Source organism: Rutidosis leptorrhynchoides, chromosome 11, assembly GCF_046630445.1.
Source record: "Rutidosis leptorrhynchoides isolate AG116_Rl617_1_P2 chromosome 11, CSIRO_AGI_Rlap_v1, whole genome shotgun sequence".
NCBI classification, from domain to species: domain Eukaryota; kingdom Viridiplantae; phylum Streptophyta; class Magnoliopsida; order Asterales; family Asteraceae; genus Rutidosis; species Rutidosis leptorrhynchoides.
In genome coordinates this window covers 15,553,777-15,625,865 of record NC_092343.1, presented here as the reverse complement: position 1 = coordinate 15,625,865, position 72,089 = coordinate 15,553,777, and positions in this window count along the sequence as shown.

Sequence of the window (72,089 nt, the reverse complement as noted above, 5' to 3'; positions counted from 1 at the left end):
AACGTTATTTGACATAAATACTTATAACCTATAATGTTTATACATATATCGTATATGTAATGTATTTAATCACTTTTAAGGACTTAAATACATAAAATCATATAAGTGTATTCACAAAAGATAGCTATATTTGAATCCTCATTCTATTTTTCACAAGATTTCTATACGTATATCTAGAGTATATGTACTAGTATCATACCTAACTTCTATACGTATTTACTATTGGTATATACACATCAAATCACCACCTAACTAGCCCTTGTTACTGCCCTAAGGTAGAGGTAATTGCTTTTGTATGATTGTTTGACAAATACACAAGATTACAAGCTTAAAAGTTTTGTCCTTTCACCCCCCTAAATCACGTTTTTAAGGAGGATCATGTATCCTCATTTTGATTCAACTTTCACTTCCATTTTCTAGCTAAAACACACACTCTTTCTTAACCCTTAAACTCCATAACCATTCAGCAAGAAACCATGAAGATCTAGCCATAGAAACAAGCCTTAATCACCATAAGAAAACCCTTACAAAAACACTTCAAGAATCCTTTCCAAGAACACAAACTTACTTCCAATCTTTCATCCAATTCCATCACCCTTTTGGTTCTAGGTTCTTACTCCTCTTTTACAGCAATCTTGTCCAAGGAACTTGAGGTAGTAACTATGTTCATAACCTTATTCGATTCATATATATATAGCTATCTTATTTTGTGGTATAAAATTTTAACAACAAGAACATAGTTTGAATGTTTTCAAACTTGTTTGCAAACTAAATAGATCCTTCTAACTTAACTTTTAAAATACTTCAAGACCTGTAATATATCTTAAATATATGCTAATTTAACAAGGTTTAACTTGGTTTTTCAAAGAACACCTTAAAAACTGTTTTTACGACGTCGGAGTATAACCGGGGGCTGTTTTGGGTTGGATAATTAAAAACCATCTTAAACTTTGAATTGGAGGTTTATTTTCTGGAAAAATGATTTTTACTATGAATATGTTAACGCATAAAAATTTTATGATTTAACTCAAAGTATAAGTATTTTTAGAAAAATAATCATTTAAGGTTGTTTACATGATGGAAAATGATTAACTTCATAAGTTTCACCAAAGTTTGACCTATGACCTGTGATTTCGAATACAAACTAAGGTATTTACAGTTCATATTCTTAAAGAGGGACTCGATCCAAGGAAGTGGCAAGTTGAACCAACGAAAACAGAGTTGTAACGAAGAAACTATGACCAAAATGAAATCGGATATCCAAGACTAATTTAGCTACGTGATTAATTGGAAAAAAATTAAATAAATCACATCTTTCTAAAATAACATGATATTTTATATATATGTACTCATAATTTAATTTTATATGGTTCAGGATCACCCGTAAACAATACGAGAAGATTAATCATAAGATCCCATGATTGTACGCAACACGTCATTTGACAACACCGGTACTTTATGTACGCAACACGTCATTTGACAACACCGGTACCGTGGGTCAAGATTAATCTCGACCAATACATATACGATGGGGTTTTTATTTATTTCATTGGGGGTTTATTAATCACCTAAAAATGAACCATTTAAAATTGAATTACTAACATCGAACTGCTAACTACGGACTAAGGAATTATTAAAAGTATTATAAGTATATATATGTGACGATTGTTTAAAAAGAAAAGGTATTGGTATATTATATATGGTTAGGTTTGTGATATCAATCGGAGACCAAGTCAAAATTACATATCTTCAAGACGAAAGTGAGTATATAGTCCCACTTTTAAACTCTAAATATTTCGGGATGAGAATACATGTATTTTATGTTTTACGATATGGACATAAGTAACTGAAAAATATATTCTACGTTGAGTTGTACCACTGGCATACTTCCCTGTAGCTTGGTAACTGTTATTTACAGCGGTATTGTAAACGCGAATCCTGTTGATAGATCTATCGGGCCTGACAACCCCAACCGGACTGGACGACCAGTATTCAACGGTTGCACAGTACTTCGTTTCGTGACTACACTTGGTACGGTGTAGTAAGATTTCATAATAAAGGGAATATGCGACGTGATTAAATGTTAAGTATGGTTACCAAGTGCTCAACCACTTAGAATATTTTTATTAAAACGTTTATATATGAAATCTTGTGGTCTATATATATATTGCTGCCGGCATTAAACCTATATCTCACCAACTTTATGTTGACGTTTTAAACATGTCTATTCTCAGGTGATAATTAGAAGCTTCCGCTGCAACATGTTGAATTTAAACAAGATCTTGAGTATGCATATTTGTGTCAAAAATAAAACTGCATATCGGAGGATTTGTAATGTAAAATATGCTAGAAAGCGTATTGTTATCATCACATGTAAAGTTTGTAAGTCTAAGATTATCGCTAAACGATAATCATCTTTTTATTGTCTAAAGCTTGTATTAAAATAAGAGTTATGGTTTGTAATGTAAAATAAATGCAGTTGTTCTTTTAAAAATGTCGCATATAGAGGTCAATACCTCGCAATGAAATCATACGTTATCTAACTCGTTCTTATGGTTAAGGACGGGTAATGACACATACCAACAATAACCTTGGATCTAGCAATACAGGAAATTGTGTAGGATGCACCTACAAAGAATTCACTGCCTGTAAACCTTTGGAATTTGATGGAACCGAAGGATCGATCGGATTGAAACGGTGGACCGAGAAGGTCGAATCGGTGTTTGCCATAAGTAAGTGTACTGAAGAGGACAAAGTGAAGTACGCTACGCATACCTTCACAGGTTCTGCGTTAACATGGTGGAATACCTATCTAGAGCAAGTGGGACAAGATGATGCTTACGCACTACCGTGGTCAGCATTCAAGTACTTGATGAACGAGAAGTAACGTCCCAGAACCGAGGTCAATAAGCTCAAGACAGAACTTAGAGGGTTACAAACCCAAGGATTTGATATTACCACGTACGAAAGACAATTCACAGAAATATGCCTATTGTGTCCGGGAGCGTTCGAAGATGAGGAAGAGAAGATCGACGCGTTTGTGAAAGGATTACCGGAAAGAATCCAAGAAGATATAAGTTCACACGAGCCCGCCTCCATACAACAGGCATGTAGAATGGCTCACAAACTAGTGAACCAGATTGAAGAAAGAATTAAAGAACAGACTGCTGAAGAGGCCAATGTGAAGCAAGTCAAAAGAAAGTGGGAGGAAAACGGTGATAAGAATCACCAATACAACAACAACAGCAATTACCACAATAATCGCAACAATTATCCCAACAATCGCAACATCAATCGCAACTACAACAAACGGCCCAACAACAACAACAACAATAACAACAACAACAACAACAACAACTACAACAATCATCCCAACAACAATAACAACCGCAACAACAACAACAATCAGAAGCAGCTATGCCAAAGGTGTGAAAAGTATCACTCGGGGTTCTGCACCAAATTTTGCAACAAGTGTAAAAGAAATGGTCATAGCGCGGCGAAGTGTGAGGTCTACGGACCAGGGGTTAACAGAACGAAAGGAACAAATGGTGTCAGAACGAGTAATGGCGGAGCAAGTAGTGTCGGAGCAAGTTATGCCAATGTAGTTTGTTATAAATGTGGAAAACCGGGCCACATTATTAGAAATTTCCCGAACCAGGAGAACACGAATGGACAAGTCTGCGGAAGAGTTTTCAATATTAATGCAGAAGAGGCACAGGAAGACCCGGAGCTTGTTACGGGTACGTTTCTTATTGACAATAAATCTGCTTACGTTTTATTTGATTCGGGTGCAGATAGAAGCTATATGAGTAGAGATTTTTGTGCTAAATTAAGTTGTCCATTGACGCCGTTGGATAGTAAATTTTTACTCGAATTAGCAAATAGTAAATTAATTTCAGCAGATAATATATGTCGGAATCGAGAAATTAATCTGGTTAGCGAAACATTTAAGATTGACTTGATACCAGTAGAGTTAGGGAGTTTTGATGTGATAATCGGTATGGACTGGTTGAAAGAAGTGAAAGCAGAGATCGTTTGTTACAAAAATGCAATTCGCATTATACGAGAAAAAGGAAAACCCTTAATGGTGTACGGAGAAAAGGGCAACACGAAGCTACATCTTATTAGTAATTTGAAGGCACAAAAACTAATAAGAAAAGGTTGCTATGCTGTTCTAGCACACGTCGAGAAAGTACAAACTAAAGAAAAGAGCATCAATGATGTTCCCGTCGCAAAAGAATTTCGCGATGTATTTCCGAAAGAATTACCGGGATTACCCCCACATCGATCCGTTGAATTTCAAATAGATCTTGTACCAGGATCTGCACCAATTGCTCGTTCTCCTTACAGACTTGCACCCAGTGAGATGAAAGAACTGTAAAGTCAATTACAAGAACTTTTAGAACGTGGTTTCATTTGACCAAGCACATCACCGTGGGGAGCTCCCATTTTATTTGTCAAGAAGAAAGATGGTACATTCAGGTTGTGTATCGACTACCGAGAGTTGAACAAACTTACCATCAAGAACCGCTACCCACTACCGAGAATCGACGACTTATTTGATCAACTACAAGGCTCGTCTGTTTATTCAAAGATTGACTTATGTTCCGGGTATCATCAAATGCGGGTGAAAGAAGATGATATTCCAAAGACTGCTTTCAGAACACGTTACGGTCATTACGAGTTTATGGTCATGCCGTTTGGTTTAACTAATGCACCAGCTGTGTTCATGGACCTTATGAACCGAGTGTGTGGACCATACCTTGACAAGTTTGTTATTGTTTTCATTGATGACATACTTATTTACTCAAAGAATGACCAAGAACACGGTGAACATTTGAGAAAGGTGTTAGAAGTATTGAGGAAGGAAGAATTGTACGCTAAATTTTCAAAGTGTGCATTTTGGTTGGAAGAAGTTCAATTCCTCGGTCACATAGTTAACAAAGAAGGTATTAAGGTGGATCCGGCAAAGATAGAAACTGTTGAAAAGTAGAAAACCCCGAAAACTCCGAAAAACATACGCCAGTTTTTAGGACTAGCTGGTTACTACAGAAGGTTCATCCAAGACTTTTCCAGAATAGCAAAACCCTTGACTGCATTAACGCATAAAGGGAAGAAATTTGAATGGAAGGATGAACAAGAGAAAGCGTTTCAGTTATTGAAGAAAAAGCTAACTACGGCACCTATATTGTCATTTCCTGAAGGGAATGATGATTTTGTGATTTATTGTGACGCATCAAAGCAAGGTCTCGGTTGTGTATTAATGCAACGAACGAAGGTGATTGCTTATGCGTCTAGACAATTGAAGATTCACGAACAAAATTATACGACGCATGATTTGGAATTAGGCGCAGTTGTTTTTGCATTAAAGACTTGGAGGCACTACTTATATAGGGTCAAAATTATTATATATACCGACCACAAAAGTCTTCAACACATATTTAATCAGAAACAACTGAATATGAGGCAGCGTAGGTGGATTGAATTGTTGAAAGATTACGACTTTGAGATTCGTTACCATCCGGGGAAGGCAAATGTGATAGCCGACGCCTTGAGCAGGAAGGACAGAGAACCCATTCGAGTAAAATCTATGAATAAAATGATTCACAATAACCTTACTACTCAAATAAAGGAGGCACAACAAGGAGTTTTAAAAGAGGGAAATTTAAAGGATGAAATACCCAAAGGATCGGAGAAGCATCTTAATATTCGGGAAGACAGAACCCGGTATAGGGCTGAAAGGATTTGGGTACCAAAATTTAGAGATATGAGACAAATGGTACTTAAAGAAGCTCATAAAACCAGATACTCAATACATCCTGGAACGGGGAAGATGTACAAGGATCTCAAGAAACATTTTTGGTGGCCGGGTATGAAAGCTGATTTAACAACCCGTCCTAATCTTCTGGACGAAGTCATCAACATTTGGTCCCATTGCGATTATCGACTCCAAGTAATGTTCTTAAAATGAGCAAATGCACAGCGGAAGACTTAGTTCGTACCTGAGAATAAACATGCTTAAAAGTGTCAACCAAAAGGTTGGTGAGTTCATAGGTGTATCAAAACAATCATTTTCATTATTTTAATAGACCACAAGATTTCCGTTTATAAATATATGTACACTCGCAAGTGTATAAAAGTATTCTATAAGTTATAGGCACCCGGTAACAAGCCTTAACATTCATGTTTTACCCTCTGAAGTACACCAGATCAGGTGTGATTAATATAACCTCGAAGTACTAAAGCATCCTATAGTCAGGATGGGGTTTGTCAGGCCCAATAGATCTATCTTTAGGATTCGCGCCTACCGTACATAGACAAGTAGTTTAATGTTACCAAGCTAAGGGTATATTTCTGGTTTAAACCCACATAGAATTAGTTTCAGTACTTGTGCCTATTTCGTAAAACATTTATAAAACAACGCATGTATTCTCAGCCCAAAAATATATATAAAAAGGGAGCAATAAAACTCACCATACTGTATTTCGTAGTAGAAATACATATAACATCATTTAACAAGTATAATGTTGGCCTCGGATTCACGAACCTCCAAGAAGTAGTCCTTAAAAATAATGCCCAAGTCCGGGTTTGAACCCGCGATGTCCTGCTAACCCGATAATATCCTTAATTACTCCTCTGACCTCGCTTTTCTGATTAAACTCAGATTTATATTTATGTAACCCATCATGAACCCGATCATTATCATAATATGATCTTCACCATGATTATTATACCCATCGCTTTATAATCCTAATTATCATCTAACCCGTTATCATTGTTATCAAAGCCTAACCCGTTTGTCATTATGTTCTTTTAACACCATAATTATTATTATTGTTATCTATATTAAACCGTCATATTAATAATCGTATATAACCATATCATCATATTTATCATTATCATTATCCTATCCTATATATCATCATCATAATCTCCTTATTTCCTAATATAATCATCATTTTATCATAGTTCGTTAACCATGAATCATCTTCTCAATTCACAATCAATTACAAAAACTTATAAAATTAACGGCTCCTACCCAGTTATGTTTTTGGTCTATCATCATTCATGACCCTCATTTCGTCATTATCGCTATCATTATCTATCATCGTCATAGTATCATATTATCACCCTTCCTTCTATGTATCTTGTTTAAAAAAAATATAAGCGTTGCTGTGGAAACAGTTGGTAACGAGTGAGTCCCAACTTCATCGGCCAAAAGGAAAAACAACACCAAGGGCCCAACAGAAACAAGAGGACTCGGCCCAACAATCAACTTGTGGATCTCTTTCACCCAACCGAAATAAAGGATACCCATTAATCCTCGTGTACTAATCCTCGTGTACTAGTAGTATATATCCCCACTTATTAGTTTATTAGACCCACTTCCATCAATTATATCAAACAAATTCAATGTACATATACATCTACGAAATAGCAGGAACAAGGATGATGGTGGTTATCGTGGCCCATCAAGAAAAAAAAGATACTACGTATGTTAAATGGATCAATTTATTTAACCAGTAATCTTCCCACTTACTTTAACTTTATTGAATTAGAATTTCCTATGTCACCCACTACCGAAAATGTAATAGTGAGTGGGTATCTCTTTATGAACTTGTTGGCCAACACAAAAAAATAATAATAGTAAAACAAACGTGGCTTTGGGTTCGGTATTAGAGTAATTCGACATTTGCAGGTTTCTTCACCATGTCATCTAACTTTATTAATCATCCTTCTGTATCATTATCAATCACCCATTTTATTTCATTGCCGTAACTTTATTTATTTGAATCGTTTATTATCATAATATAATTATTATGATTATCATCTCATTCATCGCTATCAATAGTATCATCTTCATCGTCGACCTCCATGGCTCGGACAGCAACAACAATAATAAGTGTAGCATTAAGGCTATAGCAGCTTGTGATGGTTGTTGGTTTGAGTTGGGTTTCGATGGTAGTGATAACGGTTCGTGGGTTGATCAAACAAGGGTTTTATAGAGAGAGAGGAGAGGTGGATGGTTTAGGCATGAAACAAAGAACGAAGGACGGTTTATTTGATGGTTGATGGTTATCGAGCAGTCATCGAGGAGGAAGGTGGAAGTGATGGTGAGTTCGTGACTTACGATGAAACAAGAAAGAAAATAGAGATGGGTTTTCATAGGTGATAGTTTATGGTGGTTATAACCGATGGTGGTGGCCGGTGGTGTAGGTGATGGCCGACGTGTATGATGGTGAAAGAGGTCTTTGATGGTGATTGTAAGAAACAAAACAGAAGAAGGTGCATGATTGTAACCATAAGTGGTGGTTTTGGTATGTTGGCGGTTAATAGTTGAAACAGAAACTTGCGAGTAATATAGTGGTTGCAGGATGGTGAACAAGGTGGTGGTGCTTTGGTTTTTGTTGATCAAATAACATGAAGCGGTAGCAATAGTTTTTGATTTTTTTGTTGAGCCATAATTGAGTAGTATTAGTAACAAGGGTGTGTTCCGGTTGTTCAACAGAAAAGAGATAAAGAAGAAATATTAAGAAAGGGGTTGGTGAGGTTTATGATCATATCATATCACGTATGTATCTATATATTTAGCTAGAGGGAACGAAAGCAACACAATAATGTCACTAATAGAAAACAGCAAATTTTAGACTTTAGTGTGTCAACCATTCCTCACAAGTAAAATAGGAATACAGGAAATAACTAAAAGTTGATTGTGATATGAAATTGATTCACATAATATATCTGACTGTATAATTCATATATAATTAATATTAATAACTTATAAATATAAATATATTAATAATAATAATAATACTTTTAGTATTATTAAAATAATAATAATAACGATATTAATAATAGGGGTAATGATAATTATTAAATAATGATATAATAATAATATCAATGATAAAATAATAAGTTCGAATTTTAACATTCTTAATATCAATCGGAGCCTCAAACGAGTATTACAATCATTTAATACTTATTTTTAATATACTTTATAGAGATATATTTTAAATAATAATTATTATAATATCTTATTTTTATTTTATTATATTTTTAATAACTACAACATATAATACTTCAAATTATATTTCAAATTATTATTTATATATCAGTACACACATATCTATTTACAATTAATGGTTCTTGAATCGTTGAGAGTAGTCGAAGGTCAATGAATATTTGAAATAGTTTAAAATTTTTGAGATCCAACCTAACAGACTTTGCTTATCGTGTTGAAAATACAATATCCTATCGAGAGTTTGGTTTATAATTAGTCGAAATTTTCCGGGTCGTCACAGTACCTACCCGTTAAAGAAATTTCGTACCCGAAATTTGATAGAGATCGTCATGGTTGACAATAAGTATTTTTTCATGACGAATATGAGTGGATAAATAGAGTTTTATCATCATTGAGTAATATAGTTAAAACTATTTGATTATGTGAAACGTAAGAGTGAAGCTATCACAAAAGATTGAGATAGAGATTTAACTTTTGACGTAGTCACGGTGGATTTTTTTCCGGAATTTAAGGAAAAAGATAGAACTATCAAGATAATATGTTCTTGATATGTTTAGAGGTTAGATAGAATGTAAGAGTCGTGTAATTGGTGCATGATGACGGTACCGTGAATCATCATGCTTCATTAGAAACTCAACATAAATTACTGTAATATAATGACGTTGATCAAGTGTCATTATATTATACTAACTCATGCTTCAGTTCCCAACACTACTTCAAAACATTCATATTTTAAACTCGGAGGTTTCAGAATTTAGAAACTAACACAATTTCTTTTATGTTGTAACGCAGATATTACGGAGAGATACATGATCTCAGATAAAAATAGTTGTGAAAATATCTCCAGAAATATGGAGAATATGTATAACGGAAGATATGAAGATATCTTATAATATCTAAGATAAGATGATGATGAAGAGTATCATCTGGAAAGGTTTAGAATAAGGAGTAGGGTTATTACTAACGGTTTCAGCAGGCACTGAATCATTTGGATTTTTGAAGGTAGGTTCAGTCCTTGTGATTTATCCATAGCCTCTTTCATACTTTGCTCAATCCGTTTTCCAGTTCCAAACCTTCTCTTTTTCTGAGCTTTACCAACATACTGTACTTTATCGTCAAACTTTTGATTGTTAAAGTCGTTTACAGTTTTTGCTACTTCATCAGCATTTCAAGAACTAGTTCGCAGTTCAGGGTGTTTTTCAGAAACTTCACATTCGGAGTATGAAATTCTTAGGGGTAGACGTTATAGGTATAACTGAAGAAATTCTGCGAGATTTTCAAAATACTGGTTGCGGATTCCACCAAAGAGATGACGAGTTGCTGGTACATCTGCTAATGATGTCGTGGAATATAAAAGGTTCTCCGGTAACGAAGGCGAAAGGGCAACGTATATATATCGAGGTTATAATAAGACTAGTTTTACTGAGAAGTCGGAGTTAACTTGCTGAAGCTGTGACAAAATTGGTTACTTTGAAAAGGAGTCATAAGGTTGTTTTTGCTAATAAATGGTAAAGGATTCAACACAGGTACGTGTTAAACTATGAATTTGGGTTCGAGATTTTTTAAGGTGCATAAATCTTTTCTTCCGTAGAAGAAGTGCGGTTGGTTCAACTTCTCAGTTGAGGTGTTTTCAAGAATCATGAAAAGATTTGAACGCGGATTGTAACTGTCGAGGTACAAATGAGGTTTAAGATGAAATCAAGTGGCAAACTTGAAGAATTGTTTAGTTTCATATGTTATAATTAATATTTTAATTCATTTTAATTGTCCAAAGTTAGCAGTCCAATAGTTCATATGTCCAATAGTCCAATATATTCATATATAATTTAATATATAATATTCGAATTAATATATACGTATCGTGACCCGTGTACCGGTCTCAGTATTGATCACAACTCAAACCATATATATATTTTGGAATCAACCTCAACCCTGTATAGCCAACTCCAACATTCACATATAGAGTGTCTATGGTTGTTCTGAAATATATATATAGATGGGTCGATATGATAGGTCGAAACCTTGTATACGTGTCCCGTTATTCAAAGCGCGTAAAATAAATAAATATATATCATGACCCATGTACAACGTATTGTCTCAGAATTAATCCGACGTATTGTATACATGTGTCCCGATTTAAAGTGCGTAAAAGTAAATAACAGAAATTAAATGACGATAAATAAAATTGCGAGAATGTAAATTGCGATAATTAAAATGTAATACGGAATTAACAGTTAGCTGGGAACAGTTAGCGTGGATTCTTAACAAAATTCATCATAGTTAATTTGTTTGTTTCTAACACTTTTTATTTTGTCCAATGTTTTCTTCGTTATGCCACTTGTTGAATTTTGATAGATCAAAATCTAAATATGAAATTTGAATGAAAATGGTTATTCTGCGGTGAACGAGTTCATATCTTGTGAATGTAAGTAGGATAGTGAATGACCGTTGAATCAGATTCGAAGAATGTACAGTGTAACTTATTAATGTGAAATCTAAATATTCCTCGAGTATTACCTACCCGTTAAAATATTTTCACCATTAACAGTTTGTACGAAAGAGTTTTTAATTACAATCTTTATGAAAATATACTTGCATATATATTTTCTTCAGATGTAATCATGAATCTAATGAGTCCATAAGATATTAAACTCATTTGATTTATCGTTATTACTAGATTACATGATCTCTAAAACATTAGAGATTACATAATCGTCATGTCGAACGAAGATAAATGAGGTAGAACGATACGTAAAGCGAAGATAATCGATGTAGAACGATATGTAGAACGAAGATCATACTCGAAGTACAGATGGTGATATTGAGGCGTGTGATGTTGATATTCGAGGTACAAATTGCGATGTTGAGGTTTACGACGCAGTTGTGGTTGAGGGTGATAAGGGTACTGTTGGCGTTGATAATGGTGGTGCTGATTATGCTGCCGGTGCTGCTGCTGGTGTTTGTAACCTTCGCACCATATTCTCCAAAGCCGTCACGCGAGTGCGAAGTTCGTTAACTTCTGCTAGTACACCGGGCTGATTGACAGTTGGAGCGAGCAGATGAATAAGATTCGAAATATGGGATAGTATATAATCGTGATGAGACACTCTGGAAATGAGAGAGAAAATGGTTTCTCGAACAGGTTCGCCAGTAAATGCTTCAGTTTCATCGCCAAGAGGGCAATTTGGTGGATGGAATGGATCCCCTTCTTCTTGTCTCCAGTGATTTAGTATATTACGAACCCATCAGATGAATTGGGGATGACTGATTGGTTGCCTTATTCTGGTGACGCTGCTTTCGGAGCTTAGGTGAACATCTATGTCGGAATAGCTGTTGGGTTCCGAAGAACTCAAACTAATGACAAGTTCCATTTCGTACTATTGGGTAAAGGTTCTTTGATGTGAAATGATTTTCGGATATCGAATGATATTCTAACTATATAGAATATCTATATATATAGTACTAAAGGTTTCGTAGACTACGGAGGAATTTACGACATATATCAGGAAAGTCTACAGTAACAGATACGCTAAGATATGAATTTTGTCTATACACTATCAATGCAGTAAGTGCAGTAAGACGTGTCTAGACTTAAGATGATAAGTAGGTAGTTTCCTAAGGATGATAAGTAGATGATTTCCGACTAGAAATGATAAGCAAAACTTTTGACATGCAGACACGGTCAAAGTCCAGACTCACTAATGTATCCTAATCAACTTATCAGTTAGACACACTAATGCAGACCTGGTTTGCTAGGACCAACGCTCTGATACCAACTTTGACAACCCGTCCTAATATTCCTGGACGAAGTCATCAACATTTGGTCCCAATGCGATTATCGACTCCAAGTAATGTTCTTAAAATGAGCAAATGCACAGCGGAAGACTTAGTTCGTACCTGAGAATAAACATGCTTAAAAGTGTCAACCAAAAGGTTGGTGAGTTCATAGGTGTATCAAAACAATCATTTTCATTATTTTAATAGACCACAAGATTTCTGTTTATAAATATATGTACACTCGCAAGTGTATAAAAGTATTCTATAAGTTATAGGCACCCGGTAACAAGCCTTAACGTTCATGTTTTACCCTCTGAAGTACACCAGATCAGGTGTGATTAATATAACCTCAAAGTACTAAAGCATCCTATAGTCAGGATGGGGTTTGTCAGGCCCAATAGATCTATCTTTAGGATTCGCGCCTACCGTACATAGACAAGTAGTTTAATGTTACCAAGCTAAGGGTATATTTCTGGTTTAAACCCACATAGAATTAGTTTCAGTACTTGTGCCTATTTCGTAAAACATTTATAAAACAACGCATGTATTCTCAGCCCAAAAATATATATAAAAAGGGAGCAATAAAACTCACCATACTGTATTTCGTAGTAGAAATACATATAACATCATTTAACAAGTATAATGTTAGCCTCGGATTCACGAACCTCCAAGAAGTAGTCCTTAAAAATAATGCCCAAGTCCGGGTTTGAACCCGCGACGTCCCGCTAACCTGATTATATCCTTAATTACTCCTCTGACCTCGCTTTTCTGATTAAACTCAGATTTATATTTATGTAACCCATCATGAACCCGATCATTATCATAATATGATCTTCACCATGATTATTATACCCATCGCTTTATAATCCTAATTATCATCTAACCCGTTATCATTGTTATCAAAACCTAACCCGTTTGTCATTATGTTCATTTAACACCATAATTATTATTATTGTTATCTATATTAAACCGTCATATTAATAATCGTATATAACCATATCATCATATTTATCATTATCATTATCCTATCCTATATATCATCATCATAATCTCCTTATTTCCTAATATAATCATCATTTTATCATAGTTCGTTAACCATGAATCATCTTCTCAATTCACAATCTATTACAAAAACTTATAAAATTAACGGCTCCTACCCACTTATGTTTTTGGTCTATCATCATTCATGACCCTCATTTCGTCATTATCGCTATCATTATCTATCATCATCATAGTATCATATTATCACCCTTCCTTCTATGTATCTTGTTTAAAAAAAATATAAGCGTTGCTGTGGAAACAGTTGGTAACGAGTGAGTCCCAACTTCATCGGCCAAAAGGAAAAACAACACCAAGGGCCCAACAGAAACAAGAGGACTTGGCCCAACAATCAACTTGTGGATCTCTGTTGCTTTTCACCCAACCGAAATAAAGGATACCCATTAATCATCGTGTACTAATCCTCGTGTACTAGTAGTATATATCCCCACTTATTAGTTTATTAGACCCACTTCCATCAATTATATCAAACAAATTCGATGTACATATACATCTACGAAATAGCAGGAACAAGGATGATGGTGGTTATCGTGGCCCATCAAGAAAAAAAAATACTACGTATGTTAAATGGATCAATTTATTTAACCAGTAATCTTCCCACTTGCTTTAACTTTATTGAATTAGAATTTCCTATGTCACCCACTACCGAAAATGTAATAGTGGGTGGGGTATCTCTTTATGAACTTGTTGGCCAATACAAAAAAATAATAATAGTAAAACAAACGTGGCTTTGGGTTCGGTATTAGAGTAATTCGACATTTGCAGGTTTCTTCACCATGTCATCTAACTTTATTAATCATCCTTCTGTATCATTATCAATCACCCATTTTATTTCATCGCCGTAACTTTAGTTATTTTAATCGTTTATTATCATAATATAATTATTATGATTATCATCTCATTCATCGCTATCAATAGTATCATCTTCATCGTCGACCTCCATGGCTCGGACAGCAGCAACAATAATAAGTGTAGCATTAAGGCTATAGCAGCTTGTGATGGGTGTTGGTTTGAGTTGGGTTTCGATGGTAGTAATAACGGTTCGTGGGTTGATCAAACAAGGGTTTTAGAGAGAGAGAGGAGAGGTGGATGGTTTAGGCATGAAACAAAGAACGAAGGACGGTTTATTTGATGGTTGATGGTTATCGAGCAGTCATCGAGGAAGAAGGTGGAAGTGATGGTGAGTTCGTGACTTACGATGAAACAAGAAAGAAAATAGAGATGGGTTTTCATAGGTGATAGTTTATGGTGGTTATAACCGATGGTGGTGGCCGGTGGTGTAGGTGATGGCCGACGTGGATGATGGTGAAAGAGGTCTTTGATGGTGATTGTAAGAAACAAAACAGAAGAAGGTGCATGATTGTAACCATAAGTGGTGGTTTTGGTATGTTGGCGGTTAATAGTTGAAACAGAAACTTGCGAGTAATATAGTGGTTGCAGGATGGTGAACAAGGTGGTGGTGCTTTGGTTTTTGTTGATCAAATAACATGAAGCGGTAGCAATAGTTTTTATTTTTTTGTTGAGCCATAATTGAGTAGTATTAGTAACAAGGGTGTGTTCCGGTTGTTCAACAGAAAAGAGATAAAGAAGAAATATTAAGAAAGGGGTTGGTGAGGTTTATGATCATATCATATCACGTATGTATCTATATATTTAGCTAGAGGGAACGAAAGCAACACAATAATGTCACTAATAGAAAACAGCAAATTTTAGACTTTAGTGTGTCAACCATTCCTCACAAGTAAAATAGGAATACAGGAAATAACTAAAAGTTGATTGTGATATGAAATTGATTCACATAATATATCTGACTGTATAATTCATATATAATTAATATTAATAACTTATAAATATAAATATATTAATAATAATAATAATACTTTTAGTATTATTAAAATAATAATAATAACGATATTAATAATAGGGGTAATGATAATTATTAAATAATGATATAATAATAATATCAATGATAAAATAATAAGTTCGAATTTTAACATGCTTAATATCAATCGGAGCCTCAAACGAGTATTACAATCATTTAATACTTATTTTTAATATACTTTATAGAGATATATTTTAAATAATAATTATTAAAATATCTTATTTTTATTTTATTATATTTTTAATAACAACAACATATAATACTTCAAATTATATTTCAAATTATTATTTATATATCCATACACACATATCTATTTACAATTAATGGTTCTTGAATCGTCGAGAGCAGTCGAAGGTCAATGAATATTTGAAATAGTTCAAAATTTTTGAGATCCAACCTAACAGACTTTGCTTATCGTGTTGAAAATACAATATCCTATCGAGAGTTTGGTTTAAAATTAGTCGAAATTTTCCGGGTCATCACAGCCGATGTTGCTAAATACGTAGGTGAATGTTTGACGTGTTCTAAGGTTAAAGCTGAGCATCAGAAATCATCAGGTCTACTTCAACAACCCGATATCCCAGAATGGAAATGGGAAAACATTACCATGGATTTCATCACTAAATTACCAAGGACTGCAAGTGGTTTTGATACTATTTGGGTAATAGTTGATCGTCTCACCAAATCAGCACACTTTCTGTCAATAAGAGAAGATGACAAGATGGAGAAGTTAGCACGACTGTATTTGAAGGAAGTCGTCTCCAGACATGGAATACCAATCTCTATTATCTCTGATAGGGATGGCAGATTTATTTTAAGATTCTGGCAGACATTACAGCAAGCATTAGGAACTCGTCTAGACATGAGTACTGCCTATCATCTACAAACTGATGGGCAGAGCGAAAGGATGATACAAATGCTTGAAGACATGCTACGAGCATGTGTTATTGATTTTGGAAACAGTTGGGATCAACATCTACCGTTAGCAGAATTTTCCTACAACAACAGCTACCATTCAAGCATTGAGATGGCGCCGTTTGAAGCACTTTATGGTAGAAAGTGCAGGTCTCCGATTTGTTGGAGTGAAGTGGGGGATAAACAGATTACGGGTCCGGAGATAATAAAAGAAACTACCGAGAAGATCATCCAAATTCAACAACGGTTGAAAACCGCCCAAAGTCGACAAAAGAGCTACGCTGACATTAAAAGAAAAGATATAGAATTTGAAATTGGAGAGATGGTGAAAGGACCCGTTCATATATATTATAAATGATTCACAATAGTTTATTACATCGCGAGGTATTTGACCTCTATATGATACATTTTACAAACATTGCATTCGTTTTTAAAAGACAAACTTTCTTTACAACGAAAGTTGATGGCATGCACACCATTTGATAATACATCCAACTATAATTGACATAATAATAATCTTGATGAACTCAATGACTCGAATGCAATGTCTTTCAAAATATGCCATGAATGACTCCAAGTAATATCCTTAAAATGAGCTAATGCACAGCGGAAGATTTCTTTAATACCTAAGAATAAACATGCTTTAAAGTATCAACCAAAAGGTTGGTGAGTTCATAGGTTTATCATAACAATCATTTCAATATATTAATAGACCACAAGATTTTCGTTTATAAATATATGTACACTCGCAAGTGTATAAAAGTATTCTATAAGTTGTAGGCACTCGGTAACAAGCTTTAACGTTCATGTTTTACCCTCTGAAAGTACACCGAATCAGGTGTGTTATATAAACCTCGAAGTACTAAAGCATCCCATAGTCAGGATGGGGTTTGTCAGGCCCAATAGATCTATCTTTAGGATTCGTGCCTACCAGTCATACACTAGTAGTTATAGTTACCAAGCTAAGGGGATATTTCTGGTTTAAACCCACGTAGAATTAGTTTTAGTACTTGTGCCTATTTCGTAAAACAGTTATAAAATATGCATGTATTCTCAGCCCAAAAATATATAATGCAAAAGCATTTAAAAAGGGAGCTATGAAAACTCACCATACTGTATTTCGTAGTAAAAATACATATAACGTCATTTAACAAGTGCAAGGTTGGCCTCGGATTCACGAACCTATATTAATTATATATATTTATATGTTGGTCAATATTTGTCTAACAATTTTTGGTCAAGTCATAGTGTACCACAATCCTAATGCTCGAGACTAATATGCAAAAGTCAACAAAAGTCAACTTGATCCAAAATGACTTCTAAAATTTATACGTGTTTATTATATAACTTAACTATAGTCATTTTATATATGTAAATATATTTATTAGATTTTATAATAATAAAAGTCATTTATTAATAAAAATTTATATTAACGTTTATATATAATATATACTTTTATATATCTTAAGTAGTAAAATTTATAAAGTTCACTTAATATCGTAAAACTATAGTGGTAAGTATTATTAATGTAATTATATTACGCGTGGTGAAAAATATCTTTGTATCCCCTATTTATTTGATAAAATAATATTGATCATAATAATAATAAGTTAAAGTGTAATAAAAAAAAGTAATTTATTACAATAATAATAATTATTATTATTCTATAACAATATTTATATTTACTAAAAATGGTATTATGATAAAATGATAATACTAACATAATAGTAATAATGATATTTTATAATAACAATGATATTTCTATTAAAATAATAACGACGATAGTAATAATAATCATTTTAACAATAATACTAAAATTCAGTTGACTATAACTTCTAATCCGTTCATCGAAACCATTCGATATCTAAATGAAAAGTTCTTAATTTTTCGCTAGCTTTCCAATGACATGCATATCATATACCCTATCTCAGTAGCATATGTATCTAATTCAGGATTCAACAAACCTATCTAAGGACAATATCGAATGTACAAGCATGCATAATCCTATATACTCGAGCACTAGTCAGGGATACACTATTGATATAAAAAAGTTAAGTTATGAGTGCTCACGTATCAATATTGAGATTCAATATTGCAGGAAAGTACGTAGATGCAACGGAGATGATAAACACTAGATTGACCTCACGAGCATACCCATGAACCATACCCATCACCTCCATAGCTATAACCCATAATTTCCTTAGCTTCGACTCATTCAAAAAACTATTTTGAAATCACTCGGACATCACTCCGTCGTAATATTTTATGTATACTAATAATATCTTGAAATAATACAGAGCAAATATATATATATATATATATGTAAATCGATTGAGAGAGTTTAGAGAAATATATTTTCAAGTTTCTATGAAATAATGAAACCTATTGAATTCTATTTATAATAGATTTTTGAATTATTAAAGTGAATTATTAAAGTATGAATTATTAAAGTGAATTATTAAAGTATGAATTATTAAAGTGAATTATTAAAGTATGAATTATTAAAGTATGAATTATTAAAGTGAATTATTAAAGTATGAATTATTAAAGTGAATTATTAAAGTTAAAGTAAAGTAAAAGTAAAGTAAAGGTAAAGTTAAAGTATAGTAAAAGTATAAAAACTATGTATGTATAATACGCGTATAAATATATATAATATTAATTTAAATCGTTATATATATTTAATGAAATAAAATATAAATATCGTTATATTTATTATACTTCTTAAGTAATGAGTTGTCAAAAGTGATTCTAGATATTTATAAAAGTTATATACGTTTTAATAATAAAGTTCTTTTTAAACTGAAAATGTTTTTGTACGTTTGAAAATAGATTAATAGAATATTATTGAAACCAATTTTCCACTAGCTTTTGTCTAACTTTCGTAAATGACACTTTTTATTTTTATTTATAAATCGCTTTACAAATTATTTCGAATATCGTTAAGAGGAATAGATTTTCTCAAATCATAGTGGACCTCTCAACAGAGACTTGTAATCATAATTCAATGTTTCTGATAATTTAATCATTTAATATATTTTTTTTAATTTTGTCGATAATCATATTGAAACAAATACGTTCATATAAAGCATTATACGTTTAAATACTTTGTTGACATTTTCAATTTATAACATATACACATATACATACATATTCATATATGTTCATTTAATGGTTCGTGAATCATTAGAATTTGGTCGAGGTTTAAATGAATGAATATATAAACATAGTTTAAAATCCTTGAGGTTTAACTTAACAAACATTGCTTATCGTGTCAGAATGATGTAAAGATAAAGTTTAAATTTAGTCGGAAATTTTCGGGTCATCACAGTACCTACCCGTTAAAGAAATTTCGTCCCCGAAATTTGATAGAGGTCGTTATGGCTAACAATGAGAATGTTATTATGACGTAACGATTATGAAGTTTTATCATGTCTAAGAAGTATGGATAAAATAATTCGATTACTCGAAGCGTATGAGGGAAGTTATCGTAAATGAAGGAAATAAGATTATAGTGATTCGTCATATCTTTTGACATCATCACAATTGATCTCCGAATTTAAAGAAAATCTTTGTAATCTATGTTGGATTTGATGCTTCGGTGATTATGGAGATTATGATTCTCTTCAAATTAATACGATAATCCATCTTGATTTCTCTGTCGGGTATTTCATTATAAATCCACCTTCTTTATTTTCTTACAACTCACACCTTCTATTCTCTCTCCCTCAACTCATATTTTAAAGTATTAGTAAATATGCTTCATCCAGTACTGATTCTCGATATACTCCTCACTTTCATATCTGTCGTTCTTCTTTTTCATCTGCCTCCGGAAGAATCTATTTACTTCTACTATACTCTCGGTTTTATAGTGTTTTTAGTTCTTCTGTGTCTTTATATTGCTATATGCATCGATATATACGATTTATAATTTTTGGGTGGTTGTTGGGTTTTATATCTTCCCTTATATTTCAAAGCCCCTGCTTTTGTCTTCTATAATCATTGACATCCACAGTTAATGCTCCCTTCTATTTGCTATGATTTATACTCCAATTTCTATTTTGGAGTTTTGTCCTTTCGTTTCTTCTTCTTGCGATTAAGCAACGTTTGTAATGGTCCAGTATTCGCGGATATGAATTTCAGAATGAACATAGTTAATGTTCTAAGAAGGAAATGGTAATGGCACGATGATTATTAATTTACCAGAATACCCTGAAAAGACCGAATCATCAAGAAAATATATTCTTGATATTTTTAGAGATTAAATAGAATACAAGAGTCTTGTAACATGGAACATGATGACGGCATGGTCTGTGAATCGTCATGTCCCATTAGAAACTCAGCATGACTTACTGTAATATAATCACGTTGATCAAGTGTCATTATATTATACTAACTCATGCTTCAGTTCCCAACACTACTTCAAAACATTCATAATTTAAACTCGAAAGTTTATAGAATATAGAAACTAATAGTTTCTTATATGATGTAACACTGATAGCGCAAAGAGATAAATGACTTCAGATAAAGAGTAAGGTATTTGTTAACGACTTTAGCAGGCACTGAATCATTTGGATTCTTTGAAGGCAGATTTAGTCTTTGTGATTTGTCCACAGCCTCCTTCATAGTCTGTTCAATCCGTTTTCCAGTTCCAAACCTTCTCTTTTTCTCAGCTTTACCACCTTACTATTCTTTGTCATCAAACTTTTTTACTGTTAAGATCGTTTACAGTTTTTGATGCTTCGTCAGCATTTCAAGAACTAGTTTGCAGTTCAAAATATTTTTCAGAACTTCACATTCAAAGTATGTAAGTCCATGAGATAGACGTTTTACTTACACATATAACTGTTGGCGTAGACATGCTGCGAGATTTCAAAATACTGGTTACTGTTTTTCGATGATTCGTATGACAATTCTCGTTACAAGATGCGAATGAGTAAATGATGTGATTTCAATAAATATAATGATTTTTCGAAAAGTCAAAGATAATTGAAGTTGTTGGTAAGTTTATTGCTAAGGTGGAGAGATATGAAAGGTCCCCAGTAACGATGACGAAAGGGCAACGTATCTATCGAGGTTATAATAAGACTAGTCCGACTGAAAAGTCGAAGTTGACTTGCTGGAGCTGTGACAAAACTGTCTACTTTGAAAAGGAATTGAAAAGTCATTTTAGCTAATAAATGCCAAAGGGTCTGACACGGATACGCGTCGAACTATGACTTTGGCTTCGAGAGCTTTTTAGGTACATAAATGTGGGTAATATGTGGTTGGATCATCATCTCGATTGTTCATTGTTTGAAGTGTCTTCGAAAACTTCGGAGAGTTTGAACACAGTTTGTAATCATTAATATACATATGATGTTCTAACACAGTTTTGAAGCCAAAGTATAGCTTTGAAAGATGTAGGAATCTAAGAGTGATGTCTTCTGTTAAATCATGACTTGGATTTTGATTTGTCAAAATCAGAATGCGTAATCAAATTTGGGTGAGAATGGTTGTTTTGATTACTATACAAGAATGTATATTGTTGCGAGATTTTGGGAGTATAGTTGATGATTTGCTTAATCAGATTCGAAAAATGTAACATATTAATTTTGAATTTATATATCTCTCGGGTATTACCTACCCGTTAAAAAATTTTTCACAATTAATATTTTGTACCACAGAATATTATTACAGTCTTTATGAAAATATATATGTGCATATTTTCTTCAGATGTAACATAGATTTAATGAGTTAATATTAAATTAAACTCATTTGATTTACGGTTGAAACTAGAACTGAATAATCCCTAAAGACTTTAGAAATTACATAACTTTTACGGAGTATTTATTCTATAAAATTGAAATTATGAATTAATACTTCGTTATTTGTTGGTATTTGTAACCCTTGCACCATATTCTCTAAAGCCACTACTCGAGCGCGAAGCTCGTTGACTTCTTCTATTACACCGGGGTGATTGTCGGTTCGGACAAGCGGATAAATAAAATCTAGAATTTAATGTAGTATATAATCGTGACGAGATACTCTGGAAATGAGAGAGAAAATGGTGTTTCGGACCGGTTCGCCGGTAAGTGCTTCAGGTTCATCGCCAAGAGGGCAATGTGGTGGATGGAAGGGATCACCTTCTTCTTGTCTCCAATTATTGAGGAGGCTACGGACCTATCCCCAATTCATCTAGAATAGATGATGGCTAATTGGTTGATCCATTCCGGTCACACTGCTTTCGGAGCTTGAGTGGGATTTCATATCGGAATTTGAGGGACTTGAACTAATGACGAATTCCATTTCATTCAATTGAATAAAGGATTTTTCGATATGAAATGATTTTTCGGCTATCGGGTGGTATTCTAATTACATAGAATATCTATATATATAGCGCAAAAGATTTCGTAGATTACGGAGGAATTTACGTGATATGTCAGGCAAAGTTTATAGTAACAGATACGCTAAGATATGGATTAGCAGATACGCTAAGATATGTATTTTGTCTATACACTATTTATGCAATCAATGCAGTAAGACGTGTCTAGACTAAGAATGATAAGCAGGCAATTCCGACAAAAATGATAAGCAAAACTTTTGACATGCAGACACGGTCGAAGTCCAGGCTCACTAATGCATCCTAACGACTATCAGTTAGACACACTAATGCAGACCTGGTTCGCTAAAACCACCGCTCTGATACCAACTGAAAGGACCAGTTCATATATATTATAAACGATTCATAATAGTTGATTACATCGCGAGGTATTTGACCTGTATATGATACATTTTACAAACATTGCATTCGTTTTTAAAAGATAAACTTTCTTTACAACGAAAGTTGACGGCATGCACACCATTTGATAATACATCCAACTATAATTGACATAATAATAATCTTGATGAACTCAATGACTCGAATGCAACGTCTTTAAAAATATGTCATGAATGACTCCAAGTAATATCCTTAAAATGAGCTAATGCACAGCGGAAGATTTCTTTAATACCTGAGAATAAACATGCTTTAAAGTGTCAACCAAAATGTTGGTGAGTTCATAGGTTTATCATAACAATCATTTAAATATATTAATAGACCACAAGATTTTCGTTTATAAATATATGTACACTCGCAAGTGTATAAAAGTATTCTATAAGTTGTAGGCACTCGGTAACAAGCCTTAACGTTCATGTTTTACCCTCTGAAAGTACACCGAATCAGGTGTGTTATATAAACCTCAAAGTACTAAAGCATCCCATAGTCAGGATGGGGTTTGTCAGGCCCAATAGATCTTTCTTTAGGATTCGCGCCTACCAGTCATACACCAGTAGTTATAGTTACCAAGCTAAGGGGATACTTCTGGTTTAAACCCACGTAGAATTAGTTTTAGTACTTGTGCCTATTTCGTAAAACAGTTATAAAATATGCATTATTCTCAGCCCAAAAATAAATAATGCAAAAACATTTAAAAGGGAGCTATGAAAACTCACCATACTGTATTTCGTAGTAAAAATACATATAACGTCATTTAACAAGTGCAAGGTTGGCCTCGGATTCACGAACCTATATTAATTATATATATTTATATGTTGGTCAATATTTGTCTAACAATTTTTGGTCAAGTCATAGTGTACCACAATCCTAATGCTCGAGACTAATATGCAAAAGTCAACAAAAGTCAACTTGACCCAAAATGACTTCTAAAATTTATACGTGTTTATTATATAACTTAACTATAGTCGTTTTATATATGTAAATATATTTATTAGATTTTATAATAATAAAAGTCATTTATTAATAAAAATTTATATTAACGTTTATATATAATATATACTTTTATATATCTTAAGTAGTAAAATTTATAAAGTTCACTTAATATCGTAAAACTATAGTGGTAAGTATTATTAATGTAATTATATTACGAGTGGTGAAAAATATCTTTGAATCCCCTATTTATTTGATAAAATAATATTGATCATAATAATAATAAGTAAAAGTGTAATAAAAAAAAGTAATTTATTACAATAATAATAATTATTATTATTCTATAACAATATTTATATTTACTAAAAATGGTATTATGATAAAATGATAATACTAACATAATAGTAATAATGATATTTTATAATAACAATGATATTTCTATTAAAATAATAACGACGATAGTAATAATAATCATTTTAACAATAATACTAAAATTCAGTTGACTATAACTTCTAATCCGTTCATCGAAACCATTCGATATCTAAATGAAAAGTTCTTAATTTTTCGCTAGCTTTCCAATGACATGCATATCATATACCCTATCTCAGTAGCATATGTATCTAATTCAGGATTCAACAAACCTATCTAAGGACAATATCGAATGTACAAGCATGCATAATTCTATATACTCGAGCACTAGTCAGGGATACACTATTGATATAAAAAAGTTAAGTTATGAGTGCTCACGTATCAATATTGAGATTCAATATTGCAGGAAAGTACGTAGATGCAACGGAGATGATAAACACTAGATTGACCTCACGAGCATACCCATGAACCATACCCAACACCTCTATAGCTATAACCCATAATTTCCTTAGCTTCGACTCATTCAAAAAACTATTTTGAAATCACTCGGACATCACTCCGTCGTAATATTTTATGTATACTAATAATATCTTGAAATAATACAGAGCAAATATATATATATATATATATATATATATATATATATATATATATATATATATATATATATATATATATATATATATATATATATATATATATATATATATATATATATGTGTGTGTGTGTGTGTGTGTGTATGTAAATCGAATGAGAGAGTTTAGAGAAATATATTTTCAAGTTTCTATAAAATAATGAAACCTATTGAATTCTATTTATAATAGTTTTTTGAATTATTAAAGTGAATTATTAAAGTATGAATTATTAAAGTATGAATTATTAAAGTGAATTATTAAAGTATGAATTATTAAAGTATGAATTATTAAAGTGAATTATTAAAGTATGAATTATTAAAGTGAATTATTAAAGTATGAATTATTAAAGTGAATTATTAAAGTATGAATTATTAAAGTGAATTATTAAAGTTAAAGTAAAGTAAAAGTAAAGTAAAGGTAAAGTTAAAGTATAGTAAAAGTATAAAAACTATGTATGTATAATACGCGTATAAATATATATAATATTAATTTAAATCGTTATATATATTTAATGAAATAAAATATAAATATCGTTATATTTATTATACTGGTTAAGTAATGAGTTGTCAAAAGTGATTCTAGATATTTATAAAAGTTATATACGTTTTAATAATAAAGTTCTTTTTAAACTGAAAATGTTTTTGTACGTTTGAAAATAGATTAATAGAATATTATGGAAACCAATTTTCCACTAGCTTTTGTCTAACTTTCGTAAATGACACTTTTTATTTTTATTTATAAATAGCTTTACAAATTATTTCGAATATCGTTAAGAGGAATAGATTTTCTCAAATCATAGTGGACCTCTCAACAGAGACTTGTAATCATAATTCAATGTTTCTGATAATTTAATCATTTAATATATTTTTTTTAATTTCGTCGATAATCATATTAAAACAAATACGTTCATATAAAGCATTATACGTTTAAATACTTTGTTGACATTTTCAATTTATAACATATACACATATACATACATATTCATATATGTTCATTTAATGGTTCGTGAATCATTGGAATTTGGTCGAGGTTTAAATGAATGTATAAACATAGTTTAAAATCCTTGAGGTTTAACTTAACAAACATTGCTTATCGTGTCAGAATGATATAAAGATAAAGTTTAAATTTTGTCAGAAATTTCCGGGTCGTCACAGATGGTCATGCTTAAAGTTGCACCTTAGAAAGGCGTTGTTCGATTTGGTAAACGAGGGAAATTAAAATCCAAGGTATATTGGACCATTCAAGATTATTGATCGTGTCGGACCAGTAGCTTACCGACTTGAATTACCTCAACAACTCGCGACTGTACATAACACTTTCCACGTCTCGAATTTGAAGAAATGTTTTGCTAAAGAAGATCTCACTATTCCATTAGATGAAATCCAAATCAACGAAAAACTTCAATTCATCGAAGAACCCGTCGAAATAATGGATCGTGAGGTTAAAAGACTTAAGCAAAACAAGATACCCATTGTTAAGGTTCGATGGAATGCTCGTAGAGGACCTGAGTTCACCTGGGAATGAGAAGATCAGATGAAGAAGAAATACCCGCATTTATTTCCAGAAGATACGTTAACACCTCCAACTGTTTAAAATTTCGGGACGAAATTTATTTAACGGGTAGGTACTGTAGTAACCCGAACTTTTCCATGTTTATATATATATATATATTAAATGAAATTGTTATTTACATGATTAAGTGTTTCCAACATGTTAAGCAATCAAACTTGTTAAGACTTGATTAATTGAAATAGGTTTTATATAGACAATTGACCACCCAAGTTGACCGGTGATTCATGAACGTTAAAACTTGTAAAAACTATATGACGACATATATATGGATATATATATAGTTAACATGATATTATGATAAGTAAACATATCATTAAGTATATTAACAATGAACTACATATGTAAAAACAAGACTACTAACTTAATGATTTTGAAACGAGACATGTATGTAACGATTATCGTTGTAACGACATTTAATGTATATATATATCATATTAAGAGATATTTATACATCATAATATCATGATAATATAATAATTTAAAATCTCATTTGATATTATAAACATTGGGTTAACAACACTTAACAAGATCGTTAAACTAAAGGTTTCAAAACAACACTTACATGTAGCGACTAACGATGACTTAACGACTCAGTTAAAATGTATATACATGTAGTGTTTTAATATGTATTCATACACTTTTGAAAGACTTCAAGACACTTATCAAAATACTTCTACTTAACAAAAACGCTTACAATTACATCCTCGTTCAGTTTCATCAACAATTCTACTCATATGCACCCGTATTCGTACTCGTACAATACACAGCTTTTAGATGTATGTACTATTGGTATATACACTCCAATGATCAGCTCTTAGCAGCCCATGTGAGTCACCTAACACATGTGGGAACCATCATTTGGCAACTAGCATGACATATCTCATAAAATTACAAAAATATGAGTAATCATTCATGACTTATTTACATGAAAACAAAATTACATATCCTTTATATCTAATCCATACAACAACTACCAAAAACACCTACAAACACTTCCATTCTTCAATTTTCTTCATCTAATTAATCTCTCTCAAGTTCTATCTTCAAGTTCTAAGTGTTCTTCATAAATTCCAAAAGTTCTAGTTTCATAAAATCAAGAATACTTCCAAGATTGCAAGTTTACTTCCAAGTTTTCTAAATCCATTCCAAGTAATCATCTAAGATCAAGAAACCTTTGTTACTTACAGTAGGTTATCTTTCTAATAAAAGGTAATAATCATATTCAAACTTTAATTCAATTTCTATAACTATAACAATCTTATTTCGAGTGGAAATCTTACTTGAAATTGTTTTCGTATCATGATTCTGCTTCAAGAACTTTCAAGCCATCCAAGGATCCTTTGAAGCTAGATCCATTTTTATCATTTCCAGTAGGTTTATCCAAGGAACTTGAGGTAGTAATGATGTTCATAACATCATTTGATTCATACATAAAAAGCTGTCTTATTCAACGTTATAAACTTGTAATCACAACAACATAGTTTAGTTAATTCTAAATTGTTCGCAAATAAAGTTAATCCTTCTAACTAGACTTTTAAAATCAACTAAACACATTTTCTATATCTATATGATATGCTAACTTAATGATTTAAAACCCGGAAACATGATAAACACCATAAAACTGGATATACGCCGTCGTAGTAAAACCGGGGGCTGTTTTGGTTGGGATAATTAAAAGCTAAGAAGAACTTTGATTTAAAAGCTATACTTCTAGAAAAATGATTTTTCTTATGAACATGAAACTGTATCCAAAAATCATGGTTAAACTCAAAGTGAAAGTATGTTTTTCAAAATAGTCATCAAGATGTCGTTCTTTCGACGAAAATGACTACCTCTTTCAAAAATGACTTGTAACTTGTATTTCCGACTATAAACTTATACTTTTTCTATGTAGATTCATAAAGTTAAGTTCAATACGAAACTGTGGCCACTGGAATCACTCAAAACGGATTAGAAACGAAGAAATGGCGAGTAAAACAAGATTGATAAAAACTACTCATTTTACCTACGTGAAAGTTAGTAATAAATCTATTCCAACCATAACCTAATCAACTTATATTGTATATTATGTAATCTTGAGATACCACAGACATGTATATAATGTTTCGACCTATCATGTCGACCCATCTATATATATATATTGCGGAACAACCATAGACACTCTATATGTGAATGTTGGAGTTAGCTATACAGGGTTGAGGTTGATTCCAATATATATATATATATATATATATATATATATATATATATATATATATATATATATATATATATATATATATATATATATATATATATATATATATATATATAGTTTGAGTTGTGATCAATACTGAGATACGTATACATTGTGTAGTGACCCGAACTTTTCCATGTTTATATATATTAATTGAGATTGATATTTACATGATTAAATGTTTCCAACATGTTAAGCAATCAAACTTGTTAAGACTTGATTAATTGAAATATGTTTCATATAGACAATTGACCACCCAAGTTGACCGGTGATTCACGAACGTTAAAACATGTAAAAACTATATGATGACATATATATGGATATATATATATATATATATAGTTAACATGATACTATAATAAGTAAACATATCATTAAGTATATTAACAATGAACTACATATGTAAAAACAAGACGACTAACTTAATGATTTTTAAACGAGACATATATGTAACGATTATCGTTGTAAAGACATTTAATGTATATATATCATATTAAGAGATATTCATACATGATAATATCATGATAATATAATAATTTAAAATCTCATTTGATATTATACAATTTTTAAAGACTTCAATACACTTATCAAAATACTTCTACTTAACAAAAATGCTTACAATTACTTCCTCGTTCAGTTTCATCGACAATTCTACTCGTATGCACCCGTATTCGTACTCGTACAATATACAGCTTTTAGATGTATGTACTATTGGTATATACACTCCAATGATCAGCTCTTAGCAGCCCATGTGAGTCACCTAACACATGTGGGAACCATCATTTGGCAACTAGCATGAAATATCTCATAAAATTACAAAAATATGAGTAATTATTCATGACTTATTTACATGAAAATAAAATTACATATCCTTTATATCTAATCCATACACCAACGACCAAAAACACCTACAAACACTTTCATTCTTCAATTTTATTCATCTAATTGATCTCTCTCAAGTTCTATCTTCAAGTTCTAAGTGTTCTTCATATATTCTACAAGTTCTAGTTACATAAAATCAAGAATACTTTCAAGTTTGCTAGCTCACTTTCAATCTTGTAAGGTGATCATCCAACCTCAAGAAATCTTTGTTTCTTACAGTAGGTTATCATTATAATACAAGGTAATAATCATATTCAAACTTTGGTTCAATTTCTATAACTATAACAATCTTATTTCAAGTGATGATCTTACTTGAACTTGTTTTCGTGTCATGATTCTGCTTCAAGAACTTCGAGCCATCCAAGGATCCGTTGAAGCTAGATCCATTTTTCTATTTTCCAGTAGGTTTATCCAAGGAACTTAAGGTAGTAATGATGTTCATAACATCATTTGATTCATACATATAAAGCTATCTTATTCGAAGGTTTAAACTTGTAATCACTAGAACATAGTTTAGTTAATTCTAAACTTGTTCGCAAACAAAAGTTAATCCTTCTAACTTTACTTTTAAAATAAACTAAACACATGTTCTATATCTATATGATATTCTAACTTAATGATTTAAAACCTGGAAACACGAAAAACACCGTAAAACCGGATTTACGCCGTCGTAGTAACACCGCGGGCTGTTTTGGGTTAGTTAATTAAAAACTATGATAAACTTTGATTTAAAAGTTGTTATTCTGAGAAAATTATTTTTATTATGAAAATGAAACTATATCCAAAAATTATGCTTAAACTCAAAGTGGAAGTATTTTTCTAAAATGGTCATATAGACGTCGTTCTTTCGACTGAAATGACTACCTTTACAAAAACGACTTGTAACTTATTTTTCCGACTATAAACCTATACTTTTTCTGTTTAGATTCATAAAATATAGTTCAATATGAAACCATAACAATTTGATTCACTCAAAACTGATTTAAAATGAAGAAGTTATGGGTAAAACATGATTAGATAATTTTTCTCATTTTAGCTACGTGAAAATTGGTAACAAATCTATTCCAACAATAACTTAATCAACTTGTATTGTGTATTATGTAATCTTGAGATACCATAGACACGTATACAATGTTTCGACCTATCATGTCGACACATCTATATATATTTCGGAACAACCATAGACACTCTATATGTGAATGTTGGAGTTAGCTATACATGGTTGAGGTTGATTCCAAAATATATATAGTTTGAGTTGTGATCAATACTGAGATACGTATACACTGGGTCGTGGATTGATTCAAGATAATATTTATCGATTTATTTCCGTACATCTAACTGTGGACAACTAGTTGTAGGTTACTAACGAGGACAGCGGACTTAATAAACTTAAAACATCAAAATATATTAAAAGTGTTGTAAATATATTTTGAACATACTTTGATATATATGTATATATTGTTATAGGTTCGTGAATCAACCAGTGGCCAAGTATTACTTCCCGACGAAGTAAAAATCTGTGAAAGTGAGTTATACTCCCACTTTTAAAATCTAATATTTTTTGGATGAGAATACATGCATGTTTTATAAATGATTTACAAAATAGACACAAGTACGTGAAACTACATTCTATGGTTGAATTATCGAAATCGAATATGCCCCTTTTTATTAAGTCTGGTAATCTAAGAATTAGGGAACAGACACCCTAATTGACGCGAATCCTAAAGATAGATCTATTGGGCCTAACAAACCCCATCCAAAGTACCGGATACTTTAGTACTTCGAAATTTATATCATATCCGAAGAGTGTCCCGGAATGATGGGGATATTCTTATATATGCATCTTGTTAATGTCGGTTACCAGGTGTTCACCATATGAATGATTTTTATCTCTATGTATGGGATGTGTATTGAAATATGAAATCTTGTGGTCTATTATTATTATTTGATATATATAGGTTAAACCTATAACTCACCAACATTTTTGTTGACGTTTTAAGCATGTTTATTCTCAGGTGATTATTAAGAGCTTCCGCTGTCACAAACTTAAATAAGGACGAGATTTGGAGTCCATGCTTGTATGATATTGTGTAAAAACTGCATTCAAGAAACTTATTTTGTTGTAACATATTTGTATTGTAAACCATTATGTAATGGTCGTGTGTAAACAGGATATTTTAGATTATCATTATTTGATAATCTACGTAAAGCTTTTTAAAACCTTTATCTATGAAATAAAGGTTATGGTTTGTTTTAAAAATGAATGCAGTCTTTGAAAAACGTCTCATATAGAGGTCAAAACCTCGCAACGAAATCGACTAATATGGAACGTTTTTAATCAATAAGAACGGGACATTTCAGTTGGTATCCGAGCGTTGGTCTTAGAGAACCAGAAATTTGCATTAGTGTGTCTTATCGAGTTTGTTAGGATGCATTAGTGAGTCTGGACTTCGACCGTGTTTTCTTTAAAAATGATTGCTTAACATTTTTGTTGGAAACTATATATTATTAACATGTATATGTTATGTGATATATTAATCTCTTAACATGTTTGATATTGTGTGATAGATGTCTACCTCTAGCACAAATCCCATTGACTCACCTAATAATAATGAAGAGTCAAATGTAAATTGGAATGATTCGTGGACTGATTCACAAGTTCCCGAAGAAGAACCGGAAGAAGAGTCGGAACCGGAAGAAGAATCGGAACCGGAAGAAGAATCGGAACTGGAAGAAGAAATAGAACCAGTGGGGGAAATAATAAAACGGTTAAGAAAATCCTCAACCAACCGACCAAAGTTAATTATGGTCAATGGTGTTTCCGCCAAGGAAGCAAAGTATTGGGAGGATTACCAATTCTCCGATGAATCGGATCCCGACAAGGATTCCGATGATGTTATAGAAATTACCCCAACACAATTTAATAAGGCAAAAGAGAACAACAAGGGAAAGGGCATAAAAATAGAGAAATTTGATTCCAAACCCGATGAACTTTATATGTATCATCAACACCCGTATTTCTTAAGTTGTGACAATAACCCGGGAACCTCTAAACCACCAGATTTTTCTAAACCAATGTGGAAAACGACGGCTCGTATTAGGGGAACATCATATATCCCTAGAAACTTGGCAAAACGAACCAAAACCGAAGAAGAAGAAACAAGCGAGTCGGAATAAGATAGTTGTATTCGTGTGGTGTAATATATGTAATATAGTGTGCTTATGCTTTATGATATATGTAAAAATTGCTTGTATTAATAAGTATTTTTTTTATGAATCTAACTCTTGTCTATTTTACAGTATAAAAACACAAAATGGATAGACAACCCAATATTTTAAGAGACCTACCCGGAGACATGATTGATGAAATCTTGTCTAGAGTCGGTCAGAATTCTTCGGCACAACTATTTAAGGCGAGATCAGTTTGTAAGACATTCAAAGAACGTTCCAAGAATGCCTTGGTTTATAAAAGGCTTTCGTTCGAAAGATGAGGGATATCACATTGGGAAATCCATAAGTTACGATGTGTTTACTTTGACGCATATATTGCGGGGAACCCAAATGCTATTTTACGCAATGGGATAAGAAATTATTTTGACTCAATATATCCGAATATTGGACTTCGTGATTTAGAAAAAGCGGCTAACATGCAACATAAAGAAGCATGTTATGCTTACGGATTAGTAATGTTCGCTTCTCACCAAAGTGAGAACAAGAACATCGGGCTACAACTATTAAACAAAACATTTCCACAAGTGACGGAGTCGGTAATTGGGGTAAGAAATGAGGTTTTTAGATTGTTACGGGACTGTTGGACATTACGTAACCCTCGTCCCTTTGACGACGTTACAACACGCTGTCATATCAACCGCCATAACGATTATGTTCCACAAGACCAAGGATGGGAAGTAATCCTAGTAAAACCAGAATGCATGACTTGTTTCTGGACGTATGAATTACGTGTCTTTATTGCCTTTGCTGAACGACTTGTGTACTAGCTAGAATTATCTTCACAACCATCTTGTATCAAATTTATTGTGTGCTATATTTCATGCTATAAGTAAAATAAGCGGTATTGTAAGTTTGTAAAATATTGTGTAAAAGTTTGAACGCGAAATATTATTATAATCAGTTTTTCATATAGAATTGTAGTAGTTGAATTGTATATTAGCTACTAAGTATGAACTTAACGGGTAGGTACTACCCGAATTTAAACTTATAAAACGCTAATATGAAGAAAAAGCTTTTATAAATGAGTTCATATTATGCTACGAAATACTATTAACTACTCTTAATATTCTGTATGATTAACTTGTTCCATTTGACTATTTTGAAGGAAATGGCACCGACTACTCGACACACCGTGAATATGAATGAAGAGGAATTCCGTACTTTTCTAGCTTCAAACATAGCCGCAGTACAGGCTGCGCTACATACCAACAATAACCTTGGATCTAGCAGTACAGGAAATCGTGTAGGATGCACCCACAAAGAATTCACTGCCTGCAAACCTTTGGAATTTGATGGAACCGAAGGACCGATCAGATTGAAACGGTGGACCGAGAAGGTCGAATCGGTGTTTGCCATAAGTAAGTGTACTGAAGAGGACAAAGTGAAGTACGCTACGCATACCTTCACAGGTTCTGCGTTAACATGGTGGAATACCTATCTAGAGCAAGTGGGACAAGACGATGCGTACGCACTACCGTGGTCAGCATTCAAGCACTTGATGAACGAGAAGTACCGTCCCAGAACCGAGGTCAATAAGCTCAAGACAGAACTTAGAGGGTTACGAACCCAAGGATTTGATATTACCACGTACGAAAGACGATTAACAGAATTGTGCCTATTGTGTCCGGGAGCATTCGAAGATGAGGAAGAGAAGATTGACACGTTTGTGAAAGGATTACCGGAAAGAATCCAAGAAGATATAAGTTCACACGAGCCCGCCTCCATACAACAGGCATGTAGAATGGCTCACAAACTAGTGAACCAGATTGAAGAAAGAATTAAAGAACAGACTGCTGAAGAGGCCAATGTGAAGCAAGTCAAAAGAAAGTGGGAGGAAAACGGTGATAAGAATCATCAATACAACAACAACAGCAATTACAACAATAATCGCAACAATTATCCCAACAATCGCAACATCAATCGCAACTACAACAAACGGCCCAACAACAACAACAACAACAACAACAACAACAACAACAGCAACTACAACAATCATCCCAACAATAATAATAACCGCAACAACAACAACAATCAGAAGCAGCTATGCCAAAGGTGTGAAAAGTATCACTCGGGGTTCTGCACCAAATTTTGCAACAAGTGTAAAAGAAATGGTCATAGCGCGGTGAAGTGTGAGGTCTACGGACCAGGGGTTAATAGAATGAATGGAACAAATGGTGTCAGAACGAGTAATGGCGGAGCAAGTAGTGTCGGAGCAAGTTATGCCAATGTAGTTTGTTATAAATGTGGAAAACCGGGCCACATTATTAGAAATTGCCCGAACCAGGAGAACACTAATGGACAAGGCCGCGAAAGAGTTTTCAATATTAATGCGGCAGAGGCACAGGAAGACCCGGAGCTTGTTACGGGTACGTTTCTTATTGACAATAAATCTGCTTACGTTTTATTTGATTCGGGTGCGGATAGAAGCTATATGAGTAGAGATTTTTGTGCTAAATTAAGTTGTCCATTGACGCCTTTGGATAGTAAATTTTTACTCAAATTAGCAAATGGTAAATTAATTTCAGCAGATAATATATGTCGGAATCGAGAAATTAAACTGGCTAGCGAAACATTTAAGATTGATTTGATACCAGTAGAGTTAGGGAGTTTTGATGTGATAATCGGTATGGACTGGTTGAAAGAAGTGAAAGCAGAGATCGTTTGTTACAAAAATGCAATTCGCATTATACGAGAAAAAGGAAAACCCTTAATGGTGTACGGAGAAAAGGGCAACACGAAGCTACATCTTATTAGTAATTTGAAGGCACAAAAACTAATAAGAAAAGGTTGCTATGCTGTTCTAGCACACGTCGAGAAAGTACAAACTGAAGAAAAGAGCATCAATGATGTTTCCATTGGAAAAGAATTTCCCGATGTATTTCCGAAAGAATTACCGGGATTACCCCCACATCGATCCGTTGAATTTCAAATAGATCTTGTACCAGGAGCTGCACCAATAGCTCGTGCTCCTTACAGACTCGCACCCAGCGAGATGAAAGAACTGCAAAGCCAATTACAAGAACTTTTAGAGCGTGGTTTCATTCGACCAAGCACATCACCGTGGGGAGCTCCTGTTTTGTTTGTCAAGAAGAAAGATGGTACATTCAGGTTGTGTATCGACTACCGAGAGTTGAACAAACTTACCATCAAGAACCGCTACCCACTACTGAGAATCGACGACTTATTTGATCAACTACAAGGCTCGTCTGTTTATTCAAAGATTGACTTACGTTCCGGGTATCATCAAATGCGGGTGAAAGAAGATGATATTCCAAAGACTGCTTTCAGAACACGTTACGGTCATTACGAGTTTATGGTCATGCCGTTTGGTTTAACTAATGCACCAGCTGTGTTCATGGACCTTATGAACTGAGTCTGTGGACCATACCTTGACAAGTTTGTCATTGTTTTCATTGATGACATACTTATTTACTCAAAGAATGACCAAGAACACGGTGAACATTTGAGAAAGGTGTTAGAAGTATTGAGGAAGGAAGAATTGTACGCTAAGTTTTCAAAGTGTGCATTTTGGTTGGAAGAAGTTCAATTCCTCGGTCACATAGTGAACAAAGAAGGTATTAAGGTGGATCCGGCAAAGAGAGAAACTGTTGAAAAGTGGGAAACCCCGAAAACTCCGAAACACAAACGCCAGTTTTTAGGACTAGCTTGTTACTACAGAAGGTTCATCCAAGACTTTTCCAGAATAGCAAAACCCTTAACTGCATTAACGCATAAAGGGAAGAAATTTGAATGGAATGATGAACAAGAGAAAGCGTTTCAGTTATTGAAGAAAAAGCTAACTACGGCACCTATATTGTCATTGCCTGAAGGGAATGATGATTTTGTGATTTATTGTGACGCATCAAAGCAAGGTCTCGGTTGTGTATTAATGCAACGAACGAAGGTGATTGCTTATGCGTCTAGACAATTGAAGATTCACGAACAAAATTATACGACGCATGATTTGGAATTAGGCGCGGTTGTTTTTGCATTAAAGACTTGGAGGCACTACTTATATGGGGTCAAAAGTATTATATATACCGACCACAAAAGTCTTCAACACATACTTAATCAGAAACAACTGAATATGAGGCAGCGTAGGTGGATTGAATTATTGAATGATTACGACTTTGAGATTCATTACCACCCGGGGAAGGCAAATGTGGTAGCCGATGCCTTGAGCAGGAAGGACAGAGAACCCATTCGAGTAAAATCTATGAATATAATGATTCATAATAACCTTACTACTCAAATAAAGGAGACGCAACAAGGAGTTTTAAAAGAGGGAAATTTAAAGGATGAAATACCCAAAGGATCGGAGAAGCATCTTAATATTCGGGAAGACGGAACCCGGTATAGGGCTGAAAGGATTTGGGTACCAAAATTTGGAGATATGTGAGATATGGTACTTAGAGAAGCTCATAAAACCAGATACTCAATACATCCTGGAACGGGGAAGATGTACAAGGATCTCAAGAAACATTTTTGGTGGCCGGGTATGAAAGCCGATGTTGCTAAATACGTAGGAGAATGTTTGACGTGTTCTAAGGTCAAAGATGAGCATCAGAAACCATTAGGTCTACTTCAATAACCCGAAATCTCGGAATGGAAATGGGAAAACATTACCATGGATTTCATCACTAAATTGCCAAGGACTGCAAGTGGTTTTGATACTATTTGGGTAATAGTTGATCGTCTCACCAAATCAGCACACTTCCTGCCAATAAGAGAAGATGACAAGATGGAGAAGTTAGCACGACTGTATTTGAAGGAAGTCGTCTCCAGACATGGAATACCAATCTCTATTATCTCTGATAGGGATGGCAGATTTATTTCAAGATTCTGGCAGACATTACAGCAAGCATTAGGAACTCGTCTAGACATGAGTACTGCCTATCATCCACAAACTGATGGGCAGAGCGAAAGGATGATACAAATGCTTGAAGACATGCTACGAGCATGTGTTATTGATTTCGGAAACAGTTGGGATCGACATCTACCGTTAGCAGAATTTTCCTACAACAACAGCTACCATTCAAGCATTGAGATGGCGCCGTTTGAAGAACTTTATGGTAGAAAGTGCAGGTCTCCAATTTGTTGGAGTGAAGTGGGGGATCGACAGATTACGGGTCCGGAGATTATACAAGAAACTACCGAGAAGATCATCCAAATTCAACAACGGTTGAAAACCGCCCAAAGTCGACAAAAGAGCTACGCTGACATTAAAAGAAAAGATATAGAATTTGAAATTGGAGAGATGGTCATGCTTAAAGTTGCACCTTAGAAAGGCGTTGTTCGATTTGGTAAACGAGGGAAATTAAATCCAAGGTATATTGGATCATTCAAGATTATTGATCGTGTCGGACCAGTAGCTTACCGACTTGCGGCTGTACATAACACTTTCCACGTCTCGAATTTTAAGAAATGTTTTGCTAAAGAAGATCTCACTATTCCGTTAGATGAAATCCAAATCAACGAAAAACTTCAATTCATCGAAGAACCCGTCGAAATAATGGATCGTGAGGTTAAAAGACTTAAGCAAAACAAGATACCAATTGTTAAGGTTCGATGGAATGCTCGTAGAGGACCCGAGTTCACCTGGGAGCGTGAAGATCAGATGAAGAAGAAATACCCGCATCTATTTCCAGAAGATTCGTCAACACCTTCAACAGCTCAAAATTTCGGGACGAAATTTATTTAACGGGTAGGTACTGTAGTGACCCGAACTTTTCCATGTTTATATATATTAATTGAGATTGATATTTACATGATTAAATGTTTCCAACATGTTAAGCAATCAAACTTGTTAAGACTTGATTAATTGAAATATTTTTCATATAGACAATTGACCACCCAAGTTGACCGGTGATTCACGAACATTAAAACTTGTAAAAACTATATGATGACATATATATGGATATATATATATATATAATTAACATGATACTATGATAAGTAAACATATCATTAAGTATATTAATAATGAACTACATATGTAAAAACAAGACTACTAACTTAATGATTTTTAAACGAGACATATATGTAACGATTATCGTTGTAAAGACATTTAATGTATATATATCATATTAAGAGATATTCATACATGATAATATCATGATAATATAATAATTTAAAATCTCATTTGATATTATAAACATTGGGTTAACAACATTTAACAAGATCGTTAACCTAAAGGTTTCAAAACAACACTTACATGTAACGACTAACGATGACTTAACGACTCAGTTAAACTGTATATACATGTAGTGTTTTAATATGTATTTATACACTTTTTAAAGACTTCAATACACTTATCAAAATACTTCTACTTAACAAAAATGCTTACAATTACATCCTCGTTCAGTTTCATCGACAATTCTACTCGTATGCACCCGTATTCGTACTCGTACAATACACAGCTTTTAGATGTATGCACTATTGGTATATACACTCCAATGATCAGCTCTTAGCAGCCCATGTGAGTCACCTAACACATGTGGGAACCATCATTTGGCAACTAGCATGAAATATCTCATAAAATTACAAAAATATGAGTAATCATTCATGACTTATTTACATGAAAACAAAATTACATATCCTTTATATCTAATCCTTACACCAACGACCAAAAACACCTACAAACACTTTCATTCTTCAATTTTATTCATCTAATTGATCTCTCTCAAGTTCTATCTTCAAGTTCTAAGTGTTCTTCATATATTCTACAAGTTCTAGTTACATAAAATCAAGAATACTTTCAAGTTTGCTAGCTCACTTCCAATCTTGTAAGGTGATCATCCAACCTCAAGAAATCTTTATTTCTTACAGTAGGTTATTATTCTAATACAAGGTAATAATCATATTCAAACTTTGGTTCAATTTCTATAACTATAACAATCTTATTTCAAGTGATGATCTTACTTGAACTTGTTTTCGTGTCATGATTCTGCTTCAAGAACTTCGAGCCATCCAAGGATCCGTTGAAGCTAGATCCATTTTTCTCTTTTCCAATAGGTTTATCCAAGGAACTTAAGGTAGTAATGATGTTCATAACATCATTTGATTCATACATATAAAGCTATCTTATTCGAAGGTTTAAACTTGTAATCACTAGAACATAGTTTAGTTAATTCTAAACTTGTTCGCAAACAAAAGTTAATCCTTCTAACTTGACTTTTAAAATAAACTAAACACATGTTCTATATCTATATGATATGCTAACTTAATGATTTAAAACCTGGAAACACGAAAAACACCGTAAAACCGGATTTACGCCGTCGTAGTAACACCGCGGGCTGTTTTGGGTTAGTTAATTAAAAACTATGATAAACTTTGATTTAAAAGTTGTTATTCTGAGAAAATGATTTTTATTATGAACATGAAACTATATCCAAAAATTATGGTTAAACTCAAAGTGGAAGTATGTTTTCTAAAATGGTCATCTAGACGTCGTTCTTTCGACTGAAATGACTAACTTTACAAAAACGACTTGTTACTTATTTTTCTGACAATAAACCTATACTTTTTCTGTTTAGATTCATAAAATAGAGTTCAATATGAAACCATAGCAATTTGATTCACTCAAAACTGATTTAAAATGAAGAAGTTATGGGTAAAACAAGATTGGATAATTTTTCTCATTTTAGCTACGTGAAAATTGGTAACAAATCTATTCCAACCATAACTTAATCAACTTGTATTGTATATTATGTAATCTTGAGATACCATAGACACGTATACAATGTTTCGACCTATCATGTCGACACATCTATATATATTTCGGAACAACCATAGACACTCTATATGTGAATGTTGGAGTTAGCTATACAGGGTTGAGGTTGATTCCAAAATATATATAATTTGAGTTGTGATCAATACTGAGATACGTATACACTGGGTCGTGGATTGATTCAAGATAATATTTATCGATTTATTTCTGTACATCTAACTGTGGACAACTAGTTGTAGGTTACTAACGAGGACAGCTGACTTAATAAACTTAAAACATCAAAATATATTAAAAGTGTTGTAAATATATTTTGTTATAGGTTCGTGAATCAACCAGTGGCCAAGTCTTACTTCCCGACGAAGTAAAAATCTGTGAAAGTGAGTTATAGTCCCACTTTTAAAATCTAATATTTTTGGGATGAGAATACATGCAGGTTTTATAAATGATTTACAAAATAGACACAAGTACGTGAAACTACATTCTATGGTTGAATTATCGAAATCAAATATGCCCCTTTTTATTAAGTCTGGTTATCTAAGAATTAGGGAACAGACACCCTAATTGATGCGAATCCTAAAGATAGATCTATTGGGCCTAACAAACCCCATCCAAAGTACCGGATGCTTTAGTACTTCGAAATTTATATCATATCCGAAGGGTGTCCCGGAATGATGGGGATATTCTTATATATGCATCTTGTTAATGTCGGTTACCAGGTGTTCACCATATGAATGATTTTTATCTCTATGTATGGGATGTGTATTGAAATATGAAATCTTGTGGTCTATTATTATGATTTGATATATATAGGTTAAACCTATAACTCACCAACATTTTTGTTGACGTTTTAAGCATGTTTATTCTCAGGTGATTATTAAGAGCTTCCGCTGTCGCATACTTAAATAAGGACGAGATTTGGAGTCCATGCTTGTATGATATTGTCTAAAAACTGCATTCAAGAAACTTATTTTGTTGTAACATATTTGTATTGTAAACCATTATGTAATGGTCGTGTGTAAACAGGATATTTTAGATTATCATTATTTGATAATCTACGTAAAGCTTTTTAAAACCTTTATCTATGAAATAAAGGTTATGGTTTGTTTTAAAAATGAATGCAGTCTTTGAAAAACGTCTCATATAGAGGTCAAAACCTCGCAACGAAATCAACTAATATGGAACGTTTTTAATCAATAAGAACGGGACATTTCACATTGTGTCATGGATTGATTCAAGATAATATTTATCGATTTATTTCTGTACATCTAACTATGGACAACTAGTTGTAGGTTACTAACGAGGACAGCTGACTTAATAAACTTAAAACATTAAAATGTATTAAAAGTATTGTAAATATATTTTGAACATACTTTGATATATATGTATATATTGTTATAGGTTCGTGAATCAACCAGTGGCCAAGTCTTACTTCCCGACGAAGTAAAAATATGTGAAAGTGAGTTATAGTCCCACTTTTAAAATCTAATATTTTTGGGATGAGAATACATGCAGGTTTTATAAATGATTTACAAAATAGACACAAATACGTGAAACTACATTCTATGGTTGAATTATCGAAATTGAATATGCCCCTTTTTATTAAGTCTGGTAATCTAAGAATTAGGGAACAGACACCCTAATTTACGCGAATCCTAAAGATAGATCTATTGGGCCTAACAAACCCCATCCAAAGTACCGGATGCTTTAGTACTTCGAAATTTATATCATATCCGAAGGGTGTCCCGGAATGATGGGGATATTCTTATATATGCATCTTGTTAATGTCGGTTACCAGGTGTTCACCATATGAATGATTTTTATCTCTATGTATGGGATGTGTATTGAAATATGAAATCTTGTGGTCTATTATTATGATTTGATATATATAGGTTAAACCTATAACTCACCAACATTTTTGTTGACGTTTTAAGCATGTTTATTCTCAGGTGATTATTAAGAGCTTCCGCTGTCGCATACTTAAATAAGGACGAGATTTGGAGTCCATGCTTGTATGATATTGTGTAAAAACTGCATTCAAGAAACTTATTTTGTTGTAACATATTTGTATTGTAAACCATTATGTAATGGTCGTGTGTAAACAGGATATTTTAGATTATCATTATTTGATAATCTACGTAAAGCTTTTTAAAACCTTTATCTATGAAATAAAGGTTATGGTTTGTTTTAAAAATGAATGCAGTCTTTGAAAAACGTCTCATATAGAGGTCAAAACCTCGCAACGAAATCAACTAATATGGAACGTTTTTAATCAATAAGAACGGGACATTTCAAGAACGAGTAAAATTAGCTCAATGCTAATATTTAAATGGACGTCAGAATGGTTTCTCGAATTATTTCATGTATTATTTCTTTAATTATTTCACTGGTTTCTCAAATTGATTCAATGCTTTTAACAAGAATATTTTTTTACGATTTTAATTTTACTTTCCCAGATATTAAATCTTGCGTAAAACTACTCATTTTAGTGTGTGAAATAAATAGACTTTTCATGAATTTTTCTGCCAAAGTACTCTTATTTTTTCTAAATTTTCTGAATGAACACGTCTAGATGAAAATGTTTGGTTGAAGCAGTTTGACTGTGAATGTGTTTTGGTATAAAATGGTATGTGAAACCTAGTAAGAACGAGTAAAATTAGCTCAATGCTAATATTTAAATGGACGTCAGAATGGTTTCACGAATTATTTCATGTATTATTTCTATAATTATTTCATTGGTTTATAGAATTGATTCAATGCTTTCAACAAGAATATTTTTTACAGTTTTAATTTTACTTTCCTAGATATTAAATCTCGCTTAAAAGTACTAATTTTAGTGTGTGAAATAAATAGACTTTTCATGAATTTTTCTGTCAAAATACTCTTATTTTTTCTAAATTTTCTGAATGAATACGTCTAGATGAAATTGTTTGGTTGAAGCGGTTTGACTGTGAATGTGTTTTTGTATAAAATGGTATGTAAAACCTAGTAAGAACGAGTAAATTTATCTCAATGCTAATATTTAAATGGACGTCAGAATGGTTTCTCGAATTATTTCACTGGTTTCTCAAATTGATTCAATGCTTTCAACACGAATATTTCTTTACGATTTTAATTTTACTTTCCCAAATATTAAATCTTGCGTAAAACTACTCATTTTAGTGTGTGAAATAAATATACTTTTCATGAATTTTTCTATCAAAATACTCTTATTTATTCTAAATTTTCTGAATGAACCGGTCAAGATGAAATTGTTTGGTTGAAGCGGTTTGACTGTGAATGTGTTTTTGTATAAAATGGCATGTGAAACCTAGTAAGAACGAGTAAAATTGGCTCAATGCTAATATTTAAATGGACGTCAGAATGGTTTCACGAATTATTTCATGTATTATTTCTATAATTATTTCATTGGTTTCTAGAATTGATTCAATGCTTTCAACAAGAATATTTTTTGACAGTTTTAATTTTACTTTCCTAGATATTAAATCTCGCGTAAAAGTACTCATTTTAGTGTGTAAAATAAATAAATAGACTTTTCATGAATTTTTCTTTCAAAATACTCTTATTTTTTCTAAATTTTCTGAATGAACACGTCTAGATGAAATTGTTTGGTTGAAGCAGTTTGACTGTGAATGTGTTTTTGTATAAAATGGTATGTGAAACCTAGTAAGAACGAGTAAAATTGGCTCAATGCTAATATTTAAATTGACGTCAGAATGGTTTCACGAATTATTTCATGTATTATTTCTATAATTATTTCATTGGTTTATAGAATTGATTCAATGCTTTCAACAAGAATATTTTTTTACAGTTTTAACTTTACTTTCCTAGATATTAAATCTCGTGTAAAAGTACTAATTTTATTGTGTGAAATAAATAGACTTTTCATGAATTTTTCTGTCAAAATACTCTTATTTTTTCTAAATTTTCTGAATGAACACGTCTAGATGAAATTGTTTGGTTGAAGCGGTTTGACTGTGAATGTATTTTTGTATAAAATGGTATGTGAAACCTAGTAAGAACGAGTAAAATTAGCTCAATGCTAATATTTAAATGGACGTCAGAATGGTTTCTCGAATTATTTCATGTATTATTTCTTTAATTATTTCCCTGGTTTCTCAAATTGATTCAATGCTTTCAACAAGAATATTTTTTACGATTTTAATTTTACTTTCCCAGATACAAAATCTCTCGTAAAACTACTCATTTTAGTGTGTGAAATAAATAGACTTTTCATGAATTTTTCTGTCAAAATACTCTTATTTTTTCTAATTTTTCTGAATGAACACGTCTAGATGAAATGTTTGGTTGAAGCGGTTTGACTGTAAAGTATTTTTGCATAAAATGGTATGTGAAACCTAGTAAGAACGAGTAAAATTAGCTAAATGCTAATATTTAAATGGACGTCAGAATGGTTTCTCGAATTATTTCATGTATTATTTCTTTAATTATTTCACTGGTTTCTCAAATTGATTCAATGCTTTTAACAAGAATATTTTTTTACGCTTTTAATTTTACTTTCCCAGATATTAAATCTCGCGTAAAACTACTCATTTTAGTGTGTGAAATAAATAGACTATTCATGAATTTTTCTGTCAAAATACTCTTATTTTTTCTAAATTTTCTGAATGAACACGTCTAGATGAAATTGTTTGGTTGAAGCGGTTTGAATGTGAATGTGTTTTTGTATAAAATGGTATGTGAAACCTAGTAAGAACGAGTAAAATTGGCCCAATGCTAATATTTAAATGGACGTCAGAATGGTTTCACGAATTTTTCATGTATTATTTCTATAATTATTTTATTGGTTTATAAAATTGATTCAATGCTTTCAAAAAGAATATTTTTTTACAGTTTTAATTTTACTTTCCTAGATATTAAATCTCGCATAATAGTGCTAATTTTAGTGTGTGAAATAAATAGACTTTTCATGAATTTTTCTGTCAAAATACTCTTATTTTTTCTAAATTTTCTGAATGAACACGTCTAGATGAAATTGTTTGGTTGAAGCGGTTTGACTGTGAATGTGTTTTTGTATAAAATGGTATGTGAAACCTAATAAGAACGAGTAAAATTAGCTCAATGCTAATATTTAAATGGACGTCAGAATGGTTTCTCGAATTATTTCATGTATTATTTCTTTAATTATTTCACTGGTTTCTCAAATTGATTCAATGCTTTCAACAAGAATATTTTTTTACGATTTTAATTTTACTTTGCCAGATATTAAATCTCGTGTAAAATTACTCATTTTAGTGTGTGAAATAAATAGACTTTTCATGAATTTTTCTGTCAAAATACTCTTATTTATTCTAAATTTTCTGAATGAACCGGTCAAGATGAAATTGTTTGGTTGAAGCGGTTTGACTGTGAATGTGTTTTTGTATAAAATGGTATGTGAAACCTAGTAAGGAATTATTTCATGTATTATTTCTATAATTATTTTATTGGTTTCTAGAATTGATTCAATGCTTTCAACAAGAATATTTTTTGACAGTTTTAATTTTACTTTCCTAGATATTAAATCTCGCGTAAAAGTACTCATTTTAGTGCGTTAAATAAATAAATAGACTTTTCATAAATTTTTCTTTCAAAATACTCTTATTTTTTGTAAATTTTCTGAATGAACACGTCTAGATGAAATTGTTTGGTTGAAGCGGTTTGACTGTGAATGTGTTTTTGTATAAAATGGTATGTGAAACCTAGTAAGAACGAGTAAAATTGGCTCAATGCTAATATTTAAATGGACGTCAGAATGATTTCAAGAATTATTTCATGTATTATTTCTATAATTATTTCATTGGTTTATAGAATTGATTCAATGCTTTCAACAAGAATATTTTTTTACAGTTTTAACTTTACTTTCCTAGATATTAAATCTCGCGTAAAAGTACTAATTTTAGTGTGTGAAATAAATAGACTTTTCATGAATTTTTCTCTCAAAATACTCTTATTTTTTCTAAATTTTCTGAATGAACACGTCTAGATGAAATTGTTTGGTTGAATCGGTTTGACTGTGAATGTGTTTTTGTATAAAATGGTATGTGAAACCTAGTAAGAACGAGTAAAATTAGCTCAATGCTAATATTTAAATGGACGTCAGAATGGTTTCTCGAATTATTTCATGTATTAATTCTTTAATTATTTCACTGGTTTCTCAAATTGATTCAATGCTTTCAACAAGAATATTTTTTTACAATTTTAATTTTACTTTCCCAGATACAAAATCTCGCGTAAAACTACTCATTTTAGTGTGTGAAATAAATAGACTTTTCATGAATTTTTCTGTCAAAATACTCTTATTTTTTCTAAATTTTCTGAATGAACCGGTCTAGATGAAATTGTTTGGTTGAAGCAGTTTAAATGTGAATGTGTTTTTGTATAAAATAGTATGTGAAACCTAGTAAGAACGAGTAATATTGGCTCAATGCTAATATTTAAATGGACGTCAGAATGGTTTCTCGAATTATTTCATGTATTATTTCTTTAATTATTTCACTGGTTTCTCAAATTGATTCAATGCTTTCAACAAGAATATTTTTTTACAGTTTTAATTTTACTTTCTCAGATATAAAATCTAGCGTAAAAGTACTCATTTTAGTGTGTGAAATAAATAGAATTTTCATGAATTTTTCTGTCAAAATACTCTTATTTTTTCTAAATTTTCTGAATGAACACGTATAGATGAAATTGTTTGGTTGAAGCGGTTTGACTGTAATGTATTTTTGTATAAAATGGTATGTGAAACCTAGTAAGAACGAGTAAAATTAGCTCAATGCTAATATTTAAATGGATGTCAGAATGGTTTCTCGAATTATTTCATGTATTATTTCTTTTATTATTTCACTGGTTTCTCAAATTGATTCAATGCTTTCAACAAGAATATTTTTTTACGATTTTAATTTTACTTTCCCAGATATTAAATCTCGCGTAAAACTACTCATTTTAGTGTGTGAAATAAATAGACTTTTCAGGAATTTTTCTATCAAAATACTCTTATTTTTCTAAATTTTCTGAATGAACCAGTCTAGATGAAATTGTTTGGTTAAAGCGGTTTGATTGTGAATGTGTTTTTGTATAAAATGGTATGTGAAACCTAGTAAGAACGAGTAAAATTAGCTCCATGCTAATATTTAAATGGACGTCAGAATGGTTTCACGAATTATTTTATGTATTATTTCTATAATTATTTCATTGGTTTATAGAATTTATTCAATGCTTTCAACAAGAATATTTTTTTACAGTTTTAATTTTACTTTCCTAGATATTAAATCTCGCGTAAAAGTACTCATTTTAGTGTGTGAAATAAATAGACTTTTCATGAATTTTTCTGTCAAAATACTCTTATTTTTCTAAATTTTCTGAATGAAAACGTCTGGATGAAATTGTTTGGTTGAAGCGGTTTGACTGTGAATGTGTTTTTGTATAAAATGGTATGTGAAACCTAGTAAGAACGAGTAAAATTAGCTCAATGCTAATATTTAAATGGACGTCAGAATGGTTTCTCGAATTATTTCATGTATTATTTCTTTAATTATTTCACTGGTTTCTCAAATTGATTAAATACTTTCAATAAGAATATTTTTTTACGATTTTAATTTTACTTTCTCAGATATAAAATCTCGCGTAAAACTACTCATTTTAGTGTGTGAAATAAATAGACTTTTCATGAATTTTTCTGTCAAAATACTCTTATTTTTTTTAAATTTTCTGAATGAACACGTCTAGATGAAATTGTTTGGTTGAAGCAGTTTGACTGTAATGTATTTTTGTATAAAATGGTATGTGAAACCTAGTTAGAACGAGTAAAATTAGCTCAATGCTAATATTTAAATGGACGTCAGAATGGTTTCTCGAATTATTTCATGTATTATTTCTTTAATTATTTCACTAGTTTCTCAAATTGATTCTATGCTTTCAACAAGAATATTTTTTTACGATTTTAATTTTACTTTCCCAGATATTAAATCTCGCGTAAAACTACTCATTTTAGTGTGTGAAATAAATAGACTTTTCATGAATTTTTCTGTCAAAATACTCTTATTTTTTCTAAATTTTCTGAATCAACACGTCTAAATGAAATTGTTTGGTTGAAGTGGTTTGACTGTGAATGTGTTTTTGTATAAAATGGTATGTGAAACCTAGTAAGAACGAGTAAAATTAGCTCAATGCTAATATTTAAATGGACGTCAGAATGGTTTCTCGAATTATTTCATGTATTATTTCTTTAATTATTTCACTGGTTTCTCAAATTGATTAAATACTTTCAACAAGAATATTTTTTTACGATTTTAATTTTACTTTCCCAGATATTAAATCTCGCGTAAAACTACTCATTTTAGTGTGTGAAATAAATAGACTTTTCATGAATTTTTCTGTCAAAATACTCTTATTTATTCTAAATTTTCTGAAAGAACCGGTCAAGATGAAATTGTTTGGTTGAAGCGGTTTGACGGTGAATGTGTTTTTGTATAAAATGGTATGTGAAACCTAGTAAGAATGAGTAAAATTGGCTCAATGCTAATATTTAAATGGACGTCAGAATGGTTTCACGAATTATTTCATGTATTATTTCTATAATTATTTCATTGGTTTCTAGAATTTATTCAATGCTTTCAACAAGAATATTTTTTGACAGTTTGAATTTTACTTTCCTAGATATTAAATCTCGCGTAAAAGTACTAATTTTAGTGTGTGAAATAAATAGACTTTTCATGAATTTTTCTGTCAAAATACTCTTATTTTTTCTAAATTTTCTGAATGAACACGTCTAGATGAAATTGTTTGGTTGAAGCGGTTTGACTGTGAATGTGTTTTTGTATAAAATGGTATGTGAAACCTAGTAAGAACGAGTAAAATTAGCTCAATGCTAATATTTAAATGGACGTCAGAATGGTTTCTCGAATTATTTCATGTATTATTTCTTTAATTATTTCACTAGTTTCTCAAATTGATTCTATGCTTTCAACAAGAATATTTTTTTACGATTTTAATTTTACTTTCCCAGATATTAAATCTCGCGTAAAACTACTCATTTTAGTGTGTGAAATAAATAGACTTTTCATGAATTTTTCTGTCAAAATACTCTTATTTTTTCTAAATTTTCTGAATCAACACGTCTAAATGAAATTGTTTGGTTGAAGCGGTTTGACTGTGAATGTGTTTTTGTATAAAATGGTATGTGAAACCTAGCAAGAACGAGTAAAATTGGCTCAATGCTAATATTAAAATGGACGTCAGAATGGTTTCACGAATTATTTCATGTATTATTTCTATAATTATTTCATTGGTTTATAGAATTTATTCAATGCTTTCAACAAGAATATTTTTTTACAGTTTTAATTTTACTTTCCTAGATATTAAATCTCTCGTAAAAGTAATCATTTTAGTGTGTGAAATAAATAGACTTTTCATTAATTTTTCTGTCAAAATACTCTTATTTTTTCTAAATTTTCTAAATGAACACGTCTGGATGAAATTGTTTGGTTGAAGCGGTTTGACTGTGAATGTGTTTTTGTATAAAATGGTATGTGAAACCTAGTAAGAACGAGTAAAATTAGCTCAATGCTAATATTTAAATGGACGTCAGAATGGTTTCTCGAATTATTTCATGTATTATTTCTTTAATTATTTCACTGGTTTCTCAAATTGATTAAATACTTTCAACAAGAATATTTTTTTACAATTTTAATTTTACTTTCCCAGATATTAAATCTCGCGTAAAACTACTCATTTTAGTGTGTGAAATAAATAGACGTTTCATGAATTTTTCTGTCAAAATACTCTTATTTATTCTAAATTTTCTGAAAGAACCGGTCAAGATGAAATTGTTTGGTTGAAGCGGTTTGACGGTGAATGTGTTTTTGTATAAAATGGTATGTGAAACCTAGTAAGAATGAGTAAAATTGGCTCAATGCTAATATTTAAATGGACGTCAGAATGGTTTCACGAATTATTTCATGTATTATTTCTATAATTATTTCATTGGTTTATAGAATTGATTCAATGCTTTCAACAAGAATATTTTTTTACAGTTTTAACTTTACTTTCCTAGATATTAAATCTCGCGTAAAAGTACTAATTTTAGTGTGTGAAATAAATAGACTTTTCATGAATTTTTCTGTCAAAATACTCTTATTTTTTCTAAATTTTCTGAATGAACACGTCTAGATGAAATTGTTTGGTTGAAGCGGTTTGACTGTGAATGTGTTTTTGTATAAAATGGTATGTGAAACCTTGTAAGAACGAGTAAAATTAGCTCAATGCTAATATTTAAATGGACGTCAGAATGGTTTCTCGAATTATTTCATGTATTATTTCTTTAATTATTTCACTGGTTTCTCAAATTGATTCAATGCTTTCAACAAGAATATTTTTTTACGATTTTAATTTTACTTTCCCAGATACAAAATCTCACGTAAAACTACTCATTTTAGTGTATGAAATAAATAGACTTTTCATGAATTTTTCTGTCAAAATACTCTTATTTTTTCTAAATTTTCTGAATGAACACGTCTAGATGAAATTGTTTGGTTGAAGCGGTTTGACTGTAATGTATTTTTGTATAAAATGGTATGTGAAACCTAGTAAGAACGAGTAAAATTAGCTCAATGCTAATATTTAAATGGACGTCAGAATGGTTTCTCGAATTATTTCATGTATTATTTCTTTAATTAATTCACTGGTTTCTCAAATTGATTCAATGCTTTTAACAAGAATATTTTTTTACGATTTTAATTTTACTTTCCCAGATATTAAATCTCGCGTAAAACTACTCATTTTAGTGTGTGAAATAAATAGACTTTTCATGAATTTTTCTGTCAAAATACTCTTATTTTTTCTAAATTTTCTGAATGAACACGTCTAGATGAAATTGTTTGGTTGAAGCGGTTTGACTGTGAATGTGGTTTTGTATAAAATGGTATGTGAAACCTAGTAAGAACGAGTAAAATTGGCTCAATGCTAATATTTAAATGGACGTCAGAATGGTTTCACGAATTATTTCATGTATTATTTCTATAATTATTTCATTGGTTTATAGAATTGATTCAATGCTTTCAACAAGAATATTTTTTTACAGTTTTAATTTTACTTTCCTAGATATTATATCTCGCGTAAAAGTACTAATTTTAGTGTGTGAAATAAATAGACTTTTCAAGAATTTTTCTGTCAAAATACTCTTATTTTTTCTAAATTTTCTGAATGAACACGTCTGGATGAAATTGTTTGGTTGAAGCAGTTTGACTGTGAATGTGTTTTTGTATAAAATGGTATGTGAAACCTAGTAAGAACGAGTAAAATCAGCTCAATGCTAATATTTAAATGGACGTCAGAATGGTTTCTCGAATTATTTCATGTATTATTTCTTTAATTATTTCACTGGTTTCTCAAATTGATTCAATGCTTTCAACAAGAATATTTTTTTACGATTTTAATTTTACTTTTCCAGATACAAAATCTCGCATAAAACTACTCATTTTAGTGTGTGAAATAAATAGACTTTTCATGAATTTTTCTGTTAAAATACTCTTATTTATTCTAAATTTTCTGAACGAACCGGTCAAGATGAAATTGTTTGGTTGAAGCGGTTTGACTGTGAATGTGTTTTTGTATAAAATGGTATGTGAAACCTAGTAAGAACGAGTAATATTGGCTAAATGCTAATATTTAAATAGACATCAGAATGGTTTAACGAACTATTTCATGTATTATTTCTTTAATTATTTTATTGGTTTCTCGAATTGATTCAATGCTTTCAACTAGAATATTTTTTTACAGTTTTAATTTTACTTTCCCAGATATTAAATCTCGCGTAAAACTACTCATTTTAGTGTGTGAAATAAATAGACTTTTCATGAATTTTTCTGTCAAAATACTCTTATTTTTTCTAAATTTTCTAAATGAACCGGTCTAGATGAAATTGTTTGGTTGAAGCGGTTTAAATATGAATGTGTTTTTGTATAAAATGGTATGTGAAACCTAGAAAGAACGAGTAATATTGGCACAATACTAATATTTAAATGGACGTCAGAATGGTTTCTCGAATTATTTCATGTATTATTTCTTTAATTATTTCACTGGTTTCTCAAATTGATTCAATGCTTTTAACAAGAATATTTTTTTACGATTTTAATTTACTTTCCCAGATATTAAATCTCGCGTAAAACTACTCATTTTAGTGTGTGAAATAAATAGACTTTTCAGGAATTTTTCTGTCAAAATACTCTTATTTTTTCTAAATTTTCTGAATGAACCAGTCTAGATGAAATTATTTGGTTAAAGCGGTTTGATTGTGAATGTGTTTTTGTATAAAATGGTATGTGAAACCTAGTAAGAACGAGTAAAATTAGCTCAATGCTAATATTTAAATAGACGTCAGAATGGTTTCACGAATTATTTCACGTATTATTTCTATAATTATTTCATTGGTTTATAGAATTTATTCAATGCTTTCAACAAGAATATTTTTTTACAGTTTTAATTTTACTTTCCTAGATATTAAATCTCGCGTAAAAGTACTCATTTTAGTGTGTGAAATAAATAGACTTTTCATGAATTTTTCTGTCAAAATACTCTTATTTTTCTAAATTTTCTGAATGAAAAAGTCTGGATGAAATTGTTTGGTTGAAGCAGTTTAACTGTGAATGTGTTTTTGTATAAAATGCTATGTGAAACCTAGTAAGAACGAGTAAAATTTGCTCAATGCTAATATTTAAATGGACGTCAGAATGGTTTCTCGAATTATTTCTTGTATTATTTCTTTAATTATTTCACTGGTTTCTCAAATTGATTAAATACTTTCAACAAGAATATTTTTTTATGATTTTAATTTTACTTTCTCAGATATAAAATCTCGCGTAAAACTACTCATTTTAGTCTGTGAAATAAATAGACTTTTCATGAATTTTTCTGTCAAAATACTCTTATTTTTCTAAATTTTCTGAATGAAAATGTCTGGATGAAATTGTTTGGTTGAAGCGGTTTGACTGTGAATGTGTTTTTGTATAAAATGGTATGTGAAACCTAGTAAGAACGAGTAAAATTAGCTCAATGCTAATATTTAAATGGACGTCAGAATGGTTTCTCGAATTATTTCATGTATTATTTCTTTAATTATTTCACTGGTTTCTCAAATTGATTCAATGCTTTCAACAAGAATATTTTTTTACGATTTTAATTTTACTTTCTCAGATATAAAATCTCGCGTAAAACTACTCATTTTAGTGTGTGAAATAAATAGACTTTTCATGAATTTTTCTGTCAAAATACTCTTATTTTTTCTAAATTTTCTGAATGAACACGTCTAGATGAAATTGTTTGGTTGAAGCGGTTTGACTGTAATGTATTTTTGTATAAAATGGTATGTGAAACCTAGTAAGAACGAGTAAAATTAGCTCAATGCTAATATTTAAATGGACGTCAGAATGGTTTCTCGAATTATTTCATGTATTATTTCTTTAATTATTTCACTGGTTTCTCAAATTGATTCAATGCTTTCAACAAGAATATTTTTTTACGATTTTAATTTTACTTACCCAGATATTAAATCTCGCGTAAAACTACTCATTTTAGTGTGTGAAATAAATAGACTTTTCATGAATTTTTCTGTCAAAATACTCTTATTTTTTCTAAATTTTCTGAATGAACACGTCTAGATGAAATTGTTTGGTTGAAGCGGTTTGACTGTGAATGTGTTTTTGTATAAAATGGTATGTGAAACCTAGTAAGAACGAGTAAAATTGGCTCAATGCTAATATTAAAATGGACGTCAGAATGGTTTCACGAATTATTTCATGTATTATTTCTATAATTATTTCATTGGTTTATAGAATTTATTCAATGCTTTCAACAAGAATATTTTTTTACAGTTTTAATTTTACTTTCCTAGATATTAAATCTCGCGTAAAAGTACTCATTTTAGTGTGTGAAATAAATAGACTTTTTATGAATTTTTCTGTCAAAATACTCTTATTTTTTCTAAATTTTCTGAATGAACACGTCTGGATGAAATTGTTTGGTTGAAGCGGTTTGACTGTGAATGTGTTTTTGTATAAAATGGTATGTGAAACCTAGTAAGAACGAGTAAAATTAGCTCAATGCTAATATTTAAATGGACGTCAGAATGGTTTCTCGAATTATTTCATGTATTATTTCTTTAATTATTTCACTGGTTTCTCAAATTGATTAAATACTTTCAACAAGAATATTTTTTTACGATTTTAATTTTACTTTCTCAGATATAAAATCTCGTGTAAAACTACTGATTTTAGTGTGTGAAATAAATAGACTTTTCATGAATTTTTCTGTCAAAATACTCTTATTTTTTCTAAATTTTCTGAATGAACACATCTAGATGAAATTGTTTGGTTGAAGCGGTTTGACGGTGAATGTGTTTTTGTATAAAATGGTATGTGAAACCTAGTAAGAATGAGTAAAATTAGCTCAATGCTAATATTTAAATGGACGTCAGAATGGTTTCTCGAATTATTTTATGTATTATTTCTTTAATTATTTCACTGGTTTCTCAAATTGATTCAATGCTTTCAATAAGAATATTTTTTTACGATTTTAATTTTACTTTCCCAGATATTAAATCACGCGTATTTTAGTGTGTGAAATAAATAGACTTTTCATGAATTTTTCTGTCAAAATACTCTCATTTTTTCAAAATTTTCTGAATGAACACGTCTAGATGAAATTGTTTGGTTGAAGCGGATTGACTGTGAATGTGTTTTTGTATAAAATGGTATGTGAAACCTAGTAAGAACGAGTAAAATTGGCTCAATGCTAATATTTAAATGGACGTCAGAATGGTTTCACGAATTATTTCATGTATTATTTCTATAATTATTTCATTGGTTTATAGAATTGATTCAATGCCTTCAACAAGAATATTTTTTTACAGTTTTAATTTTACTTTCCTAGATATTAAATCTCGCGTAAAAGTACTAATTTTAGTGTGTGAAATAAATAGACTTTTCATGAATTTTTCTGTCAAAATACTCTTATTTTTTCTAAATTTTCTGAATGAACACGTCTAGAAGAAATTGTTTGATTGAAGCGGTTTGACTGTGAATGTGTTTTTGTATAAAATGGTATGTGAAACCTAGTAAGAACGAGTAAAATTAGCTCAATGCTAATATTTAAATGGACGTCAGAATGGTTTCTCGAATTATTTCATGTATTATTTCTTTAATTATTTCACTGGTTTCTCAAATTGATTCAATGCTTTCAACAAGAATATTTTTTTACAATTTTAATTTTACTTTCCCAGATACAAAATCTCGCGTAAAACTACTCATTTTAGTGTGTGAACTAAATAGACTTTTCATGAATTTTTCTGTCAAAATACTCTTATTTTTTCTAAATTTTCTGAATGAACACGTCTAGATGAAATTGTTTGGTTGAAGCTGTTTGACTGTAATGTATTTTTGTATAAAATGGCATGTGAAATCTAGTAAGAACGAGTAAAATTAGCTCAATGCTAATATTTAAATGGATGACAGAATGGTTTCTCGAATTATTTCATGTATTATTTCTTTAATTATTTCACTGGTTTCTCAAATTGATTCAATGCTTTTAACAAGAATATTTTTTTATGATTTTAATTTTACTTTCCCAGATATTAAATCTCGCGTAAAACTACTCATTTTAGTGTGTGAAATAAATAGACTTTTCATGAATTTTTCTGTCAAAATACTCTTATTTTTTCTAAATTTTCTGAATGAACACGTCTAGATGAAATTGTTTGGTTGAAGCGGTTTGACTGTGAATGTGTTTTTGTATAAAATGGTATGTGAAACCTAGTAAGAACGAGTAAAATTGGCTCAATGCTAATATTAAAATGGACGTCAGAAGGGTTTCACGAATTATTTCATGTATTATTTCTATAATTATTTCATTGGTTTATAGAATTTATTTAATGCTTTCAACAAGAATATTTTTTTACAGTTTTAATTTTACTTTCCTAGATATTAAATCTCGCGTAAAAGTACTCATTTTAGTGTGTGAAATAAATAGACTTTTTATGAATTTTTCTGTCAAAATACTCTTATTTTTTCTAAATTTTCTGAATGAACACGTCTAGATGAAATTGTTTGGTTGAAGCGGTTTGACTGTGAATGTGTTTTTGTATAAAATGGTATGTGAAACCTAGTAAGAATGAGTAAAATTAGCTCAATGCTAATATTTAAATGGACATCAGAATGGTTTCTCGAATTATTTCATGTATTATTTCTTTAATTATTTCACTGGTTTCTCAAATTGATTAAATACTTTCAACAAGAATATTTTTTTACGATTTTAATTTTACTTTCTCAGATATAAAATCTCGTGTAAAACTACTGATTTTAGTGTGTGAAATAAATAGACTTTTCATGAATTTTTCGGTCAAAATACTCTTATTTTTTCTAAATTTTCTGAATGAACACGTCTAGATAAAATTGTTTGGTTGAAGAGGTTTGATGGTGAATGTGTTTTTGTATAAAATGGTATGTGAAACCTAGTAAGAACGAGTAAAATTAGCTCAATGCTAATATTTAAATGGACGTCAGAATGGTTTCTCGAATTATTTCATGTATTATTTCTTTAATTATTTCACTGGTTTCTCAAATTGATTCAATGCTTTCAACAAGAATATTTTTTTACGATTTTAATTTTACTTTCCCAGATATTAAATCTCGTGTAAAACTACTCATTTTAGTGTGGGAAATAAATAGACTTTTCATGAATTTTTCTGTCAAAATACTCTCATTTTTTCTAAATTTTCTGAATGAACACGTCTAGATGAAATTGTTTGGTTGAAGCGGTTTGACTGTGAATGTGTTTTTGTATAAAATGGTATGTGAAACCTAGTAAGAACGAGTAAAATTGGCTCAATGCTAATATTTAAATGGACGTCAGAATGGTTTCACGAATTATTTCATGTATTATTTCTATAATTATTTCATTGGTTTATAGAATTGATTCAATGCTTTCAACAAGAATATTTTTTTACAGTTTTAATTTTACTTTCCTAGATATTAAATCTCGCGTAAAAGTACTAATTTTAGTGTGTGAAATAAATAGACTTTTCATGAATTTTTCTGTCAAAATACACTTATTTTTTCTAAATTTTCTGAATGAACACGTCTAGATGAAATTGTTTGGTTGAAGCGGTTTGACTGTGAATGTGTTTTTGTATAAAATGGTATGTGAAACCTAGTAAGAACGAGTAAAATTAGCTCAATGCTAATATTTAAATGGACGTCAGAATGGTTTCTCGAATTATTTCATGTATTATTTCTTTAATTATTTCACTGGTTTCTCAAATTGATTCAATGCTTTCAACAAGAATATTATTTTACGATTTTAATTTTACTTTCCCAGATACAAATCTCACGTAAAACTACTCATTTTAGTATGTGAAATAAATAGACTTTTCATGAATTTTTCTGTCAAAATACTCTTATTTATTCTAAATTTTCTGAAAGAACCGGTCAAGATGAAATTGTTTGGTTGAAGCGGTTTGACGGTGAATGTGTTTTTGTATAAAATGGTATGTGAAACCTAGTAAGAATGAGTAAAATTGGCTCAATGCTAATATTTAAATGGACGTCAGAATGGTTTCACGAATTATTTCATGTATTATTTCTATAATTATTTCATTGGTTTCTATAATTTATTCAATGCTTTCAACAAGAATATTTTTTGACAGTTTTAATTTTACTTTCCTAGATATTAAATCTCGCGTAAAAGTACTCATTTTAGTGTGTTAAATAAATAAATAGACTTTTCATAAATTTTTCTTTCAAAATACTCTTATTTTTTCTATATTTTCTGAATGAACACGTCTAGATGAAATTGTTTGGTTGAAGTGGTTTGACTGTGAATGTGTTTTTGTATAAAATGGTATGTGAAACCTAGTAAGAACGAGTAAAATTGGCTCAATGCTAATATTTAAATGGACGTCAGAATGGTTTCACGAATTATTTCATGTATTATTTCTATAATTATTTCATTGGTTTATAGAATTGATTCAATGCTTTCAACAAGAATATTTTTTTACAGTTTTAACTTTACTTTCCTAGATATTAAATCTCGCGTAAAAGTACTAATTTTAGTGTGTGAAATAAATAGACTTTTCATGAATTTTTCTGTCAAAATACTCTTATTTTTTCTAAATTTTCTGAATGAACACGTCTAGATGAAATTGTTTGGTTGAAGCGGTTTGACTGTGAATGTGTTTTTGTATAAAATGGTATGTGAAACCTTGTAAGAACGAGTAAAATTAGCTCAATGCTAATATTTAAATGGACGTCAGAATGGTTTCTCGAATTATTTCATGTATTATTTCTTTAATTATTTCACTGGTTTCTCAAATTGATTCAATGCTTTCAACAAGAATATTTTTTTACGATTTTAATTTTACTTTCCCAGATACAAAATCTCACGTAAAACTACTCATTTTAGTGTGTGAAATAAATAGACTTTTCATGAATTTTTCTGTCAAAATACTCTTATTTTTTCTAAATTTTCTGAATGAACACGTCTAGATGAAATTGTTTGGTTGAAGCGGTTTGACTGTAATGTATTTTTGTATAAAATGGTATGTGAAACCTAGTAAGAACGAGTAAAATTAGCTCAATGCTAATATTTAAATGGACGTCAGAATGGTTTCTTGAATTATTTCATGTATTATTTCTTTAATTAATTCACTGGTTTCTCAAATTGATTCAATGCTTTTAACAAGAATATTTTTTTACGATTTTAATTTTACTTTCCCAGATATTAAATCTCGCGTAAAACTACTCATTTTAGTGTGTGAAATAAATAGACTTTTCATTAATTTTTCTGTCAAAATACTCTTATTTTTTCTAAATTTTCTGAATGAACACGTCTAGATGAAATTGTTTGGTTGAAGCGGTTTGACTGTGAATGTGTTTTTGTATAAAATGGTATGTGAAACCTAGTAAGAACGAGTAAAATTGGCTCAATGCTAATATTTAAATGGACGTCAGAATGGTTTCACGAATTATTTCATGTATTATTTCTATAATTATTTCATTGGTTTATAGAATTGATTCAATGCTTTCAACAAGAATATTTTTTTACAGTTTTAATTTTACTTTCTCAGATATAAAATCTCGCGTAAAAGTACTCATTTTAGTCTGTGAAATAAATAGACTTTTCATGAATTTTTCTGTCAAAATACTCTTATTTTTCTAAATTTTCTGAATGAAAATGTCTGGATGAAATTGTTTGGTTGAAGCGGTTTGACTGTGAATGTGTTTTTGTATAAAATGGTATGTGAAACCTAGTAAGAACGAGTAAAATCAGCTCAATGCTAATATTTAAATGGACGTCAGAATGGTTTCTCGAATTATTTCATGTATTATTTCTTTAATTATTTCACTGGTTTCTCAAATTGATTCAATGCTTTCAACAAGAATATTTTTTTACGATTTTAATTTTACTTTCTCAGATATAAAATCTCGCGTAAAACTACTCATTTTAGTGTGTGAAATAAATAGACTTTTCATGAATTTTTCTGTCAAAATACTCTTATTTTTTCTAAATTTTCTGAACGAACCGGTCCAGATGAAATTGTTTGGTTGAAGCGGTTTGACTGTAATGTATTTTTGTATAAAATGGTATGTGAAACCTAGTAAGAACGAGTAAAATTAGCTCAATGCTAATATTTAAATGGACGTCAGAATGGTTTCTCGAATTATTTCATGTATTATTTCTTTAATTATTTCACTGGTTTCTCAAATTGATTCAATGCTTTCAACAAGAATATTTTTTTACGATTTTAATTTTACTTACCCAGATATTAAATCTCGCGTAAAACTACTCATTTTAGTTTGTGAAATAAATAGACTTTTCATGAATTTTTCTGTCAAAATACTCTTATTTTTTCTAAATTTTCTGAATGAACACGTCTAGATGAAATTGTTTGGTTGAAGCGGTTTGACTGTGAATGTGTTTTTGTATAAAATGGTATGTGAAACCTAGTAAGAACGAGTAAAATTGGCTCAATGCTAATATTAAAATGGACGTCAGAATGGTTTCACGAATTATTTCATGTATTATTTCTATAATTATTTCATTGGTTTATAGAATTTATTCAATGCTTTCAACAAGAATATTTTTTTACAGTTTTAATTTTACTTTCCTAGATATTAAATCTCGCGTAAAAGTACTCATTTTAGTGTGTGAAATAAATAGACTTTTTATGAATTTTTCTGTCAAAATACTCTTATTTTTTCTAAATTTTCTGAATGAACACGTCTGGATGAAATTGTTTGGTTGAAGCGGTTTGACTGTGAATGTGTTTTTGTATAAAATGGTATGTGAAACCTAGTAAGAACGAGTAAAATTAGCTCAATGCTAATATTTAAATGGACGTCAGAATGGTTTCTCGAATTATTTCATGTATTATTTCTTTAATTATTTCACTGGTTTCTCAAATTGATTAAATACTTTCAACAAGAATATTTTTTTACGATTTTAATTTTACTTTCTCAGATATAAAATCTCGTGTAAAACTACTGATTTTAGTGTGTGAAATAAATAGACTTTTCATGAATTTTTCTGTCAAAATACTCTTATTTTTTCTAAATTTTCTGAATGAACACGTCTAGATGAAATTGTTTGGTTGAAGCGGTTTGACGGTGAATGTGTTTTTGTATAAAATGGTATGTGAAACCTAGTAAGAATGAGTAAAATTAGCTCAATGCTAATATTTAAATGGACGTCAGAATGGTTTCTCGAATTATTTTATGTATTATTTCTTTAATTATTTCACTGGTTTCTCAAATTGATTCAATGCTTTCAATAAGAATATTTTTTTACGATTTTAATTTTACTTTCCCAGATATTAAATCACGCGTATTTTAGTGTGTGAAATAAATAGACTTTTCATGAATTTTTCTGTCAAAATACTCTCATTTTTTCAAAATTTTCTGAATGAACACGTCTAGATGAAATTGTTTGGTTGAAGCGGATTGACTGTGAATGTGTTTTTGTATAAAATGGTATGTGAAACCTAGTAAGAACGAGTAAAATTGGCTCAATGCTAATATTTAAATGGACGTCAGAATGGTTTCACGAATTATTTCATGTATTATTTCTATAATTATTTCATTGGTTTATAGAATTGATTCAATGCCTTCAACAAGAATATTTTTTTACAGTTTTAATTTTACTTTCCTAGATATTAAATCTCGCGTAAAAGTACTAATTTTAGTGTGTGAAATAAATAGACTTTTCATGAATTTTTCTGTCAAAATACTCTTATTTTTTCTAAATTTTCTGAATGAACACATCTAGAAGAAATTGTTTGATTGAAGCGGTTTGACTGTGAATGTGTTTTTGTATAAAATGGTATGTGAAACCTAGTAAGAACGAGTAAAATTAGCTCAATGCTAATATTTAAATGGACGTCAGAATGATTTCTCGAATTATTTCATGTATTATTTCTTTAATTATTTCACTGGTTTCTCAAATTGATTCAATGCTTTCAACAAGAATATTTTTTTACAATTTTAATTTTACTTTCCCAGATACAAAATCTCGCGTAAAACTACTCATTTTAGTGTGTGAACTAAATAGACTTTTCATGAATTTTTCTGTCAAAATACTCTTATTTTTTCTAAATTTTCTGAATGAACACGTCTAGATGAAATTGTTTGGTTGAAGCTGTTTGACTGTAATGTATTTTTGTATAAAATGGCATGTGAAATCTAGTAAGAACGAGTAAAATTAGCTCAATGCTAATATTTAAATGGATGACAGAATGGTTTCTCGAATTATTTCATGTATTATTTCTTTAATTATTTCACTGGTTTCTCAAATTGATTCAATGCTTTTAACAAGAATATTTTTTTATGATTTTAATTTTACTTTCCCAGATATTAAATCTCGCGTAAAACTACTCATTTTAGTGTGTGAAATAAATAGACTTTTCATGAATTTTTCTGTCAAAATACTCTTATTTTTTCTAAATTTTCTGAATGAACACGTCTAGATGAAATTGTTTGGTTGAAGCGGTTTGACTGTGAATGTGTTTTTGTATAAAATGGTATGTGAAACCTAGTAAGAACGAGTAAAATTGGCTCAATGCTAATATTAAAATGGACGTCAGAAGGGTTTCACGAATTATTTCATGTATTATTTCTATAATTATTTCATTGGTTTATAGAATTTATTTAATGCTTTCAACAAGAATATTTTTTTACAGTTTTAATTTTACTTTCCTAGATATTAAATCTCGCGTAAAAGTACTCATTTTAGTGTGTGAAATAAATAGACTTTTTATGAATTTTTCTGTCAAAATACTCTTATTTTTTCTAAATTTTCTGAATGAACACGTCTAGATGAAATTGTTTGGTTGAAGCGGTTTGACTGTGAATGTGTTTTTGTATAAAATGGTATGTGAAACCTAGTAAGAATGAGTAAAATTAGCTCAATGCTAATATTTAAATGGACATCAGAATGGTTTCTCGAATTATTTCATGTATTATTTCTTTAATTATTTCACTGGTTTCTCAAATTGATTAAATACTTTCAACAAGAATATTTTTTTACGATTTTAATTTTACTTTCTCAGATATAAAATCTCGTGTAAAACTACTGATTTTAGTGTGTGAAATAAATAGACTTTTCATGAATTTTTCTGTCAAAATACTCTTATTTTTTCTAAATTTTCTGAATGAACACGTCTAGATAAAATTGTTTGGTTGAAGAGGTTTGATGGTGAATGTGTTTTTGTATAAAATGGTATGTGAAACCTAGTAAGAACGAGTAAAATTAGCTCAATGCTAATATTTAAATGGACGTCAGAATGGTTTCTCGAATTATTTCATGTATTATTTCTTTAATTATTTCACTGGTTTCTCAAATTGATTCAATGCTTTCAACAAGAATATTTTTTTACGATTTTAATTTTACTTTCCCAGATATTAAATCTCGTGTAAAACTACTCATTTTAGTGTGGGAAATAAATAGACTTTTCATGAATTTTTCTGTCAAAATACTCTCATTTTTTCTAAATTTTCTGAATGAACACGTCTAGATGAAATTGTTTGGTTGAAGCGGTTTGACTGTGAATGTGTTTTTGTATAAAATGGTATGTGAAACCTAGTAAGAACGAGTAAAATTGGCTCAATGCTAATATTTAAATGGACGTCAGAATGGTTTCACGAATTATTTCATGTATTATTTCTATAATTATTTCATTGGTTTATAGAATTGATTCAATGCTTTCAACAAGAATATTTTTTTACAGTTTTAATTTTACTTTCCTAGATATTAAATCTCGCGTAAAAGTACTAATTTTAGTGTGTGAAATAAATAGACTTTTCATGAATTTTTCTGTCAAAATACTCTTATTTTTTCTAAATTTTCTGAATGAACACGTCTAGATGAAATTGTTTGGTTGAAGCGGTTTGACTGTGAATGTGTTTTTGTATAAAATGGTATGTGAAACCTAGTAAGAACGAGTAAAATTAGCTCAATGCTAATATTTAAATGGACGTCAGAATGGTTTCTCGAATTATTTCATGTATTATTTCTTTAATTATTTCACTGGTTTCTCAAATTGATTCAATGCTTTCAACAAGAATATTATTTTACGATTTTAATTTTACTTTCCCAGATACAAATCTCACGTAAAACTACTCATTTTAGTATGTGAAATAAATAGACTTTTCATGAATTTTTCTGTCAAAATACTCTTATTTTTTCTAAATTTTCTGAATAAACACGTCTAGATGATATTGTTTGGTTGAAGCGGTTTGACTGTAATGTATTTTTGTATAAAATGGTATGTGAAACCTAGTAAGAACGAGTAAAATTAGCTCAATGATAATATTTAAATGGACGTCAGAATGGTTTCTCGAATTATTTCATGTATTATTTCTTTAATTATTTCACTGGTTTCTCAAATTGATTCAATGCTTTTAACAAGAATATTTTTTTATGATTTTAATTTTACTTTCCCAAATATTAAATCTCGCGTAAAACTACTCATTTTAGTGTGTGAAATAAATAGGCTGTTCATGAATTTTTCTGTCAAAAATACTCTTATTTTTTCTAAATTTTCTGAATGAACACGTCTAGATGAAATTGTTTGGTTGAAGCGGTTTGACTGTGAATGTGTTTTTTGTATAAAATGGTATGTGAAACCTAGTAAGAACAAGTAAAATTGGCTCAATGCTAATATTTAAATGGACGTCAGAATGGTTTCACGAATTATTTCATGTATTATTTCTATAATTATTTCATTGGTTTATAGAATTGATTCAATGCCTTCAACAAGAATATTTTTTTACAGTTTTAATTTTACTTTCCTAGATATTAAATCTCGCGTAAAAGTACTAATTTTAGTTTGTGAAATAAATAGACTTTTCATGAATTTTTTTGTCAAAATACTCTTATTTTTTCTAAATTTTCTGAATGAACACGTCTAGATGAAATTGTTTGGTTGAAGCGGTTTGACTGTGAATGTGTTTTTGTATAAAATGGTATGTGAAACCTAGTAAGAACGAGTAAAATTAGCTCAATGCTAATATTTAAATGGATGTCAGAATGGTTTCTCGAATTATTTCATGTATTATTTCTTTAATTATTTCACTGGTTTCTCAAATTGATTCAATGCTTTCAACAAGAATATTTTTTTTACGATTTTAATTTTACTTTCCCAGATACAAAATCTCTCGTAAAACTACTCATTTTAGTGTGTGAAATAAATAGACTTTTCATGAATTTTTCTGTCAAAATACTCTTATTTTTTCTAAATTTTCTGAATGAACACGTCTAGATGAAATTGTTTGGTTGAAGCGGTTTGACTGTGAATGCGTTTTTGTATAAAATGGTATGTGAAACCTAGTAAGAACGAGTAAAATTGGCTGAATTCTAATATTTAAATTGACGTCAGAATGGTTTCACGAATTATTTCATGTATTATTTCTATAATTATTTCATTGGTTTATAGAATTGATTCAATGCTTTCAACAAGAATATTTTTTTACAGTTTTAATTTTAATTTCCTAGATATTAAATCTCGCTTAAAAGTACTAATTTTAGTGTGTGAAATAAATAGACTTTTCATGAATTTTTCTGTCAAAATACTCTTATTTTTTCTAAATTTTCTGAATGAACACGTCTAGATGAAATTGTTTGGTTGAAGCGGTTTGACTGTAATGTATTTTTGTATAAAATGGTATGTGAAACCTAGTAAGAACGAGTAAAATTAGCTCAATGCTAATATTTAAATGGACGTCAGAATGGTTTCTCGAATTATTTCATGTATTATTTCTTTAATTATTTCACTGGTTTCTCAAATTGATTCAATGCTTTCAACAAGAATATTTTTTTACGATTTTAATTTTACTTAACCAGATATTAAATCTCGCGTAAAACTACTCATTTTAGTGTGTGAAATAAATAGACTTTTTATGAATTTTTCTGTCAAAATACTCTTATTTTTTCTAAATTTTCTGAATGAACACGTCTAGATGAAATTGTTTGGTTAAAGCGGTTTGACTGTGAATGTGTTTTTGTATAAAATGGTATGTGAAACCTAGTAAGAACGAGTAAAATTGGCTCAATGCTAATATTAAAATGGACGTCAGAATGGTTTCACGAATTATTTCATGTATTATTTCTATAATTATTTCATTGGTTTATAGGATTTATTCAATGCTTTCAACAAGAATATTTTTTTACAGTTTTAATTTTACTTTCCTAGATATTAAATCTCGCGTAAAAGTACTCATTTTAGTGTGTGAAATAAATAGACTTTTTATGAATTTTTCTGTCAAAATACTCTTATTTTTTCTAAATTTTCTGAATGAACACGTCTGGATGAAATTGTTTGGTTGAAGCGGTTTGACTGTGAATGTGTTTTTGTATAAAATGGTATGTGAAAGCTAGTAAGAACGAGTAAAATTAGCTCAATCCTAATATTTAAATGGACGTCAGAATGGTTTCTCGAATTATTTCATGTATTATTTCTTTAATTATTTCACTGGTTTCTCAAATTGATTAAATACTTTCAACAAGAATATTTTTTTACGATTTTAATTTTACTTTCTCAGATATAAAATCTCGTGTAAAACTACTGATTTTAGTGTGTGAAATAAATAGACTTTTCATGAATTTTTCTGTCAAAATACTCTTATTTTTTCTAAATTTTCTGAATGAACACGTCTAGATGAAATTGTTTGGTTGAAGCGGTTTGACGGTGAATGTGTTTTTGTATAAAATGGTATGTGAAACCTAGTAAGAATGAGTAAAATTAGCTCAATGCTAATATTTAAATGGATGTCAGAATGGTTTCTCGAATTATTTCATGTATTATTTCTTTAATTATTTCACTGGTTTCTCAAATTGATTCAATGCTTTGAACAAGAATATTTTTTTACGATTTTAATTTTACTTTCCCAGATATTAAATCACGCGTATTTTAGTGTGTGAAATAAATAGACTTTTCATGAATTTTTCTGTCAAAATACTCTCATTTTTTCTAAATTTTCTGAATGAACACGTCTAGATGAAATTGTTTGGTTGAAGCGGATTGACTGTGAATGTGTTTTTGTATAAAATGGTATGTGAAACCTAGTAAGAACGAGTAAAATTGGCTCAATGCTAATATTTAAATGGACGTCAGAATGGTTTCACGAATTATTTCATGTATTATTTCTATAATTATTTCATTGGTTTATAGAATTGATTCAATGCCTTCAACAAGAATATTTTTTTACAGTTTTAATTTTACTTTCCTAGATATTAAATCTCGCGTAAAAGTACTAATTTTAGTGTGTGAAATAAATAGACTTTTCATGAATTTTTCTGTCAAAATACTCTTATTTTATCTAAATTTTCTGAATGAACACGTCTAGATGAAATTGTTTGATTGAAGCGGTTTGACTGTGAATGAGTTTTTGTATAAAATGGTATGTGAAACCTAGTAAGAACGAGTAAAATTAGCTCAATGCTAATATTTAAATGGACGTCAGAATGGTTTCTCGAATTATTTCATGTATTATTTCTTTAATTATTTCACTGGTTTCTCAAATTGATTCAATGCTTTCAACAAGAATATTTTTTTACGATTTTAATTTTACTTTCCCAGATACAAAATCTCGCGTAAAACTACTCATTTTAGTGTGTGAAATAAATAGACTTTTCATGAATTTTTCTGTCAAAATACTCTTATTTTTTCTAAATTTTCTGAATGAACACGTCTAGATGAAATTGTTTGGTTGAAGCTGTTTGACTGTAATGTATTTTTGTATAAAATGGCATGTGAAATCTAGTAAGAACGAGTAAAATTAGCTCAATGCTAATATTTAAATGGACGACAGAATGGTTTCTCGAATTATTTCATGTATTATTTCTTTAATTATTTCACTGGTTTCTCAAATTGATTCAATGCTTTTAACAAGAATATTTTTTTATGATTTTAATTTTACTTTCCCAGATATTAAATCTCGCGTAAAACTACACATTTTAGTGTGTGAAATAAATAGACTTTTCATGAATTTTTCTATCAAAATACTCTTATTTTTTCTAAATTTTCTGAATGAACACGTCTAGATGAAATTGTTTGGTTGAAGCGGTTTGACTGTGAATGTGTTTTTGTATAAAATGGTATGTGAAACCTAGTAAGAACGAGTAAAATTGGCTCAATGCTAATATTAAAATGGACGTCTGAATGGTTTCATGAATTATTTCATGTATTATTTCTATAATTATTTCATTGGTTTATAGAATTTATTCAATGCTTTCAACAAGAATATTTTTTTACAGTTTTAATTTTACTTTCCTAGATATTAAATCTCGCGTAAAAGTACTCATTTTAGTGTGTGAAATAAATTGACTTTTTATGAATTTTTCTGTCAAAATACTCTTATTTTTTCTAAATTTTCTGAATGAACACGTCTAGATGAAATTGTTTGGTTGAAGCGGTTTGACTGTGAATGTGTTTTTGTATAAAATGGTATGTGAAACCTAGTAAGAATGAGTAAAATTAGCTCAATGCTAATATTTAAATGGACGTCAGAATGGTTTCTCGAATTATTTCATGTATTATTTCTTTAATTATTTCACTGGTTTCTCAAATTGATTAAATACTTTCAACAAGAATATTTTTTTAAGATTTTAATTTTACTTTCTCAGATATAAAATCTCGTGTAAAACTACTGATTTTAGTGTGTGAAATATATAGACTTTTCATGAATTTTTCTGTCAAAATACTCTTATTTTTTCTAAATTTTCTGAATGAACACGTCTAGATGAAATTGTTTGGTTGAAGCGGTTTGATGGTGAATGTGTTTTTGTATAAAATGGTATGTGAAACCTAGTAAGAACGAGTAAAATTAGCTCAATGCTAATATTTAAATGGACGTCAGAATGGTTTCTCGAATTATTTCATGTATTATTTCTTTAATTATTTCACTGGTTTCTCAAATTGATTCAATGCTTTCAACAAGAATATTTTTTTACGATTTTAATTTTACTTTCCCAGATATTAAATCTCGTGTAAAACTACTCATTTTAGTGTGGGAAATAAATAGACTTTTCATGAATTTTTCTGTCAAAATACTCTCATTTTTTGTAAATTTTCTGAATGAACACGTCTAGATGAAATTGTTTGGTTGAAGCGGTTTGACTGTGAATGTGTTTTTGTATAAAATGGTATGTGAAACCTAGTAAGAACGAGTAAAATTGGCTCAATGCTAATATTTAAATGGACGTCAGAATGGTTTCACGAATTATTTCATGTATTATTTCTATAATTATTTCATTGGTTTATAGAATTGATTCAATGCTTTCAACAAGAATATTTTTTTACAGTTTTAATTTTACTTTCCTAGATATTAAATCTCGCGTAAAAGTACTAATTTTAGTGTGTGAAATAAATAGACTTTTCATGAATTTTTCTGTCAAAATACTCTTATTTTTTCTAAATTTTCTGAATGAACACGTCTAGATAAAATTGTTTGGTTGAAGCGGTTTGACTATGAATGTGTTTTTGTATAAAATGGTATGTGAAACCTAGTAAGAACGAGTAAAATTAGCTCAATGCTAATATTTAAATGGATGTCAGAATGGTTTCTCGAATTATTTCATGTATTATTTCTTTAATTATTTCACTGGTTTCTCAAATTGATTCAATGCTTTCAACAAGAATATTTTTTTTACAATTTTAATTTTACTTTCCCAGATACAAAATCTTGCGTAAAACTACTCATTTTAGTGTGTGAAATAAATAGACTTTTCATGAATTATTCTGTCAAAATACTCTTATTTTTTCTAAATTTTCTGAATGAACACGTCTAGATGAAATTGTTTGGTTGAAGCGGTTTGACTGTGAATGTGTTTTTGTATAAAATGGTATGTGAAACCTAGTAAGAACGAGTAAAATTGGCTCAATGCTAATATTTAAATGGATGTCAGAATGGTTTCACGAATTATTTCAAGTATTATTTCTATAATTATTTCATTGGTTTATAGAATTGATTCAATGCTTTCAACAAGAATATTTTTTTACAGTTTTAATTTTAATTTCCTAGATATTAAATCTCGCTTAAAAGTACTAATTTTAGTGTGTGAAATAAATAGACTTTTCATGAATTTTTCTGTCAAAATACTCTTATTTTTTCTTAATTTTCTGAATGAACACGTCTAGATGAAATTGTTTGGTTGAAGCGGTTTGACTGTGAATGTGTTTTTGTATAAAATGGTATGTGAAACCTAGTAAGAACGAGTAAAATTAGTTCAATGCTAATATTTAAATGGACGTCAGAATGGTTTCTCGAATTATTTCATGTATTATTTCTTTAATTATTTCACTGGTTTCTCAAATTGATTCAATGCTTTCAACAAGAATATTTTTTTACGATTTTAATTTTACTTTCCCAGATACAAATCTCGCGTAAAACTACTCATTTTAGTGTGTGATATAAATAGACTTTTCATGAATTTTTCTTTCAAAATAATCTTATTTTTTCTAAATTTTCTGAATGAACACGTCTAGATGATATTGTTTGGTTGAAGCGGTTTGACTGTAATGTATTTTTTTATAAAATGGTATGTGAAAACTAGTAAGAACGAGTAAAATTAGCTCAATGATAATATTTAAATGGACGTCAGAATGGTTTCTCGAATTATTTCATGTATTATTTCTTTAATTATTTCACTGGTTTCTCAAATTGATTCAATGCTTTTAACAAGAATATATTTTTATGATTTTAATTTTACTTTCCTAGATATTAAATCTCGCGTAAAACTACTCATTTTAGTGTGTGAAATAAATAGACTTTTCATAAATTTTTCTGTCAAAATACTCTTATTTTTTCTAAATTTTCTGAATGAACACGTCTAGATGAATTTGTTTGGTTGAAGCGGTTTGACTGTGAATGTGTTTTTGTATAAAATGGTATGTGAAACCTAGTAAGAACGAGTAAAATTGGCTCAATGCTAATATTAAAATGGACGTCAGAATGGTTTCACGAATTATTTCATGTATTATTTCTATAATGATTTCATTGGTTTATAGAATTTATTCAATGCTTTCAACAAGAATATTTTTTTACAGTTTTAATTTTACTTTCCTAGATATTAAATCTCGCGTAAAAGTACTCATTTTAGTGTGTGAAATAAATAGACTTTTTATGAATTTTTCTGTCAAAATACTCTTATTTTTTCTAAATTTTCTGAATGAACACGTCTAGATGAAATTGTTTGGTTAAAGCGGTTTGACTGTGAATGTGTTTTTGTATAAAATGGTATGTGAAACCTAGTAAGAATGAGTAAAATTAGCTCAATGCTAATATTTAAATGGACGTCAGAATGGTTTCTCGAATTATTTCATGTATTATTTCTTTAATTATTTCACTGGTTTCTCAAATTGATTAAATACTTTCAACAAGAATATTTTTTTACGATTTTAATTTTACTTTCTCAGATATAAAATCTCGTGTAAAACTACTGATTTTAGTGTGTGAAATAAATAGACTTTTCATGAATTTTTCTGTCAAAATACTCTTATTTTTTCTAAATTTTCTGAATGAACACGTCTAGATGAAATTGTTTGGTTGAAGCGGT